At 38.3% G+C, this 72,089-nt stretch overlaps 1 pseudogene; it reads left to right on the top strand.

The window, feature by feature from the left end:
* The first annotated feature begins 14,228 nt into the window (after positions 1 to 14,228).
* On the top strand, positions 14,229 to 52,779 carry LOC101421487 (armadillo repeat-containing protein 10-like; annotated as a pseudogene).
* Positions 52,780 to 72,089: the final 19,310 nt, after the last annotated feature.

Genomic DNA, 72,089 nt, shown 5'->3' with positions numbered 1-72,089 from the left:
GCTGCTGAAAATTTGATTTGGATTGCTTTGAATGTGTAAATCAGTTTGCATAGAATTGACATCTTTAACGATATTTAATTTTCCTATCAATGAACATGGACTGTCCCTCCATCTATTTAAGTCTTCTCAATTTTTTTAAAGCAATGTTTTGTAGTTTTCTGTGTGCAAGTCCTTTACTTCCCTGATTAAATTTGTTCCTAGTTATTTGATTCTTTTAGTTTTTATTGTTCATGGGATTTTTTCTTGATTTTCTCCTCAGATTGCTTATTACTAGGTTATAGAAACACTTTATTTTTTTTTTAATTTATTTATTTATTTAATCCCACCCCCCCCCCCCCCCCCGGTTGTCTGGTCTCTGTGTCTATTTGCTGCGTCTTGTTTCTTTGTCCACTTCTGTTGTCGTCAGCGGCACGGGAAGTGTGGGCGGTGCCATTCCTGGGCAGGCTGCACTTTCTTTCACGCTGGGCGGCTCTCCTTATGGGGCGCACTCCTTGCGCGTGGGGCTTCCCTACACGGGGGACACCCCTGCGTGGCAGGGCACTCCTTGCGCGCATCAGCACTGCGCATGGGCCAGCTCCACACGGGTCAAGGAGGCCCGGGGTTTGAACCGTGGACCTCCCATGTGGTAGACGGACGCCCTCACCACTGGGCCAAGTCCGTTTCCCTAGAAACACTTTAGATTTTTGCACATTGATTTTGTATTCTACCAAGTTGCTGAAATTATTAGCTTTAGTAGCTTTGTTTCAGATTTTTTGTGACTTTCTATATGTAGTATCATGTCATCTGCAAATAGTAGAAGATTTACTTCTTCCTTTCCCATTTGGGTGCCTTTTATTTCTTTTTCTTGACTAACTGCTCTGATTAGAACTAGCACAATTTTGAATAATGGCGGTGAGAGTGGGCATTCTTGTTTTATTCCAGATCTTAGAGGTAAAGTCTCCATATTTCACCATTGAGCATGATGTTAACTGAGGGTTTTTCATATATGCTCTTTATCATGTAAAGGAAGATTCCTCCTATTCCTATTTTTCTAAGTTTTTTTTTTAAATTTTTTAATTTTTTATTGACTTTGTAATAATATTACATTAAAAATATATATGTGAGGTCCCATTCAACCCCATCCCCCCACCCCCCTCTCCCCCCCCAACAACACTCGTTCCCATCATCATGACACATCCATTGGATTTTGTAAGTATATCTTTGGGCACCTCTGCACCTCATATACATTGGTTCACATCATAGCCCATACTCTCCTCCATTCCATCCAGTGGGCCCTGTGAGGATTTACAATGTCCGGTGATTGCCTCTGAAGTACCATCCAGGGCAGCTCCATGTCCCAAAGACGCCTCCACCTCTCAACTCTTCCTGCCTTTCCCCATACACTTCGTCCACTATGTCCACTTTTCCCATTCCAATGCCACCTCTTCTATGTGGACATTGGATTGGTTGTGTCCATTGCACCTCTATGTCAAGAGGAGGGTCAGATTCCACCTGGATGCTGGATGCATTCCTCCCATTTTCAGTTGTAATCACTCTAGGCTCCATGGTGTGGTGATTGTCCTTCTTCAACTCCATCTTAGCTGAGTGTGGTAAGTCCAATAGATCAGATCGTAGGTGCTGGAGTCTGTTGAGGCTCAGGATCTGGCTATCACATTGTCAGTCCAGAGATTCAAATCCCCTAAATATATCTTAAACCCCAACATTAACTGCACCTCCAGCACATTGGCATGAAAGTCTTATGAAGGGAGATCCCATCTGAGTCCAGATTCATCACACATAAACACCATTTCCAAAGAGGGGCCATCTGCCCTGGTATTAACCCCATCGGCCATGACCATAACTCCCGTGGGTCTCTTTATCCCTCAAAGGAACCAATATCTGGGGGTTGTATCTGCTTTATCTGTCTCTCTGACTCTGCTCAGTTGTGCATGAGGGCAAACCTTCTGCCAGCCTCCAGACTCTTTTTTAGAAACTGATGCAGGACGGACTCCTGGGGAATGTCTAAATGCTCATTCTGCCAGAGTGGGTGACACCATGGGGTAGAAACCCAAGTAGTGAGAGTGGGGGTGGACCCACATCCTGGGGAGGACTAATGCCATCAAATAGAGGGAACTGTATCCCTCGAGAGAAAGGGTGGCTCCCAGGGCATTGGGGCAGTTGAGTAAGTTAGGACCTGAACACTATTCCATCTATCTCTGGAAGTGGCTCCTCAGGAAACGGAGGTTGGCTATCACTAAGGACACCAAGGTGGAAGGGAAAATGGACGTTAAATGTGTGGAACCAAAGTAAAGGGGGGGTAAGAGAGGAGTTTCTTGAGAGTACACAAGGATGGATATAAAACATGTAATATTACACTATAACATATAGGAGATGACAGACTGATAATGTAAACCATAATGTAAAACATAGGATAACTAAAAATGTAAAGAACTGTGTATCCTAAAGTATGCACCACAATGTAAGCACAGATGTCACCTTGTTAGAAAGCTAATGTCTCAGACTCTGTACATCACTTTAAGTAAATATGATATGAATAGGGCGTAAGAGTATCACTGTGGAAGGGAAAAGGTTTTCTGGTGGATGTGTGGGAGTGCTGTATATTATATATATACATTGCTGTGGTCTAGGACTCCTGTGAAGAAAAGCTGAATAATTAGGGGGGGGGGGGGGAAAGATAGGATGTGGAATTTTTTCAAGTCAACATTCTTTATCTAAGTTCTTTATCTAACTTTATCCAAGTTCTTTATCTATCCTTTAAGCTCATCGCTATATGCCATTCCCTAGTAAGGGACCATGAAATTATATTGGGCTTCAAATTTCGGGGAGTTCTGGATCACAGAGTGTTTCAACAATGGCAATGGAGGGATACTGGTATGGGGTACCAATGACAGGTGATATATGGCTGACAGGGAGCTGTACAGAACATATGTCCAGGGTGCATGGTAATGTTTGGATATACTCATAGTGGCAACAATTAAAAACCACAGTAGGGGGGGTACTGGGTTCCTGGCCAGTGGTGCTCTGTCGTGGTCCCTAGGGGAGCAGCGACAGTCTCCCAGGTGCAGCGGCAGGGACTGGGAGGGAGTGAGGGTTCAACAGTGAGCCCCTGATGCTAATGACTATGCTTGTGAGCTGATAAGCCTAAAATAAGAACAAGGCCTAGAGCAACATTGTGCCTGGGAATTTCCTCCTGTCAGCCTTCATGTTACTCAAATGTGGCCAGTCTCGAAGCCAAACTCAGCATGTAAATGCAATGCCTTCCCCCCAGCGTGGGACATGACACCCGGGGATGAGCCTCCCTGGCAACGAGGGACCACTATCAACTACCAACTGATGATGCAACTGGAAAATGACCTTATACGGAAGGTTCAATGCGGATCAGCAGAATATCCATGTCTACATAAAATACCATGACTTTAAAATGCTGTTTGACCTAAAGTAAGGGGGAAATGGAAAGGAGAAATGAGTTTATATGGCTACGAGTTTCTAAGTTTTTTTTAAATGATACCTAGATCACACAAAATGTTACATTAAAGAATATGAGGTTCCCATATACCCCATTCAGCCCCCAACTCTTCCCACATTGACAACTTCTTTCATTAGTGTGGTCTTCAGTTCATTAGACTTACCCAGGTCTGCTAACAGGAAGTTGAGGGTGGTCAGTCACCACACCAAGGAACCGAGAGAGTCTACAACTACAAGCAGGCAAATCCCATCCATCAATCACTTGGAATCTAAGCCCCCTCTCAACTTAGAGGTGCAGTGGACATGGCCATCCCAGGTCCTCAGGATGGAGGAATAAAATATGGATTAAAGTGGACTTACTAGTGTTCTAATATAGAATTATTGTGACTCTAGCAATGAAAGAAACTATCATTTTTTATTTCTTTTTAAAAGATACATAGATCACACAAAATGTTACATTAAAAAATATGGAAGATTTTCATATGCCCAAATCCTCACACCTCTCATTTTTCCCACATCAACAACTTCTTTCATTAGAGTGGTACATTCATTGCATTTGATGAATACATTTTGGAGCACTGCTACATAGGATAGATTATAGTTTGCATTGTAGTTTACACTCTCTCTCTCAGTCCTGTCAGTGGGTTGTGGCAGGATATATAATGTCATTCATCTGTCCCTGCAATATAATTCAGGACAAATCCAAGTTCCTCAAATACCCTCATAGCACACCTCTTCTTCCCTCTTCCTGCCCTCAGTAACTCCCATAGCCACTATCTTCGCATCGATGATACAGTTTCTTCCACTGCTAGAGTCACAATAATTCTATAGTAGAATACCAGTAAGTCCACTCTAGTCCATATTTTATTCCCTAATCCTGAGGACCCTCGGATGGTGATGCCTACTCCACCTCTAAATCAAGAGGAGTCTTTGATTCTACATGGTTGATGAATGGGACTCTCCTGCTTGCAATTGTAGACTCTCTCGATTCCTTGGTGTGGTGATTGTCCATCCTCACCTTCCTGTCAGGTGACTTGGGTAAGTCCAAAGAACTGGAGAGTAGGTGTTGCAACTCTCCTGAGGTTCAGGGCCCAGCAGGCATATGGACAGCCCAGAGATTCAAGTCTTCTGGGCATACACCAACCCCAGTGCCAACCACATGTTCAATAAAAGGGAGAGAAGAGGCATGTGTAGAGATTTCACCTTTGAGTCCAACTGCGTCACTCTTAGGAGCACAAATGCCAAGGTAGGGCCCACTGGCAAGGTACCAAACTCCAGATCCATCTGCCATGACCATAGGACCTGGATATCTCCGTAGTCCTCAGGAGCACCATTACCTCAGGTAGTATCTTATTTGGCTGTCTATGAGATCCTGCTGAGACATGCATAAGCACATCCCCTCTGATGGCCTCCTGACTCATTTTGAAGCCTCTCAGCCATATAAACTCATTTGTCTTTATCGTTTCCCCATTTTATTCAAGGTCAGTTTCTAGTTACATCACCAGCCTGTGCTTGGTAGTAATCCCATGACACCAGGGAGGCTCATCCCCAGAAGTCATGCCCCACACTGGGGGAGAAGGTAATACATTTATATGCTGAGTTTGTCTTAGCAAGTGGCCACATTTGAGCAACATGGAGGCTCTCAGGAGGTAACTCTTAGTTACCCTGCAACACTAGGCTAAGTTGAAATTTCAGGTGCAACAGGCTTATAAGCATAGTCATCAGTATGAAGGGCCCATCATTGGACAATCCTTCACTGGTCATTGCGCCTACCCTGCACTTGGGGAATTGTTGCTGTTCCATTGGGGAATGTGGCAGAGCTCCCTAGGATTGGAAGCCAGCAACTCTCTCAGTTGTTGTGTGAATCTCTACCCACTGTGTCAGTACCCAATGAACATCCAAACATATCTATATACCCTATATGCATACCCAGGCAAACTCCATTGGGGGTGGGTGATGACAGATTCAATCTCTTTAATGACAATTGGTCACTGAAATTTTCTATTTCTCCTAGAGTCAATTCACTAGTGTTTCTAGCAATTTGTCCATTTCATCTAGGCTGTCAAATTTGTTGGCATGCAGTTTTTCATATTAGCCTCTTATGATCCTTTTTATTTATGTGGAGTCAGTAGTAACGTCCCCTCCTCTCATTTCTGATGTTATTTATTTCCATCTCTATTTTTTTGTCAGTCTACATAAAGGTATGTCAATTTTATTGATCATTTCAAAGTATCAACTTTTGGGTTAGTGGATGTGGCTCAAGTGATAGAGCTTCCACCTACCAAATTGGAGGACCCGGGTTCGATCCCTGGGGACTCTTGGTGAAAAAGAAGAGGAAGTGTGCCTGTGCAGCAAGCCAGTGCCCTTGCCAGTGCCTCCGTGGTGAGCCAGTGCCCCATGCAAGTGAGTCACACAGAAAGATGATGATGCATCAAAAGAGAGACAAGGGGATAGTCAAGGTGAAGTGTAGCAGAAACCAGGAACTGAGGTGGCACAATTGACAGGGAACCTCTCTCCCTATCAGAGGTCTCTGGAATTGAAACCCGGTGAATCTTAGAGGAGAAAAAATGGGAAAAGAAGACAATACAGACAGTAGGGTGGGAGGAGGGGAAGGTGGGTATATTAGTCAGCCAAAGGGGTGCTAATGCAAAATACCAGAAATGGATTGGTTTTTATAAAGGGTATTTATTTGGGGTAGGAACATACAGATACCATGCCATAAAGCACCAGTTACTTCCCTCACCAAAGTCTATTTCCCTGTGTTGGAGCAAGATGGCTGCCAACATCTGTGAGGGTTCATTCTTCCTGGGTTCTTCCCTTCCAGGGTTTTATTTATCTCTGGGTTCAAGGTTCCTTTCTTTCCAGGGCTTGCTTCTTCCTGGGGCTGGCTTCTTTTTCCTCTGTGAGCTTACTTCTCAGGACTCTAACTTAAGGCATCAGAATCAACTCCAAAGACAAAACTCCAACATCAAAAACCTTCAACTTTGTTCTTTCCCAGGCCTTTTATCTATGAATCCCCACCCGCCAAGGGGTGGGGACTCAATGCCCTAATCATAACTCAATCATGCCCAGGTACAGATCAGATTACAAACATAATCCAATATCTATTTTTGGAATTCATAACCATATCAAACTGCTACAGTGGGAAAATACATAAATAAATCTTTAAAAATAAACCCAAAGTATCATCTTTTGGTTTCACTAATTCTATTGTTTTTATTCTCAATTTCATTGATTTCTGCTTTAATCTTTGCCATTTCTTTCTTCTCCCTTTGGAGTCATTTTGATGTTTTTTTTCCCCTTAGTTTCTCCAGCTGTGCAGTTAGGTCTTTGATCTTAGATCTTTCCTCTTTTTTTATATGTGTTTAGGGCTATACATTTCCCTGTCAGCACTGCCTTTGCAGCATCCAATAAGATTTGATAAGTTGTGTTCTCATTTTCATTCACTTCGAGATATCTACTGGTTTCACTTACAATTTCTTTTCTGACCCATTGATTGTTTAAGATTGAGTTGTTTAACTTTCATATATTTGTGAATTTTCCAGTTATCCACCTGTTATTGATTTCCAGCTTCATTTCATATGTCTTTTAGGCCTAGTTAATTTATTATATTCAAGTACACTGTATCATTATTGATCCTCTGTCTAGCTGTTCTATGTATTGATAAAAGCGGTGTATGGAAATCTCCAAATTTTATTGTAGAGGTCTCCATTTCTCCCTACAGGTTTGCCACTGTTTGTCTCATATATTTTTTGGCACCATGTATATATGCATAAGTATTTATGATTATTCTTTCTTCTTCTGTCCATTTTATTAGTATATAGTGCCCTACTTAGTCTCTCATAACTGTTTTAAATCCTATTTTGCCCAATATCGTAGAGCTACCCCAGCCTCTTTTTTTTTTTTTGGTTAATATTTGCATCAAATGCCTTTTTTCACTTTCAATATATTTGTGTGTTTTTTTCTTAAGTTGAATCTTTTTTAAAATTTTTAAATACTTATTTTATTGCCTTTTTTAAAAAGCTACTTAGTTCACAAAAATGTTACATTAATAAATATAAGAGATGGTTATTGAAGAGAGTGGGGAGAGATGGCATCTGAGTGATTCACCTCATAATCTCTCCTGCAAAGAAGTGGCTGGGTGGGGTTGGAGTCCTGCCAGAGTGGGCTGTTTCAGGGGCTTGCAGGACAGGAGGTGTCTGGACATACATTTGGAGATACAGTGACAGAAGTGGTGCTTGCTAGCAGTAGAATTTTGGGTTTCTGACATGGAGGTCAGAAGTTGTGGGTGGGACCCTTTCCCCTAGGGCTGGTGACTGCAGTGTTCCTTGAAAACTGTTGGTTGTGCAACGGCATTCCCAAATGGGTGGTTCCGGGGTTGGTGTTCCCTAAGCCCCCACAGCCCATGGTACACAGACCCATATACCTTGGGTCCGCAATATCCTGGACTTCCCATTCCAGAATCCAGCACTCCCTGAGTTCCGTGATAGCCTTAGCCCTCTGGTTTTGGACTGATTCTGTGAGTGCGAGAGATTTGGTGAGAGACACAGAGGGGCTAGGTGAGTGAGTTCAATTTTCTGGTCCCTCTTCTTTTTTTTTTTTTCCTTGAGCTTGGAGGAGCATATCAGCTGGCTTGGAGAGGATCTGGGAAGAAAGGAGAGGCAAATCTGCTGAAAAAGCCCAATTTACCTAAACACCCTGAGATAGGAAACTTGGTCTGGGAGAAGGAGTCATAATATTAATTAGCCCTCCCCTAGCACACCTAAGGGTGAGAGACCATAGGACATGTTTTCCAAGCTTCCAATAGCATATTTGGGGTTCCTGTTGAGGTGTAGGTGCTCTCTCGCTGGAAATAAAGAGTCATTGTCTTCTGTGTTGAGTTGGTTCACCAAGGACCCACTTGAATTTCCTACCAGACTCCTCACACAGCTTTCCTGCTGCCCTGGGAGAGAGGGGAGTGAAGAAGAGAGAAGGGGGAATGTCAGATGCCTTAGCATTTTATTTAACTCGAAAGAGGATTCCCAGCTTGAAACTTTGGTTTGTTTTGTTGTTGTCATTGGTTTATCTTCTGGTTTTTCCTTCTTTTTTACACCCCAAAGGCTCTTTTTCTTTTTTTTTCTTTTCTTTTTTCCTCTTTTCTCTTTTTCATGCTTGCTTACTCCCCCGTTGTTTGTCACACCGCACACATTTTTTTTTCTGTGTCTTCCTTTCTCTTCTTTTTTATTTATTTATTTTTTATATTAGGTGCTCCAGGGAGTGCTTCACATTTACGTATTCCTTATCCTACAATTCCTCTTTTCTGTGTGTATTGATTTTGGCTACCAACATTACCCACTTTCCTCTACATCTTTCTATCCTCCATCATTTATTGTTTCTCTTATATTACACCTCTCTTTGTTTGGCCCCCAAATTTTCGGACTTTTTATTTCTAATACCTTTGTTCTGTTCTCTGTCTCTTATTCACTCTTTATATTATTGTCTGTCTTTCCTCTTTCCCTCTCTTGTGAAAACACTGGCCTTTTAATTCATGCTATATCGCCCCTCATATTCAGTTGACTCTCTCATTATAGGTACTCTACTTTACTTACTGTTAACTCTCCACAGCTTGTGTGAATCTAATATCCATTCTCTTAGATCTCACATGGTTCCTCTATTAACATTTACTATCAATACTACTATTACACATTTTCTTTTCTTACTCATTTTGCTTTCCCTGGCCTTAATATTTTCCTTCATATGAACTTAGACAGCAACAAGAAAATAGAATAAGAAGAACAAAGTGACAAAGAGAAGACATAAGACATATGCAAAAACAAAAACTAATTAAACCACAAGACTAGACAAGGAAGCTAAGGAACTGATTAAACTTGTCAAGATAAAATGATGACCAGATAGCAATAAAAAACTACAAACCAAACCAATAATCAGGAAAACATGGCCCAATCCAATGAGCAAACTAAAAACCAGGAAGAGGAGAACTTCAAACAAGTAATTAAAGCTCTCAAAACATATATTAGTGACCTATTTGATGAAGTGAAGGAAGGGATTAAGAATATGAAGAAAACACTTGCAGAGAATACAGAAGAAATTGCAATCATATGCAAAAAGATAACGGATATGATGGTGATGGACAGCACAATTCAAGAAATCAAAAATACACTTTCAGCAAATAACAGCAGATTAGAAGATGCAGAGGAGAGAATTAGTGATGTGGAAAACAGTATATCTGAAATCAAACAGATAGTAGAAATAATAAATAAAAAGATAGAAAAAGTCCAGCATGTATTTAGGGTCCTGAATGACAATGCAAAAGGCACAAACACAGGCATGATAGGCATCCCAGAAGGAGAAGAGAAGGGAAAGGGGAAAGAAGGGGTGCTGAAGGAAACAATGGCTGAAAACATCATGAATCTATGGAGGGATATGGATGTATATGTCCAGGAAGTACAATGGCCCACAAACAGCATAAATCCCAACAGGCATACGTCAAGATATATACTTGTCAAATTATCCAATGCTCAAGACAAAGAGAAAATTCTAAAAGAAGCAAGAGAAAAGAGAACGAACATATACAAAGGAGCCTCCTTAAGATTAAGTGCTGATTTCTCATCTGAAACCATGCAGGCAAGAAGGCAGTGGTATGATATAGTCAAGGCACTAAAAGAAGAAAATGTCCAACAAAGAATACTCTATCCAGCTAAGCTAGCATTCAAAAATGATGGAGAGTTCAAAATATTCACAGATAAATAGAAAATAAGACAGTATGCCAACAATAATCCTGCCCTTCAAGAAATACTAAAGGGAGTTTTGCAGAAAGAAAGAAAAAAAAAAAAACAAACAGAAGAGGCAGAGTTGGAAGAGAGTGTAAGAGCAATAAAAAGACAAAAACAGAAAAAAGAATCAAACAAAATATGGCAATCACAAATCCAAAGAAAATAAGGCTAATATAAATAATGCCTTGAAAATAATGACACTGAATGCCAATGGATCAAACTCACCTGTCAAAAGACTCAGATTGGAATACTGGATAAGGAAATATAACCCATCTATATGCTGTCTAAAAGAAACACATCTTAGACCCAGGGATTCAAGGAGGTTTAAAGTGAATGGCTTGTAAACAATCTTATAAGCAAAAAATAACCAAAAAAGGGCAGGAGTAGCTATATAAATATCAGACAAAATAGACTTTAAATGCAAAGCAGTTGTGAGAGAAAAAGATAGACACTACATATTAGTGAAAGGGATAATCTTTCAAGAAGAATGAACAATCATAAACATTTATGCTCCTATCAAGGGTGCCTACAAATATGTGAGGCAAACACTGGAAAAATTAAGTGAAAGAATAGATGCCTCTACAATTATAGTGGGGAATTTTAATGCACCACTATCAACTTTGGACAGAACATTCCAAAGGATAATCAATAAAGAAACAAAATCTCTGAACTGTGTATTAGAGGAGCTGGATCTAATAGAAATATACAGATCATTACACCCAAACACAGCAGGATATACATTTTTCTCAAATGCACATGGATCATTCTCCAAGATAGAGCAAATGCTAGGCCACGAAGAAAGTCTCAATGAATTCAGGAAGATCAAAATCATACAAAATAATTTCTCTGACCACAGTGGAGTGAAGCTGGAAATCTGCAAGAGCCAGAGGCCCAGATTTCACACCAAGGTATGGAAATTATAGAACACACTCTTAGACAAACAGTGGGTCAAGGGGGAAATCACAAAAGAAATCAATAGCTACCATGAAACTAATGAAAATGATAATACAACGTATTAAAATTTATGGGATGCAGCAAAAGCAGTAATGAGAGGGAAATTTAAAGCAAAAATTTCATATATCAAAAAAGAATGAGCTAAAATTGAAGAACTGCACACTTGGAGGAATTAGTACAAAACAAAAAAGTAATCGCAAAGGAAGAAGAAAGAAATAAATAACAAAAATAAGAGAACTAAATGAAATAGAAAATAAGAAAGCACTTGAAAAAATAAAGAGCTGGTTCTTTGAGAAGATCAATAAAATTGACAAACCATGAGCTAGATTAACAAAGAAAAAAAGAGAGAAGATGCAAATACACAAAATAAGAAATGAGAAAGGAGATATCACCACTGACCCCACAAAAATAAAGACTATCATCAGAGGATACTTTAAAGAACTATACTCCAACAAAAACAACAATTTAGAGGAAATGGACAAATTCCTAGAAACACATAAGCAGTGTACATTGACGAATGAAGAAATTGACAATCTCAACAAACCAATCACATGTAAAGAGATAGAATCAGTCATTCAAACCTCCCAACTAAGAAGACACCTGGGCCAGACGGCTTCAAAGGTGAATTCTACAAAACATTCTGGAAAGAACTAACACCAATCTTGCTGAAACTCTTCCAAAAATTAGAAACAGAAGGAACATAGCCTAACTCATTTATGATGCCAACATTACCCTAGTACCAAAGCTAGACAAAGACACCACCAGAAAGGAACATTACAGACCAATCTCTCTAATGAATGTAGACGCAAAAATCCTCAACAAACTACTCACTAATCGTAGTCAACAATACATTAAATGAATTATACACCATGCACAAGTGGAATTCACTCCTGGTTTGCAAGGATGGTTCAGCATAAGAAAATCAATTGTTGTAATACACCATATAAATAGATTTAAAGAAAAAAATTACATGATCATATCTATAGATGTAGAAAAAGTATTTGACAAAATACAGCACCCTTTCTTGATAAATACACTGCAAAAGATCAGAATAGAAGGACATTTTCTGAACATAATAAAGGATATATATGAAAAAACCCACAGCTAACATCATTTACAATGGTGAAATCCTAAAATCTTTCCTTCTAAGATCAGGAACAAGACAAGGAGGCGCACTATCACCCCTTCTATTTAACATTGTCTTAGAAGTACTTGCTCAAGCACTGAGGCAAGAACCAGACATAAAAGGCATCTAAATTGGAAAGGAAGAAGTCAAAATTTCATTATTTGCAAAAGGCCTGATACTATAAATAGAAAACCTTGAGAAGTCTACAAGAAAGCTTCTAGAACACATAAATGATTTCAGTAAAGTCACAGGCTATAAGATCAATGCACAAAAATCAGTAGCATTTCTGTACACCAATAATGAGGAATCTCAGGAGGAAATCAAGAAACAAATACCATGTACAATAGTAATAAACAAATCAAATACCTAGGTATAAATTTAACTAAAGATATAAAAAACTTATACAGAAAACTACATAACACTGCTCAAGGAAAACAAAGAAGACTTACATAAATGGAAGAATATTCCCTGTTCATGGATAGGAAGCCTAATTATTATTAAGATGTTTTTCCTATGAAAACTGATCTACACATTTAATGCAATCCCAATAAAAATCAACACAGCGTTCTTTAATGAACTAGAAAAACTATGAAATTTATTTGGAAAGGAAAGAAGCCCTTAATAGCAACAGACGTATTGAAAAAGAAAAATGAAATTGGAGGAATCACACTATCTGACTTCAAAACATACTACAAAGCTACAGTAGTGAGAACAGCATGGTACTGGCCCAAGGATAGACACACAGACCAATGGAACCAAATTGAAAATTCTTTTATAGATCCTCATGTATACAGTCATATGATAGTCAACAAGGCCACCAAACCCACTCAACTGGGAGAGAATGGCATCTTCAACAAATGATGCCTGGAGAACTGTATATCCCTATGTAAAAGAATGAAAGAGGATTACCATCTCACACCTTATACAAAAATCAACTCAAGATGGATCAAAGACCTAAATACAAGAGCCAAGACCATAAAGATGTTGGAAAGCAATATAGGGAAGCATCTACAGGACCTTGTAATAGGAAATGGTTTCATGAACTTCACACTCCAAAGCAGGAGCAGCAAAAGAACAAATAGATAAATGGGACTTCCTCAAAATTAAAGCCTTCTATACCTCAAAGGAGTTTGTCAAGAGAGGGAAAAGAGAGCCTTCACAATGGAAGAAAATATTTGGTAGCCATATATCTGATAGGAGACTTATATCATGCATATATAAAGAATTCCTATATCTCGAAAATAAAAAGACAACCCATTTAAAAAATGGGAAAAAGATTTGAACAGACACTTCTCCAAAGATGATATACAAATGGCTAAAAAGCACATGAAAAAAATGCTCAAAATCACTAGCTATTAGGGAAATGCAAATCAAAACTACCATGAGATACCATCTTACTCCCATAAGATTGGCAGCTATGAAAAAAACAGAAGACTACAATTGTTAGAGAGGATGTGGTGGAATGGGAACACTTACTCATTGCTGGTGGGAATGTAGAAGGATACAATCATTCTGGAGGACAGTTTGGCGGTTTCTCAAAAAACTAGCTATAGATTTGCCATATGACCCAGCAATTTCACTGCTGGATATATACTCAGTAGAACTGAAAACAAGGACACAAACTGATATATGCACACCAATGCTCATAGCGCCACTATTCACTATTGCCAAATTTGGAATCAACACAAATGCCAAAAAACAGATGAATGGATAAATAAAATGTGGTATATCCATACAATGGAATACCACCCAACCCTAAGAACGAATACAGTACAAACACGTATGATAACATTGATGAATCTGGAGAACCTTATGTTGAGTGAGCAATGCAGGCACTGAAGAGCAAATACAACATGACCTCCTCGATATAAAATAAGTAAACCAAGCTGTCCCAGAGAGCTAGAGACCAAATGATAGACTTAAAGAATTTGGGTGGTAGAGGAATGTTGCGAGCTGACACCTACCTGGGTGAAACCTATGATAAGCTGGAGGTAAGTATTTGCACAGGGAAGGGATAAAATGGGGCATAGGGATACCTTTGTGTGGGGCTTTGTGGGCTTGAGTGGGGATAGGGATGGAAGGATCGGTAAGATGGCCCAAGAAATTGGGGGGAGGGTGGGGGAAACATTTGAACATAGAAGATTGTCAGGCATGTGGTTGAAATTATAATGTTGAGAAAAATTTTTCAAAAATATAATAAGAAAGGTTACATGCTTAAGATGCTTAAAGGGGAGAATCTGACACAGGGCAGGCTTCTAAGGAGTGTGTGAGTGCTCATTTTGTCATAGTGGGTTATATCATTGGATGAAGACCCATACAATGACAGTGAAGGTATACCCACATCCTGGGGAGGACTGATGTTCTCAAATAGAGGGAATTGTATCTCTCAAGAGAATTGGTGACTCTCAATGGGTTAGGGCAGTGGAGCATGTCAAGCCCTCAATATTGTTGCAAGTATCTCTGAATATGGTCCTTCAAGTAGTGAAGATGATTGTCACTGTGGGCCCTGAGGGGAGGGGGAAAGAGGTATTGAATAGATGGAATCAGTGTAACAATGGGGCAATGGAAGTTTTCCATAAGATTATGCAAAGATGGATATAGGACACCTTAAAGTACACCAAAAATGTATAAAAACCTATAGGCTAAAATGTAAACCATAATGTAAACCCAAGTGTAACCATGTTTGAAAGCTATTGTCTCAATATCTGTACATCATTTGCAGCAAATATAATATGAACATGTAAAAAGATCATTGTTGGGGAAGGGTCAAAGTGTTTGATGCTGGATATATGGGAGTACCGTATATTGTATATATGAATTACTGTGATCTAAAACTTTTGTGAAAACAAACTTAATAATTAGGAAAAAAAGTAAAAGAAAATAAAGGCTGTAGACACTGAGGAAGAAATGGAAGAAACTGCCTTGCCACTGTACATACAGGACAACACACAGCAGTGATAAAAGGCAAAACATCCAAAACAAAGCTTTTTAATTTTTTAATTTTTTGATACCCCAATTATTTTTACTTTAATTTTTCTAAATTAGTATATATTCTATATCTAACCTTTAAACCCATCACTATATTTTATTTTACTATTAATGGAACCTGGCAATATATTAGGTTTCATTTTTGAAGAAGTTTTGGATCACAGAAAGGTGCAACTATAGCAGGGGAGGAATACTGGTGTGGGATGTTATTACTAGGGGGCACATGATTGGAAGGGAGCTCTCCAGGGCATTTATCCAGGGTACATAAAAATGTTTGGATATTTTCTTACTGCTTACAGTTAAAAACGACAACTGAGGGAGTGCTGAGTTTCTAGCCGGTGTGGGGAAGGTTCTATCACATTTCCCAATGGAACAGCAACAAAACCCCAAGTGCAATGGCTAAGACCAATAAAGAAGGATGGTCCAACAATGAGCCCTTGATCCTAATGACTGTGCTTGTGAGCCTGTGTGCCTGAAATAAGAATTAGGCCTAGAGCTGTAGTGTGCCTAAGAATTACCTACTGAGAGCCTCCATGTTACTCAAACGTGGCCAGTCTTGAAGCCAAACTCAGCATGTAAATGCATTACGTTCCCCGAGTGTGGGACATGACTCCTGGAGATGAGCCTCCCCGGTGCTGATGGATTACTACCAAGTACCAGCTGATGATGTAACCAGAAAATGACCTTGAATAAAAGGGTCAACTCAGACCAGCAGAATATCTCAGCCTACATGTAATATCAGGTGTCAAAAATGCTTTTTGACCTTGAATAAATGGGGGTATTGGAAAGGACAAATGAGTTTATATGGCTATGTGTCTCCAAAAAAGAGTCGGTAGGTCATCAGAGTGGTCATACTTATGCACATCTCAGCAGGGTCCCAGAGACAGCCAAAGTAGATACAAGCCCAACTATTGGTTCTTCTGAGGGCTACAGAGACCCACAGGTTCTATGGTCATGGCAGATGGAGTTCAGTGTCATGTAAGTTGACCCTACTTTGGATTTTGTGTTCCTGAGTGTGATGGAGTTGAACTCAGATGTGATCTTTGTTCACAAGCCTCTCCTGATACTTTTACCCGAACTGTGGTTGGCCCTGGGGTTTGGTGTATGCTCAGGGGACCTGAATCTCCGGACTGTCCATGTGATAGCCAGGCCCTGAGCCTCAACAGACCTGCAACTCCTACCCTCTTGTTTAATGAACTTACTCCAGCCAGCTAACAGGGAGGTAAAGAAGGTCAACTACCAAACTAGGGAGCCAAGAGTGCCTACAACTGCAAGCAGGAAAATTGCATCCATCATCCATGGGGAATCTAAGCCCTCTCTCTATATAGAGGTGGAGTGGCCATAACCATCCCAGGGTCCACAGGATGGAGGGATAGATTATGGATTAAAGTAGACTTACTGATATTCTATTCTGGAACTATTGTGGTTAGTAATGAAAGAAAATGTAGCATTGATGTGGAGAAAGTGGCCATGGTAGCTGCTGAGGGTAGGGAGAGGGAAGAAGAGATAAGAGGTGGGGCATTTTTAGGACTTGGAGTTGTCCTGGGTGGTACTGCAGGAACAGTTGCTGGACATCATAGGTTCTGTCATGGCCCACTGGGTGGACTGGGTGAGAGTGTAAACTACAATGTAAACCATTATCCATGCAGTGCATGGATATTCACCAAAATGTATTTACCAAATGCAACGAATGTGCCATGATGATGAAAGAGGTTGTTGATGTGGGAGGAGTGGGGTGAGGGGGGTGGGGGCTATATGGGGACCTCATATTTTTTTAATGTAACATTAAAAGTAAATAAATAAATGAATTGGAAAAGAAAGGGAATCAATAATCACATTAGCTATACCATGGAAAAGACTTGAAAGCATGCTCCATGTTTTCAAAACTTAGGCCAGATTAAAAAAAAAGGTCACATTTTTAAAAGGTTCCGTTTATATGCAATGTCCAGAAAAGGCAAATCAATAGAGAGAAAAAGATGATTAATGGTTGACAGGGATTGAGGGGAGTGGAGAATATGGAAATACTCCTTTTGTATGTATGAGGTTTCCTTTGGAGTTGATAAAATTTTCTGAAATTAGATATAGTTGATGTATAACATGGTGAATGTACTAAATATCACTAACCGTACCTTTAAAATGGTTAATTTTATGTTATGTGAATTTCACCTTAATAAAATTTGTACAGATAAGGTAAAAAATAAAAAAAATAAAATAAATAAAAAATAGTGTTTCAGGCAGTTCCTCCTATATAACAGTTGCCTTGGTGATAGGACTGAGACCTGAAGTTCCCTACTCTGTCATGTTCTTACAATGAACTCATTATTTTTATGAGTAAATCATTTGAAGGCCTATAACAGAAAAACTGAAGCAAAAGCAAGAAACTATGGGTAAAGAAATTGTGACTTTAATCTTCTGGCTTCCTGTAATGACAAATTATGTAATTGTGCCATATTTTGCATAGGAGATTGAGAAAAATGCTAGAAAAAAATGCAAAAACAGCCACCCATCTTTTCAAACACTTACAGCTGTCTAGCAAAACAATGCAATTTTACGAAATGTAGATAGGGGAGCTATTGCATAGAGGAAAGAGCGGGGGCTATTTCTGCTCTTGGGACATTCACCAACTCAGATAGATACACTGAGAAACAGTATTGTGATTTAGGCCAAGCAATGGTGCAAGGTGACAAGGGTTGAGCCCATGGTCTGCCAAGGGTGATCTGATGAACCACCATATTTATTCTAGGGTGGATTCCTGCATGGTTGAAACTTAGGAACAGACATACAGCTTACAGAACAGTGTGAAATCTGTGTAGCAAATAGGAACTGGAGCCTTGGTCTCAGTCATACAGGACCTTCAATCTTCTGGAAGAATGGAATGAAATCCTATCTGTAGTAAGAATTCACTATCTTAGTTCTTAGATATCAATTTTATAAGCATTTTTAAATATAACAGCAGCCAAACCAAGACAACAATGAGAAGCAAAATCAAGATGACATGAGCCAGACCAGCAGGAAAAAATATAAAGCAATGAGAGAGAGAGAAAGTAGAAACAAAGTCTCCAGGTGGTGCAACTACCCAGTTTAAAAACTAAACTAAACCAAAGTAAAAAAATAAAAACAACTCTGCTTATAATGTTCTTAGAGAAAGATAAGCTTGGAAATGTCAGCAAGGAACCCAAATGTGTGAAAATAGATATTGTGAATGTGAAAAGTGTATCAATATTATTATAAAACTGAAAAAATATAACATGAATTAATATCTTAATGGATGGTTTTAATACATGAGAGAATTATTGAACTGGAATACAGTTCAGAAGATAATATCTAGAACAAAACAGTAAGAACCAAGCATGTGACATGAAGAAGTGCTAAATATATGTAAAGACACTTATGGAAGAAGGGAAAAGAAAGAACTGGTCAGAGGCAATATATGATGAGCTAATTCTGTCAATCTGCCAAAACTGACAAAAAAACCTATTTCAGATATTTAAGAAGCTTTAAAACAAACAGGATAAAAATCCAAACAAGTCATAAAAACTACAGGAAAGGAGAAGTAGAGGGAGAGAGGAAAAGATGGAAAGAAAGAGAGAAAGAGAAGAGAGAGAGGGTGCAACCACTTCATTTTTGGTGGTAGATTTCACTGGACACAAATAAAAAGACTTGAGCTAAAACTATTGACAAACTGGAAATGCTAGCAAAAAGATATGGAACCCCTGGGGACAGAAGACATGAGGGTATTTGTTCTCACTCATGGTCTCTTCTCCACAGACCTCACTTTGTATTTGTAAAGAACACTGGGGAAGGTGGAGAAGCCTCAAGGTAATCCCCCATGCTGTTCAAAGGCCCCATGCTCCAAATTAATCCTGCTGTCTACATCCCTTAAAGAGCAAATGCCTTAAACTCCTGGTCAAGGGCAGCAAACACTGGAGCCTCTCTGGTACTGCTGAAAACTATTGCAAATGGGAGAAAGGAAAAGAAAAATAATTTTTAAAAATCCTAAACTTAAGGGAATTATAGGAATATATACTGAACCCAGAACTATAATGGTGGCAAGGCAGAATAACTAAATAGACCCCTATTTCCAAGACGTAGGTACAGTGTATACCTATGACTGGGACTTAATCAGAAACACAGAAAATCTCTCTCCTCCCCACCACACATCACCCAACAAAAATTTCTAATAAACAACTAACAGTGATCTACTAGTGGGAGAGAGTTAGACCACGGACTGAGACCCTGTTTGAGGTGGAGCAAAAAAATAAAAAGTGGACCTAAGGCTAAGGACTGTCATCTGGCACAAGGCAATGTTAGAGGAACTTGAAACTTTTGGTGCATTGAAGGTAACTATAGGAATAACATACCAAACTGTGCTTAATTCAGAACTATTCTGACCCAAGAATCCATAATAAAATCTTATGAAAAGGAAACGTGAACAAATTCCCAGACATAAAACTATTTACTTCAGTCCCTACTGTCCTAAAGGAGATGCCTGGCTTTCAACAACAACAAAAATATAATTCATACATGAAGGAAAAATGAAACACTGACAAGACATAAGGTAATCAACATAATCAGACTTGTAAATAACAGAGAACTATTGGATCTAATATACAACGAATTAAAAGTAAATGAAATTATGTTAAAATCTCTTGGAGAAAATGGGCAACATGTAGGAACAAATAATTAGTATTAGTGAAATGATGGAAAATGTTAGAAAGACTCATATGGAAATTCTATGATTAAAAATCTCAATAACAGAAATAAATAGCTGTTGAAACTCAAAATAAGAAAACAGCTTGTCTTAGTTTCCTAGAGATTCTATAACAAAGTACCAAAAACTGGGACACTTAAAACAGAAATATATTGTACTACAGTTCTGGAGGCCAGAAGTACAAAAACAAGTTATTAGCAAGGCCATACTTCTTCTGAAACCTGTAGAGGAGAATCGTTCCTTGCCTATTCCTGACTTCTGGAAGTTAACCAGCAATCTTTACCAATCCCTTACTTGTGACAGTCACAATGTGATACCACAACACATATACTAGAATGACTAAAATGTAAAAGACTGAACCATACCAAGTATGATGAAGATTAGGAGGAACTGGAACGCTTATAAATTGCTGGCAAGAATGTAAAATGATACAACCACTTTGGAAAACAGTTTGAAAGATTATCTAAAAAGTAAAATATATATGTACCATATTTTCTAGTCATTCCACTGCTAGGTATTTACCCAAGAAAAAATAAAGCATATCTCTATTAAAAGCCTGTATCACATGTTTAAGGCAGCTTTATTTTTAATAGTATAAAATTGGAAACCACCCACACGTGCATCAACAGTTAATAGATAAACAAATTGTGGTATATCTATACAATGGTATACTACCCAATAATAAAAATGAATAGACTATTAATATATGCCACAACATGGATGTTTCTCAAAATATGCTAGGTCACTGACATCAGCCAAATAAACAATACATATTTTATGATTCCATTTATATAAACTTTTAAAAGGGCAAACTATATATAGGGACATAAAGCAAGTAAGTGGTTGCCTGGGAATATGGGGAATGGGGAAGAGGTAGAAGGGAGGGATTACAAAAGGTTGCAAGAAAACTTTTGAGGTGATGGATATGCACACTATTTAGATTGTGGTGATGGTTTCACAGGTCTGTTCATATGTCAAAATTTATCTATTAGTACACTTTAAGTATATGCAGTTTGTTATATGTTATTAATACCTCAATAACATTATAATACAATAATCTACAATCCTGAGGAAATCGAATTCTAACAAATTAAATTAGATAATGGAGTCTAAAGAGAGAGATTACTGACATTTTCTGGCAAAGCTAGACTTGGGTTATTGGAGGCCTCTATATCTCAGGTGCATAGGAATAAGATTAGATGTGTCATATAGTATCTGGAAACATACAGATACTATGAAAAAGCCTACATTCCAAGCTTTAAAACCACGAAATAAATTATAGCAAACTCACATATTTTGCTGGTATTTCCCATTTTCTAGAGATTCACCAATGTGGGGAAAGAAAACAGTTCAGTGTCAAGTCACATCTGCAAATATTTATGGAATGACTACTACTGAAATGGAATGAAGAAGGCTATAAGGTGAGTTCAGAAACTATAGAAAAATACTATAAAATTGTAATAATAATATAGTACTACTTAACTCCTATGTTTAGAACGTCCATAAATTCATTCTTTTATTCATGTAGTCTTTCCCATCAAGTATTACTGAGCAACTACTATGTCTAAGACACTGTACTTGACACTGGTAAAGAGCAGAAAATTATCATTCCTCCAATGAAGTTTATATTCCAGTGGGAAATGATAAAAAAATAATTAGATAAGATATATAATTTGTGCTCCTGAGTGTTATGGAGTTGGACTCAGATGTGACTTCTCTACACGTCACTTCTGCTCCTTTTACTGAACTGTGGTTGGTGCTGGGGTTGGTGGGTTTATGTCCAGGAGACTTGAATCTCTGGGCTGCCCAAGTGCCAGATGCTCAGTTGAGAGGTGGAGTGGATATTACCACCCCAGGGTCCTCAGGGTAGAGGAATAAAATATGGATGAGAGTGGACTTACGGTATTCTACTAGAATTATTGTGACTCTAGCAATGGAAGAAATATCAGATATGGAGACAGTGGTCATGGGAGTTGATGAAAGCAGGGAGAGGGAAAAGGAGGTGTAATATGGGGGCATTTTGGGGACGTGGACTTGTCCTGAATGATATTGTAGGTACAGATGCAGGACATTATATATCCTGCATTAACCCACTGAATGGACTAGAAGAGAGTGTAAACTACAATGTAAACTATAATTCAAGCTGTATAGCAGTGCTCCAAAATGTATTCATCAATTGCAATGAATGTACCCCACTAATGAAAGAAGTTGTTAATGTGGGAAAAGTGGGGGTTGTGGGGAGTAGGGCATATAGGAACCTCCTATATATATTTTTAAGTTATTTACCCTCCCCCTTTGCAGCTTGCTTGCTGTCTGTTCTCTGTGTCCATTCACTGCACGTTCTTCTGTCTGCTTGTCTCCCTTTGTTGCATCATCTTGCTGCACCAGCTCTCCACGGGCACAGGCCATCAGCTCTCCCTAGGCACAGGCCATCAGCTCTCCATGGGCATGGGCCAGTTTGCCTTCACAAGGAGGCCCCAGGAAGTGAACCCAGGGCCTCCCATATGATAAATGGGAGCCCAATCGGTTGAGCCATATCCACTTCCCTATATTTTTTAATGTAACATTTTGTGTGATCTATGTATCTTTTGAAAATAAATAAAAATACATTAAAAAAACCAAGTGGGTGTATATAAATAAGTACTATACACATTTACATATAAATTATTTGTACCTAATATAAAAGTGTTACAAAAATCCACTTATACAATCTTTATATAAATTATATAAGTAAATGAGAATATGAGTATATATAAAGATGTAATCATACACAATTTTATATAAATAGGTAATCATATCAGCATTCTTCAAACTTTTTCATTCTTATCCTGAAGATTTTTAAACATTTTCCCTAATGAACAACCCCAATGAAATGTAAACTCCACAGATACACTGTATATATTTTTATATACTATATGTATAACTGTGCTTTTAGAACTAAAGAGTAAGTTTTTTTTCGCTACACCTAAGAATCTGTTTTCAGCTCCTTCTAATCAATATCACCCCTATTGAGAAAGGATGTAAATGCATGTATGTGTATGTGTGGAAAATATGTGCTTATATACATATTTATACCTAAGTGATGTACAGGTGATTAAAATTAGTAAATATATAATAAAATATATCAGATGTTAATCAATGCTATGTAGAAAAATAAAATAGGATAACAAGGATAGCAAGTGTCTACAGGGATTGCTATTTTTCATGGACTGGGTAAAGTTTCTCTGATGGGATAACATTCCATAAGAGACATGACTGCACTGATGGAATAACTCTTGAAAATATCTGGAGGGAAAGCACTCCAGGTGAAAATAATGGTAACGCAGACTTTGAGAGAAGAAACTGCTAGGCATGCTTGAGGAACAGTAAGGTCCTATTATAGCTGGAGTGCAATGAGCAAGGAGAGCAGTGACTGGAGATGGGGTGAGGGATGGCCATAGGTGCCAGATAATATAGATCCTTGATAACATGTTAAGAACATTGCATTTTTCTTTGAATGAGACTGGAAGCCATTGGAAAGGTGAAAGTAAAGATGTGATATAAGCTGTTTTATGTTTTAGAAAGATCACTTTTTCTGCTTTGTGGAAAAAGAACTCTAGAGAGAGAAGATAAGAATGAAAGCAGAAAGAGCAGTTAGGTGGTTACTGTGCACTTTCAAACAAATAAGTGATTTATACAAGGGTTTCAGAGGTATAGGTGGTAAGGAATGGTCAGAATCCAGATATATTTTGAATGATTAGTTGGTATGCCTTGCTGTTGGATTGACTGAGGGAATTAGAGAATGAGAAAAGTCAAGAATGATACTAGTATTTGTTGCCTACACAGTTGGAAAGATGGAGTTGTCATTTAATGAGCTAGAGAAAATTTTGGGAGTTTGCTTTAGTATGGATTAAGTTTGAGATATCAATTAGTCATCGTGTGGAGATGTAAATTAGACAGTGGAATGTAAGACTAGATTTGGGAGAGAAGTTGGGTTATACATACATACATTTTGAAACCTTCAGTTTATAGATGTAATTTTAAGGATGGGATTTAATGTGTAACCTAGAATTAAGTGTTGTGTGAACCCATTTGTAAATAGAACCTTTGAATATGTTATTAATTAAAGCAAGAACTCATTTGTGAATAGGATCGTCAAACGATCCTATTTAGGTTAGGCCAAATTGAATCAAGATGGGCTCTAATTCATCTGACTGGAGTCCTTATAAGTAAAGGAAATTTGGACAAAATCAGTTATTAGAAGCCAGGAGTCAGAGAAAGTCACAGGAGGAGACCAAGGAAACAGACTGCCATGTAATGGAGGCAGAGATACAAGCCAAGGAACCCCTTGCCCAAGATTGAGCAAGCTAGCACCAGAATTCTACAGTTTGTGGGAGAAAGCATGGCCGGCCAAGACCTTGATTTTACACTTCTAGCTTCCCAAACTGTAAGGCAATAAACTCTTGTTCTTCAAGCCAACCCATTATGGGGTATTTGTCATAGCAGTTTTGACAAACTAAGGCAGGCTCCAAAGGTATCATTTAGTAAATTATTTCTGTGGTGCATTAAGCTTATAGCCATATGATTTTGACTAAAAAGAGGCTGAGTGAAAAATGGGATCAATATGATTCAGTAAGAATCATCTTTATAGCTATGGTGGAACTATTTCTGCTTATGCATCCATACCCCAAAATCATGGTAGCTGACATGTTGGCTGCTTGGTGAATAATCAGTCAGAGCAATAAAGCCTCACAGGTCTGACAATATGCTGGTGCAACATGGAATGAACGGGTTCTGGTGCTTCGCCTAGGTCCTAGTTAACTTTAATGATAACAGCTAATATTTATTGAACTTTTACTATGTTTCAGACACTATTCAAATCACTTCAAGCCAGTTAACTCAGCCAGTATCTCAACAATATTCCTTTGGGATAGATACTATTAGGTCCAAACCTGAAAATATCAATCCTTAATCATTTTTTTCAGCTGGAATAATGGCAATTAAATATTGCTGACCATAATATTACTAACTCAGTTTTAGAGATGAAAACAACTAAGAACAAACAGGTTACATAATTTTCCTAAAGTCAAATATTCAGTACAAGGCACAGCCATGTCTCTGGACGCCTGGCTCCAGAGCTGTTATTCTTATCCACTTGTCTGTACCTAAATTGGCTCCCATAATTACTACTACTTGATCCCAGAAGTTTCACTTCTGTGACCACTCCCTCCATTTTCATTATGAACTCTTTTTCTACTTTCTAATGATAGGAAATGTCACATTTTCAGGTCACATTACCAGGAGAAATGACAGACATTTAGTAACAGTTGAAATTTTAAAAGACTTCAGGAGAAAATCACACATTTGAATTACTGTGAAAATTCTCCCAGGAAAATCTACATCTTTAAATTATTTGCCCCCTTGGACACAAATTCATTATTTCTGCTTAATATATTAATTTTCAGACTGGGAACTATTTCTATGTGCTTCATTTTCTTGTCATAATTATGTTTGATTTTATTTTGGCTCTTGTAATATTTCTTTTCCTGGAGGCACTGTGTAAAAAAACCTCTGTCATTTACAACAAGAACGTATGTGTTCATTTTATTATCATCAATCCATTCTACAAATGTATATTTATACACAGGTGATATTTCAGTTTCTTTGAAGTCATATTGGTGTTTCAGACTCTATCTCATATAAACTTTTTATTAAAGTTTTCTACTGATTTTTCCTTTCACCATTGTTGCAAAGGAAACAGTGAATTCTAGGGAATTGCTTGACAAATCTAATCTACTCATTAAATCCCCTTGCCTAGATAGTGTAAATGATTATTGGAGATAACATTTTTAATGATTAACAACTTGGCCACTTTAAAAACTCAGAAACTGAGTAAAAGTTTACAAATAAGTTAGCTGTGATGGTTAATTTCATGTGTCAACTTGGCTAGATTTTGGTGACCAGTTATTAGTGTGCCTGATTGTTAGTATGAGGATATATCCTGGATTTCAATCATCAGTAATTTGATTGCATCGATGGCTGGTTACGTTTACAACTGACCTAGGAGATGGCCTTCAACAATTAAAGAAGTCTTATATAATCAGTTGAAGGCCTTAAAAGGAGAAGTGATGATTTCAGCAATCAGAAGGGAGAATTTCCATCTCTCAGCCTGCCAGCTTCTCCTGGGAATTTATCGAAAACCTTCAGTAGAGTTCCCAGCTTGCAGCCTGACATACAGAATTGGGACTTGCCCATCTTTGCAGTCATGTGAGCCAATTCCTATAATAAATCTCATAATATTTACATCTTGTTGGTTCTGTTTCCCCAGAGAATTCTGACAAATACAGATTAAGTACTGGAAGTGGGACAACAAAGAAAACAGTTATTCACATGAACTCATTTTAGGAAGCAATCGACTTCAGATGACCATTATTGAAGGGATTCATTTTTTAAAAAGCTACCTACTGTAATCACCAACTTTTTCTTATCCCCCCTCTTTGTGGCATTTTGTGTACTATCTGCTCTCTCTGTCCATTCACTGTGCCTTCTTCTGTGTCTGTATTTATTGTTATCCCCTCCCCCCCCCCTTTCTGCTTTCTGGCTTGCCTGCTGTCTGTTTTCTGTGTCTATTCACTGTGTATTCTTCTGTGTCCTTGCTTGTCTCCCTCTTTTTTGTTGCGACACCTTGCTGAGTCAGCTCTCCACAGCGCACGTGCGGGATGGGCAGTGCTCCACAGTGTGTGGGTGAGCCTGCCTTTCACAAGGAGGCCCCAGGACACAAACCCAGAGCCTCCCATTTGGTAGACAGGAGCCAACTAATTGAGCCACAGCAGCTTCCCTGTAATCAACAACTTTTTAAAAAGCTACCTATTGTAATCACCTACTGTGTGGTAGGTACTTTACTAAGATTTGCTCATTTAATACTAAAAATCACACAGCCAGACAGTTGTTATTCTTGAATCCCAGATGAGGAAACTGAGGTCAGAGAACTTAATACCTTGCTCAGAACTACAAAGCTTAATAAATTGTGGCATTTTTTCTTCACTTTTTAAATGACTGGTCAAATAACACCTTGGTGAGGCCTTCACTACTATTCTACTGATTAATAAAAATGTTTGGATATTTTCATGGTAGTTACACTTAAAAATTACAAGTGAGGGAGTGCTGAGTTCCTAGCCAGGGGAGCTCTATCACATTCCCCAATGGAACAAAAACAATCCCGCAAGTGCAATGGCAAAGACCAATAAAGAAGAATGGTCCACCAATGAGCACTTGATACTGATGACTATGCTTATAAGCCTCTGCACCTGAAATATGAACTAGGCCTAGAGTTGCAGAGTGCCTAACAGTTACCTCCTGAGAGCCTTCATGTTGCTCAAATGTGGCTACTCTCTAAGCAAAACTCAGCATGTAAATGCATTACATTCCCCCAGCATGGGACATGACTCCTGGGTATGAGCTTCACTGGCACCAAGGGATTACTACCAAGCAGCAGCTGATGATGTAACTAGAAAAAGACCTTGAATAAAAGGGTCAACTCAGACCAGCAGAATATCTCAGTCTGCATGCAATATCAGGTGTTAAAAACTGCTTTTTAACTTTGAATAAAAGGGAGAAATGGAAAGAACAAATTAGTTTAGATGGCTATGAGTCTCCAAAAAAGAGTCGGGAGGTCATCAGAGGGGTCGCGCTTATGCATGCCTCAGCAGGGTCCCAGAGACAGCCAAAGTAGATACAACCCCAGGTATTGTTTCTCCTGAGGGCTACAAAGACCCACAGGTTCTATGGTCATGGCAGATGGCTCTGGAGTTCAGTGCCATGTCAGTTGGCCCTACTTTGGAGTTTGTGTTCCTGAGTGTGATGGAGTTGGACTCAGATGTGAACTTTCTACACATACCTCTTCTGTCACTTTTACTGGATCTGCAGTTGGCACCGGGGTTGGTGTATACTCAGGGGACCTGAATCTCTGGACTGTCCATGTGATAGCCAGGCCCTGAGCCTCAGCAGACTTGCAGCTCCTACTCTCTGGTTTCCTGAACTTGTATAAATTGGCTAACAAGGAAATAACAGAATCAGTGTGGCTAATTAAACAACTGAAAGAGAATGGTTGGGGAGTGGATTAGGTGAAGCAAGGGGAATAAAAAGGAACCAGAGTATACCTGACTTTTCATATCTTAAGGGTGCATTCAAAAATTTACCCTAAGTAGGGAGAGGGAAGAAGAGATATGATGTGGAGGCATTTTCAGGACTTGGAGTTGTCCTGGGTGTTACTGCAGGGACAGATGCTGTATATTGTATGTTCTGCCATGGCCCATTAGGTGAACTGGGGGAAAGTGTAAACTACAATGTAAACCATTATCCATGTGGTGCAGGATGCAGCAGTGCTCCAAAACATATTCACTAAATGCAATGAATGTCCCGTGATTATGAAAGAGGTTGTTGATGTGGGAGATGCAGGGTGAGGGGGATGGGGGTATACGGGGACCTCATATTTTTTTAATGTAACATTTTTAAAAATAGAGAAAAATAAATATGCAACAACTACCTCTCAGGATGCCTTATCCTTCCTCTGCTATTTTTATCCATATAACTTATTGGAATCTACATTACTATATTTTACTTATTTATTTCATTTTGGCACGACTCCCTCCTCTACAAAGTAAATTCCATTAGGGCAAGGGTTTGTGTCAATTTTGTTAACTGTTTAGTCCCAGCACTGAGAACACTGCCTGCCACATAGCAGCTCAATAAATATTTGATGTGGGAGAGGGATCCATGAACCAGAAAGAAAATGAGGGCAATGAAAGTTAATGGATTATTTTAATAACCATCTTCTTTTTTTTTTTCACATGATGGATTTTGAAAAGGTGAGGAGGTAGTTATCATCCTGAATATTATTATAGAAACAGGAAATTTTTTCATCATCCCATCCTTCAAGAACTTTCTCTGTCTATTGCATCAGCTCCCATAACATAGTAAAAAGAGTATATTTTCCCCCACCTTGAATCAGATAGCCCAATTTTACAAACACATCTTTAGAGGAGAAGGAGTGAAGAAAAAGGAGTCTGTTTTCCTTGGTAATTTCCCAGGAGCCTGATAGTGTGAGGATGTTCCCTGTTTCCGGGGATACACATCTGGAGAGACTAGTCTTAAAGCAAACATGACAGAGTCACAAATAGAAATATAATGTACTCTGAAACACCTGTTAGACACAAATACATAATTCATCAAAGCCTAGAATGTGTTTAACATATCAGGTAAGCAAACAACCAACTTCCTCAATGACACAGTTTTAAAGAGAATGAGATCCAACAAATGAAATCAAGAGCCTGGCAAAGAAAGTAGTCCTGTCTTTGTCCCCAGTTATGAGAATTTTCAGAAAGTACTAAAGTGTTGCCTTGCATGTGTTGTGTGTATGTATGAAATAAACCAAACTTTTAAATTATTATGTTTTAATTAGAAAAGTTTTAGGTTTACAGAAAATTCATGTAAAAATACAATGTTAGCATATACACTCTATTGTTAACACTTTCTTTAGTATGGTATCTATGAAAGAATGAAATAATATTAAAATAGTACTATTAACTATAGTCCATAGATTACATTAGGTATATCTTCCACATATACTACTGTATTATTAAAACCACATATTAATGTTGTACATTTGTTTTAATACCTGAATTAGTTAGGGTTCTCACACTATTTCCTTCCAGAATAGAGTGTAAGTCCTTGGTAATAGTCACTCTTAAATCTGACATCCTTAAATGGTATGACTGAAAATAACACAACTTATGTCATATGATAAGGGATAACATTAGAGAAGAAAACAAAGATATTTGTTTTACGTATATTTCCAAACATACTTATAACAAAACTAGAAAGAAATATTCCTGACCATTACAGTCTTCATTTCTGTTATTGGTCATGTGGTTGAAGTTCATATTTACAGCCCTAAACACTTACATTAAAAAAGAGGACCTAAAATAAAAGACCTAACTGCACACTTGGAAGAACTAGAAAAGGAAACTATCCCCAAAGCAAGCTACAAATTTCCCTCTCAGCTTTGGCTGAATCCCATATGCTTGGATATGCTGTGTTCTCAGTTTTGTTTGTCTCAAGATATTTATTGATTTTCCTTCCAATTTCTTCTTTGACCCACTGATTTATATTTAAGAGCATATTTATCTTCCATATATGTTTGGATTTTCCAGTTCTCTGCCTGTTATTGATTACCTGCTTCACTCAATTATGGTCAAACTAGATGCTCTGTAAGAATTCAGTCTTTCTAAATTTATCGAGACTTGTTTTGTGACCCAACATTTCTCTATTCTGGAGAAAGATACATATGCACTTGAGAAGACTGTATATCCTGCTGTTTTGTGACATAATGTTTTGTAATGTTTGTTAGGTACAGTTTATTTTTTCATATTATTTAGCTTCTCTATTTCATGATTGAACTTACATATAAATATTCAATCTATTAATGATACTGGTGTATTGAAGTCTCTATTATTGTAGAGGTGTCTATTTCTCCCCTCAGTTTTGCCACTGTTTGCCTTATTTGGGTACCTTATTTAGTTACATAAATATTTATGATTGTTATTTCATGGTAGACTGTCCCTTTTATTAAAATATAGTGTCTTTCTTTGGCTCTTTTAACTGCTGATGACTTGAATTCTGTTTTGTCCAATATTTGTATAGCTACCCAGCTCTTCTTTGGTTACTATTTGCACACATATGTTTTTTCTATCATTTCCATTCCAAATTATTTGTATCTTGTAAATAACACATATTTGGATCATGCTTTTTTGCATCCATTTTGGCACCCTGTCTTTTTGCCTGGGGAGTTTGATCCATTAACATTTGATGTTATTATTGTAAAGGTGGTATTTACTTCTGTCATTTTATCATTTGGTTTTTATATGACATATGTTTTCTGTCTCTCTTTTCCTTTATTGCAACTTCCTTTTCTGTATAGTTGATCTTTTGTGATGTATCTGAATAATCCCTTTCTCATTTCTGTTTAAGTATACTTTTGTTTTATTTATTTTTATTTTTTTTAAAGATTTATTTATTTAATTCCCCCTCCCTCCCCCGGTTGTCTGTTCTCTGTGTCTATTTGCTGGGTCTTGTTTCTTTTGTCCACTTCTGTTGTCGTCAGCGGCACGGGAAGTGTCGGCGGCGCCATTCCTGGGCAGGCTGCACTTTCTTTCGCGCTGGGCGGCTCTCCTTACGGGCGCACTCCTTGCGTGTGGGGCTCCCCTACGTGGGGGGGACACCCCTGCATGGCAGGGCACTCCTTGTGCACATCAGCACTGCGCATGGGCCAGCTCCACACGGGTCAAGGAGGCCTGGGGTTTGAACCGCGGACCTCCCATGTGGTAGACAGACGCCCTAACCACTGGGCCAAGTCCATTTCCCTAGGTATACTTTTAAAATACTTTCTTTGTGGTTATGCTGGGTTTATATTGCACATCCTACATCTATAATCTACTAATTTGAAGAGATACCAACTTGCCTTCAATAACCTGCATGTTCTCTGCTCCTATATCCCTCTGTTTCCTCTCTTTCTGTTGTTTTTGTTCTACTTTATCATTTTATGTATTGCAGGTGCATTATTAGGAAATATGCTTTTTTCTTGTTCAATTATATTCTGATTTTTATATGAATTAAATAGAATTATATATTGAGGATATAGTACTATTGAGTTTTATATTTACCCTTTTAGTTAGCCTTACTGATGATCTTCGTTTCTTCACACTTACTCCAAGCTGCTCTCTCCTGCCTTTTCCTTTCAACCTGAATAACTCCCTTTCATAATTCTTGTTGACAAACTCTCTCAGTTTCTGTATATTTGTGAATAATTTAAACTCTTCCTCATTTTTGAAGAACAGTTTTACTGGATAAAGATTCTGTGCTGACAGTTTTTCTCTTTCAGTACTTTAAAGATATCATACCACTGCCCTCTCCCCTACATAGCATCTGATGAGAAAATGGCACTTAGTCTTATTGAAAATCCGCTGGATGTGAGGAATCACTTCTCATTGGTTTCAGAGTTTTTGTTTTATATTTTCATTTGTCATTCTAATTAGTATGTGTCTCAGAATAGGTCTATGAGGATTTATTCTGTTTGGAATATGGTGAGCTTCTTGGACATGCATATTTATGTCTTTCATAATAGTTGGGAAGCTTTCAGCCATTAATTCCTCAAATACTCTGTCTGCCTCTTTTCCCTTCTCTTCACTGCTGGGACACCAATTGAGTTTATGTTTGTGCACTTTGTGCTGTCACTCAAATCCTTGAGACACTGCTCAAATTTTTCCATTATTTTCACTATCTGTTCTTCTGACCATATGATATGAATTGTCCTATCTTTTATAAGACAATTCAAGATTCATTCTTCTGCCTGATCATATTTATTTTATGCATCTAGTGTATTTTTTAAAAATATTTTTATTACAGAAGTTGTAGGCTTACAAAACAATCAGGCACTTGTGTAGAATTCCCATACAACAACCCTTCATCAACACACCACACCATTGTGGAACATTTGTTACACATTATGAGATAATATCAACAGACTATTATCACTAACTCTTGTCCATAGCATACATTTGGCATATCCTTTCATGCCCCCCTATTATTAATACATCTTTGGCATTGATAGAAGAATATTACACTATTACAATATGAGCTATAGTCCATAGGCTACATTAATTGTATTTTTCTGATGCTTCTCCACATTCCCAAACCCCTGCAATAGTAATGTACAGCTGCTATTGTTCACAGAAGGACACTCTTGCATTTATACTATGAATCACAATTCTCATCCACCTGAGTTCACTGTGTTACTCAATTCTTATTCTCTAGTTTTCTATCAATTGGCATTTATATCACTAAACTACCCTTTCCAGTCACAATTTCATTTATAAACCAGCTGCTACTCACTTTAATGTGTCACCATCAACTATATCTATTCCCACATGTTTACAGTCAGGTTAATTAAAACTTCTATGTACATTAAGCATAAGTACCCCTTCACAGCCCTCTTTTTATCTCTTAATAATCTATACTCTAGGGTTTTAACTTCATGGGTTTATTCTTCATATTTAGTTCATATTAATGAGACCATGCAATATTTGTCCTTTTATGTCTGGCTTATTTCAGTTAGCATAATGTCTTCAAGATCCATCCATGTTATCATATATATCCCATTTTCATTACTTCTAACTGCAGCATAGTGTTCTATCATATGTGTATACTACATTTTGATTATCCATTCATTTGTTGATGGACACTTGGGTTGTTTCCATCTTTTGGCAATTGTGAATAATGCCGCTGTGAATATCATTGTGAAGATGTGTGTTCATGTCACAATTTTTGCTTTTCCGGAAATATTCCTAGTAGAGAAATTGCTGGAACATATGGCAGTTCTATATTTAACATCCTGAGGGGCCCCCAAACTGTCTTCAACTGAGACAGCACCATTTTAAAATCCCACCAACAGTGGAGGAGTGTTACTATTTCTCCACATCCTTTCCAGCAGTTATTGTTTTCTGTTTTTTAATAATGGTCACTCTATGCAGCGTGAGATGATATCTCATTGTTATGATTTGCATTTCCTAATAGCTAGTGATATTGAACATATATTCATGTGCTTTTTGGCCATTTGTATTTCCTCTTTGGGGAAATGTATGTTTAAGTCTTTCATCCATTTTTAAACTGGATTGCTTGCTCTTTTACTGTTGAACTGTATGATCTCTTTATGTAGACTGAAAATCAAATTATTGGATATGTGCTTTCCAAATATATTCTCCCATTGAATGGGCTGACTTTTCTCTTTCTTGACAAAGTCCTTTGAATCAGAAAAGTGTTTAAGCTTGAAGAAGTCCCATTTATCCATGCTGTCTTTCATTGCTTGTGTTTTTGGTGTAAAGTTTAAGAATGCACCACCTACCAACAGGTCTTGAAGAGGTTTTCCTATATTCTCTAGATGTGTGGGACTGTTTCTGAACCATCAATTCAGTTCTTTGATCCATGTGTCTATTTTTATGCCAGTACCATACTGTTTTTATCACCATAGCTAGATAACATGATTTAAAGTTTGGAAGTGAAAGTCCTCAAATTTTACTTTTTAAGATGTTTTCTGGCTGTTCAGGGACCCTTACCCTTCCAAATAAACTTGATAATTGTGTTCTTCATTAGTTTAAAAAATGCTGGTGGATTTTTATAGGGATTGCATTGAATCTGAGTATCAATTTGGGTAGACTTGACAAATTGACATTTAGTCTTCCAATCCATGAGCATGGATGGAATGTTTTTCCATTTATGTCTTTCTTTTTTTTTTTTACTTCTTTTAGCAATGCATTGTAGTTTTCTGAATAAAAGTGCTTTATAACCTTGGTTAAGTTTATTCCTAAATATTTGATTCTTTTAGTCACTATTGTAAATGGAATTTCCGCAAAAATTCCTCTTCAGATTGTGCATTACTAGTGTATAGAAACACCACTGATTTTTGCATATTGATCTTTTATGCTGACACTACTGAAATTGTCTATTAGCTCTAGAAGCTTTGTTGTAGTTTTTCAGAACTTTCTAGGTATAGGATCCTATCACCTGTGAATAGCAAAAGATTTATTTCTTCCTTTCTGATTTGGTTGCCTTTTATTTCTTTTTCTTGCCTGATTGCTCTAGCTAGAACCTCTAGCATTTACTCAATAATAATGGCGACAGTGGGCATTTTTGACTTTTGCCTGATCTCAACAGGAAAGCTTTCAGTATTTCACCATTGAGTACAATGTTACCTGTGGCTTTTTCATATATAGCCTTTAACATAGTGAGAAAGTTTCCTTCAAATCATATCCTTTGTATTATTTTTTTAAAGAAAGGATTCTATATTTTGTCAAATACCTTTTCTTTTTTTTTATAATTTTTTTATTGACTTTGTAATAATATTACATTAAAAATATATATATGAGGTCCCATTCAACCCCACCCCCCCACCCCACCTCTCCACCCCCCAGCAACACTCGTTCCCATCATCATGACACATCCATTGCATTTGGTAAGTACATCTTTGGGCACCTCTGCACCTCATGGTCAATGGTCCACATCATGGCCCATACTCTCCCCCATTCCATCCAGTGGGCCCTGTGAGGATTTACAATGTCCGGTGATTGCCCCTGAAGCACCATCCAGGGCAGCTCCATGTCCCAAAGACGCCTCCACCTCTCATCTCTTCCTGCCTTTCTCCATACCCATCAGCCACCATGTCCACTTTTCCCAATCCAATGCCACCTCTTCTATGTGGATATTGGATTGGTTGTGTCCATTGCACCTCTATGTCATGAGGAGGCTCAGATTCCACATGGATGCTGGATGCAATCCTCCCACTTTCAGTTGTAATCACTCTAGGCTCCATGGTGAGGTGGTTGTCCTTCTTCAACTCCATCTTAGCTGAGTGTGGTAAGTCCAATAAATCAGATTGTAGGTGCTGGAGTCTGTTGAGGCTCAGGACCTGGCTATCACATTGTCAGTCCAGAGATTCAAATCCCCTAAATATATCTTAAACCCCAACACTAACTGCACCTCCAGCACATTAGCATGAAAGTCTTATGAAGAGAGATCCCATCTGAGTCCAGATTCATCACACATAAACACCATTCCCAAAGAGGGTCCATCTGACCTGGTAGTTAACCCCATCGGCCATGACCATAACTCCCATGGGTCTCTTTAGCCCTCAAAGGAACCAATACCTGGGGGTTGTATCTGCTTTATCTGTCTCTCAGACTCTGCTCAGTTGTGCATAAGGGCAATCCTTCTGCCAGCCTCCAGACTCTTTTTTAGAGACTCGTAGCCATATAAACTCATTTCTCCTTTCCATTTCCCCCTTACTTTAGGTCAAACAGCATTTTAAAGTCATGTTATTTTATGTAGACAGGGATATTCTGCTGATCCGCATTGAACCTTCCGTATAAGGTCATTTTCCAGTTGCATCATCAGTTGGTAGTTGATAGTGGTCCCTCGGTGCCAGGGAGGCTCATCCCCGGGTGTCATGTCCCACGCTGGGGGGAAGGCATTGCATTTACATGCTGAGTTTGGCTTCGAGACTGGCCACATTTGAGTAACATGAAGGCTGACAGGAGGAAATTCCCAGGCACAATGCTGCTCTAGGCCTTGTTCTTATTTTAGGCTTATCAGCTCACAAGCGTAGTCATTCCTTTTCTTTTTTTTTAAAGATTTTTTTATTTATTTATTTCTCTCCCCTTCCCCCACCACCCCAGTTGTCTGTTCTCTGTGTCCATTTGCTGTCTTCTTTGTCCGCTTCTGCTGTCAGCGACACGGGAATGTGTTTCTTTTTTTGTTGCCTCATCTTGTTGTGTCAGCTCTCCGCGTGGGCAGCACCATTCTTAGGCAGGCTGCACTTTCTTTCACACTGGGTGGCTCTCCTTATGGGGCACACTCCTTGCACGTGGGCCTCCCCTACGTGGTGGACACCTCTGCGTGGCAGGGCACTCCTTGCATGCATCAGCACTGCGCATGGGCCAGCTGCACATGGGTCAAGGAGGCCCAGGGTTTGAACCGTGGACCTCCCATGTGGTAGACGGGTGCCCTAACCACTGGGACAAGTCCGCTTCCCCTATTTTCTTGTGTTAAACCATCCTTGTATGCCTGGTATAAAACCCACTTGATTGTGATCAATGATTCTTTTAATGTATTGTTGGGCTCAATTAACAAATATTTTGTTGAGTATTTTTGCATACATATTCATTAGGGAAATGGATCTATAGTTTTCTTTGTATGTAATATCTTTTCCTGGCTTTGATATTAAGGTGATATTGGCTTTATAGAATGAGTTTGGTAGCATTCCTTCCTGTTCAATTTTGGAAGAGCTTGAGAAAGATTGGTATTAAATCTCCTTTGAATGCCTGGTAGAACTTACTTGTGAAACCATCTGATCCTGGGATTTTCATTTTGGTTATTTTTTGGATGACCGTTTCAATCTCTTTATTTGTGATTAGTTTGTTGAGTCTTCTATTTCTTCTAGGGTCAGTGTATGTTGTTTGTACTTTCCTAAGAATTTTTCCATTTCAGCTACATTGACTAATTTTTTGGCATACAGTTGCTCATAGTATTTTCTTATGATCTCTTTTATATCTGTAGGGTTAGTACTAATTTCCCTGTTTTCATTTTTTATTTTATTTGCATCTCCTTTCTTTTTTTCTTTGTCAGTCTAGCTAATTATTTTCCAATTTTTTTTTATCTTCTCAAAGAACCAACTTTTGGTTTTGTTAATTCCCTTCATTGTTTTTTTTTTTCTCAGTTTCATTTATTTCTGCTCTGCTCTTTGTTTTTGTTTTTCTGGTTTATTTTTTAAATTAAAGTTAATAGATCACAAGGAACATTACATTGAAAAAAAACACAAAAAAACATAAGAGGTTCCCATATAACCCGCTCCCCACCCCCACCTCATTTTTGTAAATTGTGTGTTTTGAAGATATAGATATCACAAAAAATTACACTAAAAAATATGAGGTTCCCTTATACCTCCAACCCCCCCCCCCCACTCCCCCCAAACCAATAACCTCCCCCATCATTGTGGCACTCATCGCACTCAGTGGACGCATTTTTGGGCACTGCTGCACTACATAGATAATAGTTTACCCTGTAGTTCACACTCTCCCCAGTACATTCAGTGGGTTATGCCAGGATATATAAAGTCCAGCATCTGACCCTGCAATATCTGATCTTTGTTATTTTATTCCTTCTGCTTGCTTTGGGAAGAGTTTATGATTCTTTCTCTATTTCCTCCAGCTGTGTTGTTAGTCCATAGATTTTAGCTCCTTCTTCTTTTGTATGTAAGCATTGAGGACTATAAACTTCCCTCTCACCACTGCCTTGCTGCATCCCATAGGTTCTGATATGTTGTGTTCTCATTTTCATCTGTCTCAGGATATTGATTTTTCTCATAATTCCTTCTTTGACCCACTGATTTATTCAAGAGTGTGTTGCTTAATTTCTGTATATTTATGAATTTTCCATTTTCCCACCACTTGTTGGTTTCTATCTTTATTCCTTTGTGATCAGAAAAAAATTGCTTTGCATAATTTCAATCCTGTTGAATTTATTGGGAGTTGCTTTGCAACTATATACTGGAGAAAGATCCATGAGCCCTTGAGAAGAATGTATTATTATACACAGTTATCTGGAGGTGCAATGTGCTGTATATGTCTATTAGGTTTAGTCCATTTATATTATTCAAGCTCTTTCTTTATTGATCATCTGCCCAGATATTTTATCCAATGTTGCAAATGGTATATTGAAACTAGTATACTTTTAATATATACTTCTTGTGCCTTTCATACCCATAATTTTTATGTTTCTCTTTATACTTTCAAATTATTCTCTTTGCCAACACATTGTCTCCTTTTTCTCTATCCTTTTGCATTTAAAAATAATTTAATTTTTAAAGAAGTTTTAGTTTACAGTGAAGTTACATTGAAAATATAGGTGATTCTCACATATCCCACCCACTCATATTTTCCCCTATTAATTTTATCTTACGTGAATGTGGTACACAAGTTACAACTGTTGAACAAATATTGAAGCATTGATACTAACCAAGGTCTATAGTTTACATATTGGTTTACACTTTGCACCATACAATTTTATAGGTTTTGACAAATGTACAATGGCCTGTAGCCGTCATTGCCATATCATGCAGAACAATCTCAACGCCCTAAAACTGCCCTATGTTCCACCTATTCTTTCCTTCCCCTGTCCTCAGAACGTCAGGTAACCACTACCTTTATATCAGTGCTACAAGTTCTTCCATTACTACAATAATGTCTTTTTGGTCCATGGTTGCATTCTCTTATTACTTTTGTTTCATTCCTCAGTCTTGAGGATTTTGCAAAGGTGATGCCTACTCTGCTTCAGATAAAGAGAGGTGTTTAGACCTTATGGGGCATATGGTAGGATCTGTTTTGCTTGCAGTTGTAGATACTCTTGTCCATCATCACCATTTTGTTAGTTTTCTTGGGTGAGTCTGATGAACTGGGGAGTAGGTGTTGACTGCAATTCTGCTGAGAATTCAGGGCTCAAGGGGCACATGAACAGACTGAACATTTAAGTCTCTGGGAAATCTATTTAATGGGTATAGTGCTAACTATACATTCAAATAAAAGGTGTAAAAGAATTGTGTACAAAAATTATAAATGAGTCTAACCCTGTTACATTGGGAAAATAGGTTATAATATACTCCCATGGTAAGACCCTCTGATGGGATGCTGATTTCATGGGTTTTTGTGCCTTGCCCATTGTGTCCAGATGTCTCTAGAGCCCTGGGGAGCACCCCAGTTTGAGGCTTTGTTTACTGTAGTAGTTAGTGAGATCTTCCTGAGACATCCATAAGAATATATCCTCTGGAACAACCTCCCGATTCACATTGAAATCTCTTATGTGTAAAAACCCAAGGTCTTTTTCCAAATGCATCATGGTTGGCACTTTGTATTTATCCCTCTGTGCCACAGAGATGCATCCCTGGGAGCCATGCCCATGCCAGGGGGGAAGGTAGTAAGTTTATTTGCTCAATTTGGTAAGAGAGAGGCCACATTTGAGTAACAAGAATGTTTTGGGGAGGTAAATCTTAGGCAACAGATACTATTAAGCTAAGTTTCAATTTTACAACAATAAGGTTCATAAATATAAGCATTGAAATCAAGGCTTCAGGTTATTGGTCTGTTTTCTTTTATGAGGCACTGTCTATGAATGCTAGAGATCCTTGTCCATATATTAGAGAATATAACAGGACTCCTGAGCATGGGAATTTAATACATTTTAGTTATTGTGTGCGTCTCTACCCACTGAGATAATAATGACCACATGAACAAGTTTATATTCCATAGAGGCATGCCCGAGGTGAACCCTTCCCCACACCTCCCACCACCACTGACACCCTCCATCAGTGATTCTCCCCTGCCATAATTGCCAAAAAAAAAACCCACTCCCACAATTGGATTCTCAACCACAGTCATCTATCTCCTCAGAGTTCACCTGTTTCTTTCTCTAGACCTCCACTCACATTGCTGTACCACAATCACACCTATCCACTGCTAAACCTCCCCAATCCACCTTATCACAAATTCTGCACAGATTGAGAATCAGCACGCCACTCTCTAATTCCTTTCTGTCTCCTGGTAGCCTTTCTTCCACACTCCACCTTTGTGAGTCTGCTCAGTATCTTCAGTTCATGTCAGTGAGATCATGTAATATTTGTCCTTTAGGGACTGGCTTACTTCACTCAACATAAGGTCTTCCAGACTTACCTATTTTGTTGCATGTATCAATGATTCATTCCTTCTTACAGCTGAATAATATTCCATTGTATGTATATACCACAATTTGCTTATCCATTCGTCTGTTGAGAGAAACTTGGGTTACTTCCAACTTTTGGCAATAGTGAATAATGCTGCTATGAACATTGGTGTGCATCTATCTGTTCATGTCTCTGCTTTCAAATTGTTCTGGGTATATTCCTAGTAGCAAAATTGTCAGATCATATGGCAATTCTATATGTAGCTTCCTGAGGAACCATCAACCTGTTCCACAGTGGCTGCACCATTCTACATTTCTGCCAGCCCTGGATCCGTGTTCCTATTCCTCCACATCCTCTCTAACACTTTTGTTTTCTGTTTCTTTTAACACCAGCCAGTCTAATAGATGTAAGATGATCTCTCATTGCAGTTTTGATTTGCATTGCCCTAATAGCTAGTGATGTTGAGCATCTTTTTATGTGCTTCTTAGCCATTTGTATTTCCTGTTTGGAAAATTGTTTATTCAAATCTCTTGCCCATTTGTTTATTTTTTTGTCTTTATTTATTTTTTAATGTTACATTAAAAAAAATATGAGGTCCCCATATACCCCCACCCCCCTCATCCCACTCCTCCCCCCATAACAACAATCTCCTCCATCATCATGAGCCATTCATTACATTTGGTGAATACATCTCTGAATACCGCTGCACCTCATGGTCAATGGTCCATATCATAGCCCACACTCTCCCACAGTCCACCCAGTGGGCCATGGGAGGACATACAATGGTTGTCTTTTTATTTTCAAGATGCAAGATTTCTTTTAATATGCTGAATATTAAGTCGTTATCAGATAGGTGGTTCTCAAATATTTTCTCCCATTGAGAAGGCTGCCTTTTCACATTCTTGACAAACACCTCTGAAACACAAAAGTTTTTAATTTTGAGAAGGTCCCTGTAGTGGTTTGATATGATTATGAATTCTAAAAATAGATATTGGATTATGTTTGTAATCTGGTCTATTACTGGGCATGATTAAGTTATGATTAGGGCTTTGATTGGGCCATATCATTAGAGTACCTGCATTTTGCTGTGAAGCTGTCTTGTCCCTGGAGGAGCTGACTGATACTACTATAGATGGGGTGGGTCATATATATCCTGCAATAGCCAGCAAAGTTGAAGGGCATTAAGTTTTGTCCTTCACTCACCGAGCACTAAGTCTCTGTTTCCTCACATGTAATGTGTAATAGATAACCTTGCCATTCCTTGCTCCCAGGATTCTTATGAGGTTCAAAGAGCACACTGCCAGTAGGAATTTTTTAAAAGGTAAATTTGTATTCCACATAAGGATAATGAACTGTCTATTCTTTAGCAGCAGCAGAGGAAAGATAGAATTTCCCAAAGGATAATTCATTAAATTCAACAATCATAAACTCCTAATGCAGAGGCAAGCAGGTCCCAGTCACCAAGGTCTATTAGGAGTGTTGAAAGAAGGACTAGAGCCTTACCAAGGCACCTTCATCAATCCATCTGTAGGGCTTCTGTGCCTGCATTTTGCTGTGAAGCTGTCTTGTGCTTGGAGGAGCTGATTGATATTACTATATATGGGGTGGGTCATAAACATCCTGCAATAGCCAGCAAAGTTGAAGGGCATTAAGTTTTGTCCTTTACTCCCCAAGCACTATCTCTTTCTTGGAGGGGGGGCGGGGAGGGAAGAGAGGAAGAGGAAGAATGGAGCTTGACAAACAAACAGGAAGAAAGACTAGTAGGTGGGGACTGCAGGTAAAACAGCAATCTATTTTTAGACTGAGGTTATATTTGAGAAAGCACTGATTCCTCTTTTGTTCTTGCAAACAACCTCCTTCATCCTGACAAGGTTAAAACCCATGATTAAGTAATGTAAGAAAAAGCAAAAAAGAAACAGATGCTTTGTGCATCATTCCAATTTCCTGTGGAAAGAAGGAATAATCTAGTAAGACACACTTTTAGAGAAAGCAACTATAGGTCAAAATAGGTTTCAATGTCTACTTTTATTTTCCTCTTCCACAGAGCCTGATGCTCTTGAATAAAACCATTGCTCTTTGGGGGATTATCTATACATATTTCAGCATAGCTGTGGAGGTTTAATGTGTTAGTCCATTTCCTAAGCTCTCCAAACTCTGATCTAAAATACATCTCAGCATTTATCACAGAACAGCTCATACTGTTGGGGTTTTTGTTTTTTACTTATCCTTTAGAATGAAAGTTCCTTGAGGGCAAGGACGATACAAAGTAAGTGTTTGAGGAATCAAATGAAAGTGAGGGATGGCACTATGAGATTATCGGAAGAAAAGGAGAATGAGAAGGTGGTATCAAAATTGGAGAGCAAAAAAGCAAGAGGAGAAGTCATTTGCTCATCAGTACTTAGTTCAAACCATCAAATAAGTTCTTGAGATACAAGAGTAATTGAGACAATGCTCGAGAGATACAGTTCCTGCTCTTGTAGATTTTATACAACAGAGATAATAAGACAGGCATTAAAGAACCCCTTACATTATGATTATTGTAATAAATGCTAAGAAGAACTCTATGGGGCTATATGAGTTTTAAGCAGAGGGAACTTACCCAATCATAAGAGTGAAGGAAGGTTTCACAGAGAAAATAATTTTTTTGTAGCAGAATTGATGTAGTTGAGTTGTAGCTGGCTGGTGAAGAGGACTATCACCAGTGTGGTAGGAGATGAAGAACAAGGAATATTTCCACAAACATTAAGATGATCATGTAGGGATACATGAGAGTATTTTAAACAAAAATCCCAAAGCATATACCTTAGACAAGTTACTTAACTACAACATGCATTTTATTTTTCTTGAAAATAGGAGCTGTCTCCTAGGGTACTATAAGTATTAAATATGTTACTATATAAAACACTCAGAACAGAATCTGGAGTATTCTAGATACTGATTCAACACTGCTATGATTTTTGTTATTATTATTAGTTGTTATGTTAAGAGTCAAGAATTATATAAAGATTTAGTTAATATTAACATTAAAGCTTATGAATTTTCTCACAACTAACTCTTGCACATCACTTGTATGCAAGGGAATGAGCTCCATGTCCAGATATCTTGATGGAGAACATTGCAACAGAAGCTTCCTTGCATAGGGGAGACTCATTTTCACAGGCTAATCAAAATGCTGTGGGCCCAAGAGCTAGGAAGGGACTGGGGGTATGAATAAATAGATAGGATGTATCTTGGTTTAGAGGAAACTGCTTCTTTTTTGCTCAGTTATACAGGAGGAATTTAATTGGAAATTAAATTACGAGAAGGTCCCAGCCCTATAGAATCTACTTATCCACCAAAATAACCCTGAGCATATCCCTCTCCACCTCAAACCACCTGTTCCAGGAATGAGCCCAACCTATCCATGTACATACACTGAAGCCCTTTTTATTCTGAGTCATGAAGGTAATAATGAGAGTCGTCCCTCAGCCTGGGTTCCTTCCCATCCTAGGGACTATGTAGCATTAGATAAACTGCAAGATTATTATGCCTCTATTTATTCAACTACTTCATACCAAAAGCAAACATGCTGTAGCAGTTTGATACTATTTATGAATTCCAAAAAAGATATTTGATTATGTTTGTAATCTGGTCTATTTCTCTGGGCATGATAATAGATTCAGTTGAGATGCCTTTGACTAAATTATGTTAAGATTAGGGCTTTGATTCTATTACACCATTAGGGCGTGCAGAGTTGATTCCCCACCCCCTTGGTAGGCTATATTTTAAGGTATAATCAATCAAGTAGGCAAGAGAAGTAGATACAGAGAAAATACACAGAGGATCCTGCAGCCCTAGGAAGAGAGTTTTGCTTGATAGTTTACAGTTTACCTTGTGAAAAGAACAAAGCATCTGAGCCTGGAAAGAAGCAAGCCCCAGAGGAAGATAGACAAGCCCTAAGCCAGCCTACAGCTTAGATGTGAAGAAGTAGGAACCATGCAGTCTTAAGACGAAAGAGGAAGGCTGACTCTTCACATACATCACGCCTCATATTGCGTCAACACCTGGCAACAGACTTTGGGTGAGAAAGTACCTCTTATGGTACCTTGAGTTGGAATCTTTAGGGCCTTGTAATTTTAAGTCTCTACCCAAGATAAATACCATTTATAAAAACCAACAGATTTCAGCACCACTTTGGCTGGCTAATACACATGCAAATGGTAATAATCTGGCCATAATGCCTTTATTTCATGCCATAAAACATTTTGTCACCATCATCACAAAGACAGCTTCAGTCTCTTCTATTTCAATAATTTTGATCAGATAAGGTGTGGGCATGTTACTCTTCATATATTTACTAAAAGTCTCAATAAACTACCTCTGGATATTTAAAAATATGAAAATGGATTTCTACCCCACCCCCCCCCAGAAAGCTACTTTTATTAAGTAGTTGTTGAATCAACTGGGTCACTTTTTCTACATAGACTTTATCTTGATGGAATTTCTAATTTATCTTTGTGCATTTAACATAATTATTGGCACATAGCAGGCACTCAAAAATGTATGTGAACTCCATTGATGCTTGAGCTCAGTCTCTGTAGGTCTCCAGAAGAATGGGTGTCCATGATGCACAAATGAGAAGAATCCTAAAATGACATGGACTTCCATATAACCTTGGAAACATCTGTGGGAAAGTCTCTTATGTGCTTATAGCATTCATTATGTGCGTTATGCGAAACCAAATATTGAGAGCCCCTGTCCTCACTAACAAGAAAAATGAGTATGTCAATGCAGCTAATGTGACAATATTCAGATAATTTTATAAACCATTTATTCAGTGTTCTTTGGGTAAATAAATTATGTTTATATCATTGGAGGAATTCTCACTGAACATTCTTTCAGTGAGTACAATTTACATATATTCATATGGGGGCAGAGGATTCAAAATAATAAACATTTTAAAATCAGTTTATGAGAATGCAATGTGTTAATATGGAATATTCAGCCAACAAATGTTAAAATTTGCTAATTATTTTGGCTCAGCCTGATTTTTAAAATAATCTGTATTCCCTAAGCCCACAAAATTTCCAAATGAGGATCAGCAAACTTGAAGTGCCCAAGATATCAAATACTGTGATGAGAAGTCTACATCCAATAACAGAAAAAGTAAAAGCAAAAGGAAAAAGAAATAGGATAGAGAGCTTGTGGGCTTTCTGATGTTATGGGAAACATGTTTCAGCAAATGAAATCGCTGTGTCCATTTGGGGTTAGAACTAAAGGATAAAGTCTAGTGAGAAGGGTTTCAAGGAGACATTGGAGACTTGTATAAAGAGAGTTGCTGGTGCTTTCCCTTCTTTTCAAACCTAGAAATTCCTGTGTCTCTAGCAATTTGTAAAACATAGTTAGGTGATATTTGACTTTTCCCCAGGAATCAGAAACTACAAGAAATGTGTGGTTAAGTGCTTTGAATGTGTAGTGAAAGAGAAGTGAGGCAGTGAACTTGGTGACCTGAACTCTAAAGTTTGTCAAGGCAAAGGATGTTTTAATGTTTTCTGGATGTGGGCCATCCATATGAAAGATCCAGAAAGGGGAAGGTGGAGATACTGAAGGTTGCCTAAGGTTGTAAGAGTAGGGTAAGTGAGCAGGCAGATGCTTTTACATTGCTATGGGGATTGAATTTTGCATATAGGTGATACATAGATGAATGGAAAGGGAAACTCAAAAGAATCCCAGAAGTACTCATGAGGTAAAAATATTTAAACTAATGCCAGACATGGAAGACACACATATCTGATACGAGGGCACTGCTGATCAAATAAGAATTTTTATGTTTCCTTCACTTCTTCTCCTTCTCTGAATTCAAACTCTGGAAGGGTCAGAAATATGGACAATAAGATAGAAGAGAGACCTCTCCCTGATCAAGATGGCATGATGAGAGGCTTCAGGGCTCATTCCTCCAGAGAAGCTTTGAAAAACCAGCAAGAACTGGAAGAACACTTCGTCAAAGCTCCAGAAAACTGTTAAAGGACTGAAGTGCCAAATCCATGTTTCAATATGTGTTCATCAATTGTAACAAATGAAAAAAAAAGCAGTGGGAGCTCATGGTGCCTTGGGTGGCCCCACCCCACCCTTCATTTGCTTGGTATGGAGCTGGCCTATGCTCACAGTGCAGATCCCTAGTCTCAGTTCTGGAGGGTGCAGTGTCTTATATACCAGAACTTGCTCTGTATGTGGAATGCAGGTGACTGAAACCTCCTGTACAACATTATGGGAGAGCAGTTAAATGGCTACCTGAGGCAGGGAATTGCTGGCTGTAGGACATAGTGCAGCACCCTGGACCATGAGGAATCTGTTTCCTATGGAAGAGGGGGCATTTGAATCTGGGCAAATGAGGAAAATCCCAAGGGCACATGCACATACCCAAGACAAGACACATGTGTAGAAAGGACCAGGCCAGCACCTATGCTTTCACCTGGAGCTATTCTCTAAACTAATTGTATGGATACACTCTGAAGAAGAGCACTCACATAGCTCAATCTGTAAAGAGTAATTTTCCTTTTTTTTTTTTTTTTGTTAGCTCCTGGCATTCAAGGAAAGTTCTGCCATACACCAAGCTAGATATGATCTTAAAGAACAGATATCTAAATTCTACTGATAAATGTCAGAATGTCAATGTTTCAATAAAATATTGTAAAATATACAAATAAACAGGAAGCAATAGTCCAGGCAAAGTGGAAAAAATTAAAGCATCAGAAACCATCAATGAGGAGGACCAGTCCTGGGAAATACCAGACTTTTAGAATATGATCTTATATGCTCAAAGAACTAAAAGAACTAAAGGAAAACAGGAAGTTATAGATGAACACAGAAACTATCAAATAGAGAGATGGAAATTATGTAAAGGAACCAGAAAGAACTGAAGATCACAGTAAACTAAATTTCCCTAGAGGGGTCAACAGCAAATTGGTGCTGGAAGAAAAAGCAACCAGGGAATATCAAGATATGACAATGGAAATCATACAGTCTGAAGAGCAGAAAGAAGAATGAAGAAGACTGAACATAGCCTGAAGAATGTGTGTGACTCTGTTAAGTCTACCAATATATCATGATGGCAGTCCAAGAAAGAGAAGAGAGAAAGGGTCTAAGAGAATATTCAAAGAAATAAGGGCTGAAATTGTCCAAAGTTTAGTGAGTACACACATCATAAACATACAACAAACTCCACACAGTATAAAACCAAATAGACCCACACTGCAGTATGTTATAATCAAAGTGGAAAATGCCAAAGATAAGAGAGAATTCTGAAAGCCACAAGAAAGAAACAATGGGTCATAGAAAGGAGCTTCAATAAGATTAAGTGCTAGTTTTCATCTGAAACCACAGAATTAAGAGGACAGAGGGATGACACATTTAAAGTGCTAAAGCAAACATGTGCCAACCCAGAATTCTATATCTGGCAAAACTGACTTTCAAACATGGAGGAGAGATTAAAACACTCTGAGATAAACAAAAGTTGAGGTAGTTCATCACCACCATACCAGCCCTTGAAGAAATGCTAGAGAGAGACCTGTAGGTTGAAAGAGAAAGGCCATAGACAATAGATTGAAGCAACATGAAGAAATAAAGATCTCAGGTAAGGGTAATGATAGGGGTAAATGTAATTGCCATTACTATTGTATATTTGATTTGTAACTCCACTTTTTACTCCTTATAGAATCTAAAAGTCAAATGCATAAAATGTAATGAGAAATCAGTTGTTTGGGATTCAATGGATAAATGTGTAATTTGTCACAAGAACTATATAAAGCTGGGGGGATGGAGATATATAAGAATATAGTTTGTGTATAATATTGAAATAAGATGGTGTATTAGTCAGTCAAAGGGGTGCTGATACAAAATACCAGAAATCTGTTGGCTTTTATAAAAGATATTTGGGGTAGACGATTACAGTCATAAGTCATAAAGCATACATTACTTCCATCACCAAAGTCTGTTGCCAGGTGTTGGAGCAAGATGGCTGCAGATATCTGTAAGGGTTCAGGCTTCCTGGGTTCCTCTCTTCCCAGGGCTCATTTCTCTCTGGGCTCAGTTGCTCTGTTCTCTCCACAATGCCAGCTGTAGACTATCAGGGGAAAGGATCATCTCTCTTTCCAGGGCCTCGGCCTCATGACCAAGACCCTCTTTTTCTTCTCATGTGTGTTTACTTCCTGGGGCTTCAGCTCAAAAACTCCAAACTCCCTTCTCTCTGGTGTAGTTTCTCTGTGAGTACCCACCTACCAAGGGGGCAGGTACTCAATGTCCTACTGATGTGGCCCAATCAAAGCCTTAATCATTATGTAATCAAGTAAAAGTGAAGCTTCTGAATCCAATATAATCTAATATGCCCAGAGGAACAAACCAGGTTACAAACATAATCTAGTATCTATTTTTGTAATTTATAAACATTATCAAACTGCTATAGACGGTATCACAGCAAACACAATTGTTACACATTTGGGATGTTAAATTTAAGTCCCATGGTAACTAAAAAGAAAATATCTGAGAATATGCAAGTTCACAGAGACAGAAATTAGAGTACAGTTTGCCAGAGACAAAGGGCAGCAGGAATAGGGTGTTAAAACAAAATGAGTATAGGGTTTCTCTTTTTGGAGATGGGGAAGTTTTAGTAATGCTGCGGGTACTGCAACATGGTGAATGTGATTAATCTCACTGTATGGATTGCTTGGAAGTGGTTGAGATGGAGAACTGTATGTTGTATATATGTTCCCAAATTTAAAAAAAGAGCAACTAAGGAGACAATGACAATTAAAGGCAATGCATTATACCTGGATGGTCTCTAACAAGGGAGAAGGTTCAAAATGACATTACTGGGATAAATGAAAAAATTGGAATATAAATTGTATTTATAATTTGTATATATTCCTGAACTTGATAGCTGCACTTAAGATAGGTACATAAGTGAAAATCCTTGTCCTTAGGATATGTACATGGCAGTATTAAGTATTCAAAAATATGATGTATACAACCTACACTCAAGTGTTCAAAAAATGGACTGATAAATAGGCAGACAGGCAGAACAGGCAGGCAGGGAGATACACAGATAGATGTATAGATAGAATGATCCGGTAAATGTGTCAAGATATAAAAAAATGTTAATTCTAGATATCTAGGGTGATAGGGGCATGTTGGAGTTCTCTGTATGTGGTTTGTAAAAAAGGTAGAAGAAAATAATTGAAGCAATAGGAGGAGAAAGCCATGAGAAAGCTGCCACTACTGCTTTCCACAACTTCAGAGGAAAGGAAAAGGTCTGGATTAAAAAAAGGTTTAAAGTACTGGCAATTGTACTGGATGGGCATTTTAATTTTGGAACTACTTCACTGGTTCTCTTTGTTTTGTTTTAACTGAAGTGAACAGAAAACTGTATTACATAAGTATGACGTCAAAAAACATGAGGCCTGCCAGAGTGTAAATCTGGGGCAGGGGAAGCACCAAGGCCACAAAGAAGATTTAAAGGAATAGTGGGAGAATAAAAATAAATTTGCTTTATAAATTAACTCTATGAGTTTTGCTTTCTCAATGTGATAGCTACACATAAATCCTATATCCTCTACTGTAATTTGGGATATTACTAAAATTTTAAGAAATATAGGTAAGTCCAAAAGCTAGCCAGATAATCAACTGGTACAAAATTGACCCTAAGTTTTGAAAAATGATTACAGATATATGAAGGTATGGTAAAAAATATATTTTTAAAACATGACTGAAATTGCCACATGAATAAATTAGATGAGACATTTTTCTGAAGTGAATGCTTTAGGATATTCTGGAATTTTCTGAATATTTTCCTTCATATCCATTAACCTGTTTCCATAATCTGCATTTCCTCCCAAAATTCATTGTCCCTGTGACTGGCTGTATTAGTCAGACAAAAGGAGTGCTGATACAAAGTACCAGAAATCTGTTGGCTTTTACAAAGGGTATTTATTTGGGGAAAAAGCTTATAGTTATAAGGCACTAAAGAGTCCAATACAAGGTTACTTCCTTACCCATGTATGTTGCCACATGTTGAAGCAAGATGGATGGCGATACCTGCAAGGATTCAACCTTCCTCTTTCCTCTTAATGCTCCAAGGGCCCAGCTGCTTCTGATCTCAGCTATAGGCTGTCATAGGGCTCAGCATCGCTTCTCTCTTCAGCTGCAAACTATTAGGTAAATGGCTCATCTTTCTTCCCAGGGCTGCAGGATCAAAGCTGTCTCCTCTGCTGTGTCTATGGAGCTGTCTCTCTTCCTTCTGTAGTATATGTTCTCCTGTCTTCTTGATTGAGTGTCCATTTATATGGCCCACCAAGGGGACAGGGACTCAACCCTACACGCCCTAATAATTTGGTTGAATCAAAGCACTAATCTTTATTTAATCAAATCCTTTAAATTTAAATCAATCAAAGGGTATCATGCCCAGAGAAACAGACCAGTTTACAAACATAACCAATATCTCTTTTTGGAATTCATAAACAATATCAAACTGACACAATGGCTAAGAGGAAAAATACAATGGCAATAGCAAAACAATATTCATCCTTATATAACTAAATACCAGCTTCTTCTAACTTACCTAAATGTTTGAACATTTGCAGTCTAAGCATTTGTTATCCTTTCTGGAACACAGAAATTTTCTATAAATGCAAACAAATATTTCATAGCCCTATGCTTGTAATAGGGGAGAAAGAAATACAACTTAGTTTAGGGCAGCACACAGTGGGCATGAAGGTGTGGGGTGACTCTGTCCTTGGGGTGCTGAGGAAACATACAGGTCTAGCTCAAACAAAACAAGAAAAAAGGAGAAGAGCATACCCCGGAAACCATTTTTAGGTTGTTTTTAAGGTGCCAATCAATTATTCATCATATTACTTAATGCCCCTATAGAGAGACTCCTATGACAAATTTTTCTAAGAAATGAGAACCAAAAGTAAGTTTATTCAGGAAAAACTAACATTATTTCTACTAAAAATAATGAGCTCTCTGGGACCCATCCATTTCCATTTCTACTCTGGCCTCTCGAGAGCCCAGAGCCAAACTAAAAATTTGTTTTGGTTCCTGTCATTTGGGGGGTCTTGGTCTTGGTTTGATACTCCCCTCCTAAACTACTTCCTGGCTTCTGCCTCTTGTTAAGTATTTCTGGTTGTACTGTACCTGTGACTTTATTGTAAAGGTCCCCTGAAATCCTAATCTGGCAATAGGGAAGGCATGCAGAAATGAATCAACCAAAAAAGAAGGGATAACTGTAGGTAAGATTTGGAGTACATAGCAGAGTTGATAGAGCAATCAATACAGTGTAAAAAAAGATACTAGGAAGTCTCCTTTAAAATCCTCCCCTCAAATATCTTATCTGCCTATTGTCAGACATTTTATGTTGATTTAAAATTTATAATGCAGCATCACTATTAGGCATATGTGTAAACCAAAGCCTGAACAAAACTGTGTCCTGGAGACCCCTGTGCCCAGTGCCTACCGACACTGCTGCCCCCTGTACCAGCCACCAAGAGCCTCTTATGCCACTCCTGGCACTGTACCTGTGTCCACATGACAGCATGAGCAGTACCAGGCACCTGGTCTGGGTGGTGGTGGGCCTGAGCCTCGGGGTAGAGTTTGCTACTACATTAACCAGCTGAAGGCAGGCCCGGGGTCAGGCGGCAGTGGGCTCCAGCTTTGCTCATGGTGGTCCACAGAAAACTTTACAGATGATTCATATGATGATGTCCTGAATGCTGAATAACTTCAGAAATTCTTTCACCTACTTGAGTCAACTGAAGATGCTGTAATTATTGAAAGAGTGTTGGTCACTCAGGTAACAATGCAGTCTTTTCACCTCTTACGAACAGCAGTGGTAAATGTGGAGGTATTCCAGTTGTTGGAAATGTGATCAACAATCCTAGCCACAGTATTAATGGAAAAGCTTTAAATATACTGAATAACCTGAGTATGAATTTCAAAAATCTAAGCATGATAAAGTTATACATCAGTCAAATTTGTGAGGATGTCGTCAGTGTTCCCCTTAACTCCACTGATCAGCTGCTGGACTGATATGGTTCACAAACATGACTATTATCTGTGACCACAAGCACATGATTACCATATATTACAGACCTTTTCTGTGTGTTACTTACAGGAAATGGCAACACCAAGTTTCAAGTTTTGTAGCTTCTTTTGTATTTGTCTGGAAACAATCCAACAGGTACCCAAGTAGATTCATCATTTGCCTCTTCATGACAGTCACACAGTAAAGGAGATTCTTCTTGGAGTACTTATGCCATTTTAGCATATGAATAACTGCCTGAAAACTGAAGGCCATTTAGCTTCTTGGCCTTCTTTCACTAAAAGTTCACTGATTTTCTAGTTCTATGGGAAGGAATGAGCCCAGATGATGACAGCTTTAATTGATCACCATGAGGTGGATGGGAAAGGAAAAGTTGTAACAGTAATAATGTAATAATGAAATTCTGATTAATAATATGTTTCCAAAGAGTAATACAGCCTGGAAGTAAGACATGCTATAAATTTCTTATTTTTCATCTTCTTTAAGAAGTAAAGGGGTTCTTTCAGGTGCTGAATTTAAACAGTAAATAAAACATTTCTTCATTAACACAGTGAAAACTTGCCATGGTCTTCTAGTTACTTGGGACCATTTTACAGAGACTCTGTTATATTGAAAACATTTCTTTCATTTTATTTTCCTGTCTAGATTGATATATTATAATTAATTTCTCTAAATGAAGTAATAGTGACCATTTTATATGTAAGCTATCCCTCTACCATTTGAAGTGATTTGTAGTTACCTGAGATAGCAATAGTATGTCACTGATTTGTTGTTTTAGAGCTGCCGTAGGAACGACATCATTCTTTTAGTAGTGATCAGATCCTGAGCAATCAAGTCCAACTGGCAACCCACACATACTACTTTCAAAAAATCAATTTTAATAATTTGTGATTCTAGTCAATGACAAATACATAAAATACTGTGATTGATTACAATGTCCATTCTGAGGCAATTTGGTTAAATCATTTATCCAGTCTTTAAAAGAATGAAGCAGATCTGAAGGTGCTCTTGTAGAAAGATATCTATGAAAAATGTTTTTTTTTTAAAATGCATGTTGAAGAATGTATGCCTATAATGTGATCTCATTTGTGGTTTTATAAATGAAAATATTTAAGTTTATATATGCATAGAAATTGGTAGAATGATATACAAACCTCTGGGTATGGGGTTGGGGTGTAGGGAAGTGATTTTTTATGTATAACCTTTTCTACGGCTTGAATTATTTACTATCAGCATAAATTTTTATAATATTTTTAATAAAGAGAATTTTTAAAATGTAAAACTAGTATTTTCAAACTGTCCTGGATAATAAATGGCAGTACCAGTACCAGTGCATAGGCACAAGCCTTCAGAATCCACATACCCTGTTCTTTCTACTATTCCAAAGGCAGGTAACCAAACTATGCATTATCAAAAAGTAGCACGGCCATGCTAGGTCACATCCCATTCAGAAAATGATGGAATGGGCAATTTAGATTTTCAAATAAATGTGAACTGAATTTTCAATTTTCTAGATTAGGTGTAAATAATTACAGAACACAAGAATTAAATAATAAAAGTGTGGCTAAAATAACAGGCATATACAGAGGGGATTCAAGATGGTGGCAGAGTAGGTTGCACTAAGATTCAGCTCGTCCCTAGGGTAGCTAGTATTCAGCTGTTTTTTCTGGGCGGGGGGAGGCTCCAGAGACAAGACCATACACCATCCAGGGAAGAGTGAAGGAAGAGACTGACAATCTGTGATGAAGATTTTTTGTGAGTAGAGCCCTAAACACCATGGCGGCTAAGGCCCATCCCCCACTGGCATGGTATGCCACCCCAAGAGCCACTTCCTGGTTGGAATAGGAAGAACTATCTCCCCAAAGCAGGGGAGTGGGACATGGCCAGGTACCAAATAGAGATACTGATTACAATTTCTGTTAGCTAGATTCCAATTCAAAGCACAGCTAAAATCTATACCTACCAAAGTTAGAAAGAAACCAGCAGCCTACATTTTAAATATTTCCCCAGCAGGAGTGAAAGTGGGGTCTGTTGAAAAACATTGGGACTTAGGCTCTAGCCCTGCCTCCATTACAGAAGGGAGAAGGCTGAATTTCGAGCAGTTCCTTGGGAAAACACTGACAGTTTAAATCTGCCCAGCACAGAAAGGCATCTCCAGGTACATTTCTGACACTATTGCTGGCAGGAAAGAATGGTGGGCAGAGTTTGATCAGTGTCTAAGGACAAGGAGGTCAGTTTTGGCTAGTCTAGCCCAGAAAGCACCTGCACCCCTTGTTCCAACCAGCCCAGGACAGGGGAGGAAAGGGGCTGGAATTTGAGCAGTTTCTTGGAGGAAATGCTGACAGTTTATATCCTATCTGCCCAGCCCAGAAAGCAATTAGCAACGTTTTTTTTTTCCACGCTGCCACTGGCAGGGGAAGGCCTCGTGCTGATTTAAAGACAGTGCTTTCTTGGAGTAGTGGGGAATAGCTTGTTGAAGGGCAGCTCTTCCCCAAGAAAAAGAGGAGCAAGGCCCAGTGAAGGTTGTTGTGACAGTTGATTAGAGAACTCAGATTACAGGGGCTTGGATCTGTGCAAAAGTTTCATCCCCAAGCAGCAAGCAGCCAGTTTCAACCATGCCACCAATAAGGGCTAAGGCAGCTGAGAATTAAAAGCACAGAAGAAGCACCACAGGACTGCAGAGAACAGCAGGCTGAAGGGCACCACCAGGTGAGTATATCAGGAGAGGGCAGAGTAGCAGAGTCTTCAAAAGAGAAATCTGGTGACCTTTTAGGTCTCTTCCCAGGGCATATTGAAAATAAATTACACCCTCTTTGTGGGTCCCTGAGACTGTTTTGGTTGGGAAAACAGATCTGGGAAGTTTGTCTCCAGAGGGAATCTACTACCAAAATTAGCCCTCCAGGGAATAAGAACTTGAGAAAAAGAAAGGAATGTTCAAAATATATAGAGGTAAATTTAAAAACATACAGGACAGATTAGAAATAAAGGAAACTTTTTTCTTGGGATGAAACTAATTAGTGCACAAATAGTACAATATCAAAAATTTTACCATCTAGTCAAGACAAGAATCAGATAAATAAGTTGAATAAATCTGATAAGTTAAGTACGAGTTATCAGAAAGGTCTAAAATAGGTTAAATCAAGTGTCGAGGAGGAGTTTTAGCACAAAGCAAAGTAACAAGAAAGCTATATGTTAAAGAGAAAATTTGAACCCAAAATAAAAACATCAAGAAAATCAGATGGTGAGTCACCAACAAAAAATTACAAGCCATAATAAGAAATAGGAAGATATGACTAATTCAAAGGAACAATTTAACCTCCAGACAATATGCAGAATTTGAGGCAACTAATTACAGATATTCAAACAAATTACCTAAATAAATTCAATAAAATGGCTAAAGAGATTAAGGATATTTAAGAAGACACTTGGGGGAGGGGCAAGATGGCTGCAGAGTAAGGAACTTGAAGAGTCAACTCTTGCTACAGGGAAGTTAAAAATCTAAACAAAGCTGCCTAAAGCACCTGTTTAGGAGGCCCAGGAGACCAGAAGAGCATCCTGCAACATGCTTGAAAGAAGGGAAGAGGATACTGTACATCTGCAGTGAAGATTTGCAAGTAGAGCTCTCCACGCTATGGAAGCTAGTGCTCATATTCCAGTGGCAACACAAGCCACCTCCGGTCTTACTGGAGTTGGAAGCTGCGCTTTCCAAAAGCAGGGGAAAAAGAGATGGTCGGGCACCGACTTTAGCTACTGATTAGTAAATTTGGCTTGCTAAAATATAATCCTAGGAACAACTAAAGTTTGAACCTACGTCAGGAAGAGGTTAAAAGCTGCCATTTTGATTCCACCCCTGGCATGAGTAAAACTGGGCTGACTGAAAATCACAATGCTGGTAGGGACCAGCTTTTTTCCACCCTGATCAGATTGTAGTCATAGCCTAGGCCCAAACCTTACCTCTGGCAGGGAGGAAGCTGGAGGGATATGCACCAGCCTCTCGGGGCAACTGCAAATGCTTTCGGTAAGCACATACTGGATACTCAAACACCTGTAGCTCCATCCCTGCCACCCAACAGGATCAGAGGGGAGCTGTGTTTTCTTGGCCTCTTTGGGCAACTGCAGGTACTTTTGGATAACATGGACTAGTTTGTTGGATGCCTGTGGTTCCATCCTCACACCTTAAAGGGCAGAAGGGACAGTACTTCCTCAGCCTCTCAGGGCAATTGCAGGGATTTGGGGCCCACACGGATTAGATTGTTGGGCACTCCAGAGAGTCCGTCCCAACCCCTGGCAGGGGAGTGGGGGAGCCAGAGCTATGTTAATCTACCTGTTCAACCACAGTCAGTTTTGACCTGCATAGCTTAGTTTACTGTCCGCTCCATCTCTGCCCAGGCAGGAGAGTTAGGGGCATGAAGCTTCATCAGTCTCTCCAGACAACTACAGATGGTCCTGGCCTGCATAGCTTAGATTACTACACACAACTGTGGCTCTGTCCCTACTCCTGGCGGAGGAGAAAGTTGGGAGAAGCTTCATCAGTTCCTGGGGCAATGAGGGCAGTTTAAGCCTCCACAGCTTACAGTAACATCTACATCCTTGGGTCCCACTGTACAAACAGCAAAGGAGAAACAACAAGAAAGCCCTAAACTAAAGAAAGAACCTGCACCAAGAATAAATACATTTAGTAAGCCACAGGCCAAGCCATCAACAAAAAATTACAATCCATTCCAAGTAACAGGTATATATGGCCCAGTCAGAAGGAACTAGGTAAGCCTCCAGGTGACAAAAAGGAAGTGACACAACTAATTATAGATGTTCAAACAAATCTCCTTACTGCATTTGATGAGGTGGCTAAAGAGATTAAGGATATTAAGAAGACACTGGGTGAGCACAATGAAGAATCTGAAAGCACACATAGAAAAATAGCAGATATTATGGGAATGAGAAATCCAATAAATAAAATTTAAAATACACTGGAGGCATGTAACAGCAGATTTGAGGAGGCAGAAGAAAGGATCAGTGAACTTGAAGACATGGCCTCTAAAGGCAAAAATACAAAAGAACAGATATGGAAAAATTGAACAGGGTCTCAGGGAACTAAATGAGAGCAAAAAACATGCAAACATACATATCATGAGTATGACAAACGGGAAAAGGTGTGGAAGGAATATTTGAAGAACTAAAGGAAGAAAAATTCCCAATCCTATTGAAGGACATAGAAATCTGTGTCAAGGAAGCACAGTGTACTCCCATCAGAATAAATCTGAGTAGACTTACTCCAAGACATATACTAATCAGAATGTCAAATGCCAAAGACAAAAAGAGAATTCTGAGAGCAGCAAGAGAAAAGCAAAGTATTACATACAAGGTACACCTAATAAGATTTTTCATACTATAAGAAACCATACAGGCAAGAAGGCAGAGGTATGATATATTTAAGATACAGCAAGGGAAAAACTGTCAGCCAAGAATTTAATATCTAGCAAGATTATCTTTCTAAAATGAGGGAGAATTTAGAATATTCACAGACAAACTGAACCAGAGAGAGTAAGTATCCAAGAGACCAGTTTTGCAGAAAATATTAAAAGGAGTGCTATAGCCTGAATAGAAAAGAAAAGGGACACTTGGAAAACAGTCTAGTAATAAAGATTATATCTGTAAAAGTAACTAAAAGTGGGAAAATATTGGTGAAAATAAAACAGGACAAATAAAACCCAAAGGTCAAAATGGGTAAAAGAAGAACTGCCATTACAGGAATAATATGGAAGATAAATGAAGTAAACTTCCCAATCAAAAGATGCAGACTAGGGGAATAGATAAGAAAATATGAGCCATCTATATGCTATCTACAAGAGACTCACCTTAGACCCAAGAATACCAATAGATTCAAAGTGAAAGGCTGGAAAAAAGACACTCCATGTAGGCAATAACGAAAAATAATCTAGAGTAGCTATACTTATATCACATGAAAGACTTTAAATGTAAAACTGTTATTAGAGACAAAGAAGGACATTATATCTTAATAAGAGAGGCAATTCACCAGGATGAAATAACAATCATAAATATATATGACCTGTATTAGTCTGCCAAAGGCATGCTGATGGAAGTAAGAGAAATCTATTGGATTTTATGAAGGGTATTTATTTGTGGTAAAAACTTAGAATTATAAGGCCCTAAAGAGTCCAACTCAAGGATGCTTTCTCACCAATGTGAGTTGACTTATACTGAATTAAGATGGTTGCTGGTCACTCCCCTGTGGGCTTGCTCTCTCTCAGCTGCAGTCTGGCATAGGGCTTATCTCTCAGGGCTTCCTTTCTATTCTGGCATATGGCTTGTTTCTTTCCAGGCTTTATATATCAGTCTAGGCTCTCCTCCCAAGTTCAGCTGTAAGCTATCAGGCAAAGTGCTGAACTCTCCCAGGAGCCTTAGCTGTTTGAGGCTTCTCCTTTTTGTTTATATGGCAGGATCATAATGAAAAAATTCTCTCCTTCTCCGGTGTGTCCTCTTGAGTGAGTGTCCATTTATATCAGTGTACCAAGGGGGTGGGTACTCAATGTGAGTTACACCTTCCATAGCCCAATCAGAAGCCCTAAATTGATTTTATCAAGTAAACTTAATCAGAGGCCCCTCAATTAAATCCAATATAATCAAAAGGGTGTCATACCCAGAAGAATAGTTTACAAACATAATCTTTCTCTTTTTGGGATACATAAAATAATCTCAAACTGCAACATGCACCGAACCAGGATGTCCCAAATTACATGATGCAAACACTAGTGAAACTGAAGGAAAAAATATATGTCTCTACAATAATAATTGGAGACTTCAATACACCACTTTCAGCAATGGACAGAGCATCTGGGCAGAGGATCAATAAGAAACAAAGAGCTTGAATAATATGATAAATGGACTAAACTTAATAGGCATATATGAAACATTATACCACAAAACAGCAGGATATATTTTCTTCTCAAATGCTCACGGATCTTTCTCAGGATAGACCATGTGTTCAGTTACAAAGAAGAATTCAATACATTTTAAAAGGCTGAAATTACACAAAGCACTTTCTATGATAATAATGGAATGAAGTTGGAAATCAACAACAGTCAAAGGGAAAATTCACAAATATATGGAGATTAAACAACACATTCTTAAATAACCAGTGAGTCCAAGAAGAAATTGCAAAAGAAATCAATAAATATCTCGAGACAAATTAAAATGAGAACACAACATATCATAACCTATGGGATGCAGCAAAAGAAGTGATGAGAGGAAAATTTATAGCCTTTAATGCTTACCTTAAAAAGGAAGAGCTAAAATCAATGAACTAAATTTACAGATGGAGGAACTAGAAAAAGAAAAACAAACTATTACCAAAGCAAGCAGAAGGAATGAAATAATAAAGAGCAGAGGAGAAATAAATAACACTGAGGAAAAAAAAACAGTAGAGAGAACAAAAGTTGGTTCTTTGAGAAGATTATTAAAATTGACAAACCCTTATCTAATCTGAAAAAAAAATAGAGAAGATGCAAATAAAACAAAAAGTGAAAATGGGGAAATTACTACTGTCTCCACAGAAATAAGAGATCATAAGAGGATACTATGAACAACTGAATGCCAACACAGTAGACAATGTAGCTGAAATGGAAAAATTACGAGGAATGTACAAGTCTACACTGACCCTAGAAGAAATAGAACACCTCAACAAACCAATCACAAGTAAAGTTATTGAAACTGTCATCAAACAACTCCCCAAAATGAAGAGCTCAAAACCAGATGGGAGAGAAGGGTCAAGATGGTATCAGATTAAGTGCACCCACATCATCTCTCCTATAAAAAGACAGCTGAGTGGGGGCAAAATCCTACCTGAGTGAACTGTTTTGGAACCCACAAAGCAGGAGGCTTCAGGGCATTGTTCTGGAGACAGCGCAACATAGAGTGATTGCTCAAGGTAAAATTGTGATTTTCTGGTACTTGAGGCTGGAGCTGTGGACAGCTAAGCCCCTCCCACAGCCAGAAAGTTGCGGTGTTCCCTGACCCTTGCCAGTCACCCAGCTGGAGGAGACAAACTCTGAGAGTTAGAGGGTTCTGGTGAAGGGTGAAGAGGGTCCCCTGATGTGGGTTTTATTTTCTGGGCCCCCTCTTTCAAGCTTTGAGGAGCATAAAGCTGGCTTGAGGAGAAACCTGGAAGTCAGGAGAGGCAAATCTGCTGAGGCAGACTGATTTACCTAACATCCCTGGGATAGGGAGAAGGTGGAGTCAGGCAATTAACAAGTCCTGTGCAACTCATCTAAGGGAGGGGCACAATAGGAAGTGCTTAACAAGTCTCTAATAGCATATTTAGGGTTCCCAGCAAGGTGGGGTGGCTCTATCTCAAAGAGACGGAGAGTCATTTTTTTCCATGGTGAGTTAAATCAACAGGGTCCCATTTGAAGTTCAAAAGGGATGTTTCAGGGAAGTGGACTTGGTCCAATGGTTAGGGCATCTGTCTACCACATGGGAGGTCTGCGGTTCAAACCCCAGGCCTTCTTGACCAGTGTGGAGCTGGCCCATGGGCAGTGCTGATGCGCGCAAGGAGTGCCGTGCCACGTAGGGGTGTCCTCGCGTAGGGGAGTCCCATGCACAAAGAGTGTGCCCCGTAAGGAGAGCCATCCAGCACGAAAGAAACTTCGGCCTGCCCAAGAATGGCACCACACACACAGAGAGCTGACACAAGATGATGCAACAAAAAGAAACACAGATTCCTGTGCCACTGACAGCAACAGAAGTGGAAAAAGAAGAACACGCAGCAAATAGACACAGAGAACAGACAACTGGGGCGGGGGGAGGGGGGAAGAAATAAAATAAAATAAATCTTTAAAAAAAAAAAGGGATCTCTCAGGCAGGGTATTGTTTCCTGCTGTCCTAGGGGAGAAAGCAGTTAGGAAAAAAAAAGGAGGGAAGGATAGATTCCTAATCAGCAGTTTATCCAATTGTAGGGAAATGACTAATTCTGAAGAGCCAATCAGCCCAATGAGAAAGTTTAGCTCAGTTGAGGTGTTTCAGCCTTGAATATACAAGGTCTCTAGTTCAATTCCTGGCTCCTCTTAGAGTAGTGACACACTGGGATATTAAACATATAGGAGATACTTTAGGATAGGGAAAACATAGACAATATCTTGGTGTTAACTACCCTTGGGTCTCTTATTTACCCTAAAAAAAAAGGTTACTTTTCTTATATAATTTAACTTAGTTTACTCACTAAAACCCACTTCAAAATCTTAGCTGCAGGGTAATTGATTGATAAACACTGGCTGCCTGACAAGCTCCACAGAGGTATAAGAGGGAAGTCTGTTTTTTCTTAGTGTTTGGTTGACTCCTTGCTTGTGGGTTTGTTTGTTTTTGTTTTATTGTGTTTCCTTCCTCTTTATACCCCACTTCCCTTTTAAAAAATTAGGTGCCTCCAGACTGTATCTTGTTTCTTGTGTTTCATCCTACTCAATTTCCTCTTTTCTGTGTGTACTGATTTTGGCTACCAACACTATCTATTTTCCTTCATACATCTTTCTATCTTCCACCTTTTCTTGTTGCTCTTAAATTCCACCTCTCTTTGTTTAGCCCCAATTTTTCTGACTTTTTATTTCTATCACTTCTATTCTGTTTTCTATATTTTATCAACTCTTTGTTTTTTGTCCTTTCTTTTCTCTTTCCCTCTGTTCTCATCACACTGGCCATTTAATTCATACTATATTATTCTCCATATTCAGTTTCCCATTTCATTATAGGTACTCCACTTTTTCTTTATTCAATGCTGAAGACAAAGAAAAAATATTAAAGGCAGCAAGAGAAAAGAGAATCATTACATACAAGGTAAGCTCAATAAGAATAAATGCTGATTTTCATCTGAAACCATGGAGGCAAGAAGGCAGTGGTATGACATAGTCAAGGCACTAAAGGAAAAAAAATTCCTGCCAAGAATACTCTATCCAGCAAAGCTTGCATTCAAAAATGGAGAGTTCAAAATACTCAGATAAACAGAAACTAAGAAAGTACATCAATGAGAAAGCTGCCCTTCAGGAAATACTAAAGTTATTTCTGCAGGTTCAAAAACAAAACAAAACAAAACAGGATAGACAGAATTGTAGGAGAGTGGAAGAACCACGAAAATGACAAAAAGAGATAAAACAGCATATGACATACACAAATACAAAGAAAATATAGCTAATATAAGTAAGTCCTTGAGAGTAATAACACTGAATGTTGGATTATACTCACCAGTCAAGAGACACAGATTGGCAGAATGGATAAGGAAATATGACCCTTCTATATGCTGTCTACAAGAAACCCACCTTATACCAGGGATTCAAGGAGGTTGAAAGTGAATGCCTGGAAAATAATCTTACAAGCCAGCCATAACCAAAAAAGGGCAGGAGTAGTTATACTGATATCAGACAATAAAGACTTTAAATGCAAAACTATTGTGAGAGACAATGATGGACACTGTATATTAGTAAAAGGGGTAATCTTTCAAGAAGAAAGAACAATCATAAACCTTTATGCAACTAACTAGGGTACCTCAAAATACATGAGACAAACACTGGAAAAACTAAGTGGAGGAATAGATGCCTTTACAATTATAGTGGGGGATATTAGAATCACAATTAGACAGAACATCTCAACAGAGAATAAACATAAAAACAAAGACTTTGAATAATATATTGAGGATTTGGACTTAATAGACGTATACAGAACACTATACCCAAATAGAGCAGGATATACATTCTTCTCAAGTACACATGGATCATTCTCAAGATAGACCACATGCGAGGCCACAGAGAAAGACTCAATGACTTCAGTAAGATTGACATCATACAAAATAATTTCTCTGACTACAAGGAATGAAACTGGAAATCTTCAAGGGCCAGAGAACCATATTAGGCACAAAGATCTGGAAGTTAAGCAACACAGTCTTAGACAAACAGTGGGTAAAGGAGGAAATCTACAAAAAAATCAGAAACTAACTTGAAACAAAAGAAAATGAGAAAAAAAGACCAAAACTTATTGAATCCAGCAAGGGAAATTCATAGCCATAAGTACATATATCAAAAAAGAACAAAGAGATAAATTCAAAGAGCTAACTGCACACTTGGAGGAATTAGTAAAAAAATAAAAAAAAACTACCCAAAGGAAAAAGAAGGAAATAACAAAGATTAGAGAAGAACTAAATGAATGAGAAAATAAGAAAGCACTAGAAAAAACAAACAATACAAAGAAATGGTTCTTTGAGAAAACCAACAAAATTGGCAAACTCTTAGGAAGACTAACAATGAAAAAAGGGAGAAGATACAAATACACAAAATAAGAAATGACAAAGGGGATATCACCACAGGACCAACAGAAATAAAGATTATCATAAGAGCATACTTTGAAAAACTATATCCCAACAAGAAAGACAATTTAGAGGAAATGGACAAATTCCTAGAAAGACATAAGCAGCCTACATTGATGACCAAAGAAACTGATGATCTCAAGAAACAATTACAAGTAAAGAGATAGAATCAGTCATTAAAAATTTCTCAACTAAGAAGAGCCCTGGGTAGGATGGCTTCACACGTGAATTCTACCAAAAAATCCACAAAGAACTAACACCAATCTTGCTTAAAATGTTCCAAAAAATGAAAAGAGAGGGAACATTGCCTAACTCATTCTATGATATCAACATTACTCTAATACCAAAGACAAACAAGACACCACAAGAAAGGAAAATTATGGACCAATCTCTCCAATGAATCTAGATGCTAAAATCTACAACAAAATACTTACTAATTGTATTCAAAAACAAATCTAATGAATTATACAACATGACCAAGTGGGTTTCATCCCTGGTATGCAAGGATGGTTCAACAAATGAAAATCAATCAATGAAATACACCACATAAAGAGATTGAAGGGAAAAAATGACATGATTATATCTATAGGTGCAGAAAAAGCATTTGAAAAATACAGTACCCTTCCTTGAAAAAAAAAACAACACTGCAAAAGATTGTAATAGAAGGAAACTTTCTGAATATGATAAAGGGAATATATGAAAAACCCACAGTTAACATCATTTACAATGGTGAAACCCTAAAATCCATCCCTCTAAGATTAGGAACAAGACAAGGATGCCCACTATCACTCCTTCTATTTGACTTTGTATTGAAATACTTGCTCAAGCACTGAGACGAGAACCAGATATAAAAGGCATCCAAATTGGAAAGGAAGAAGTAAAACTTTCACTATTTGCAAACAACTTGATCCTATGATACCATAGAAAGCCCTGAGAAATCTACAACAAAGATTCTGGAACTTAAAAATGGGTTTAGTAAAGTCTCAGGTTAGAATATCAATGCACAAAACTCAGAAGCATTTCCGTATACCATAATAAGCAATCTGAGGAGGTAATCAAGAAAAAAATATAATTTACAATAGTAAATTAAAAAATGAAATACTTAGGAATAAATTTAACTAAAGATGTAAAAGACTTATACACAGAAAAGTACATAGCACTGTTAAAGGAAATCAAAGAAGACAAATAAATGGAAGAATATTCCATGTTCATGGAAAAGAAGACTATTTATCACTAAGATGCCTATCCTACCCACAGATTTAATGCAATCCCAATAAAAGTCAATACAGAATTTTTTAATTAAGTGGAAAAACTATAAAATTTATTTGGAAGGGAAAGAGGCCCTGAATAGCCAAAGACATGTTGAAAAATTAAGTCAGAGGAATCACACTACCTGACTTCAAAATATACTACAAAGCTACAGTGGTCAAAACAGCAATGATATTGGCACAAGGACAGACATACTGACCATTGGAACCAAATTGAGAGTTCTGATATACATCCTTGCAAATACAGTCATCTGATATTCGACAAGGCCACCAAGCCCACTCAACTGGGAAAGAATGGCCTCTTCAACAAATGGTGCTTGGAGAACTGGATATTTATATGCAAAAGAATGAAAGAGGATTACCCTCTCACACTTATACAAAAATCAACTCAAAATATGGAAAAAGACCTAAATGTAAGAGCCAAGAACATAAAGACCTTGGGAGACAACATAGAGATACATATACAAGACCTTGTAATAGGAAATGGCTTCATGAACTTCACACCCAAAGTACAAGCAGCAAAAGAAAAAACAGATAAATGGGACCTCCTCAAAATTAAACCCTTTGCACCTAAAAGGAGTTAATTCAGAGAGTGAAAAGACAGCCTACCCAATGGGAGAAAATATTTGGTAACCATGTATCTGATAGGGGACTAATATACAGGATATATAAAGAAATCCTATATCTTGAAATATAAAGACAAACCATTTAAAAAATGGGCAAGAGGTTTGGACACTTCTCCAAAGAAGAAAGACAAATGGCTAAAAACACATGAAAAGTTGCTCAACATCACTAGCTATTAGGGAAATGCAAATCAAAACAATGAGATACCATCTTACACTCAATAGACTGGTGGTTATTAAAAAACAGAATACTACCAGTGTTGTAGAAGATGTAAAGGAATGGGAACACTCATCTACTACTGGTGGGAATGGAGAAGGATCCAGCCATTCTGGAGGACAGTTTGGTGGTTCCTCAACGAACTAACTATAGACTTACCATATTACCCAGCCATTCCACTGCAGGATATATGCCCAGAAGAACTGAAAACAAGGACACGATCTGATATATGCACACCAGTGTTCATAGCAGCATTATTCACTATTGCCAAAAGCTGGAATCAACCCAAATGATAATCAATAGATGAATGGATAAACAAAATGTGATATATACATAAAATGGAATACTTCTCAGATGTAGGAAGGAATATAGTACTAACATATGGGATAACATGGACCTTATGTTGAGTGAAGCAAGCCAGGAATTGAAGGACAAATACTACATGACCTCTCTCTGATATGAATTAAGCAAATCAAGCTGTCTCAGAAAGCTAAGAGACTGGAAGATAGGCCTACAGGAAATGGGGGTGGGGTAAGGAAGGTTGTGAGCTAACACCCACATGGAAGAAATATGCGATAAAGTGGAGGTAAGTAGTTACACAGGGAAAGGATAAGACAGGAGTATAAGGATACTATTGGGTTGGGTTTTGCAGGTTTGAGGGAGGCTAGGGTTGGGAGGATGGGTGAGATGGTCCATGGAATTGGGTAGTTGTGGGGGGGAGCAGGGGAACATGGGAGATTGTCAGGTACATGGTTGAAACTATAATGTTGAGAAAACTCTTTAGAAAATAAAATAAGGAAGGGTTACTGGTTTAATGTGTTTGATGGGGGACATCTGGCATAGGGTGCACCTGGGGCAGGTTTGTAGAGAGTGGTGAGTGCTCTTCTTGTCACAGTGTGTTATATCAAGGGGTGAAGACACATACAATGAGCAGGAAGGTGTTTTACCCCCATCCTGGGTAGGCCTGATGATCTCAAACAGAGGGCAGGGTGTCTCTTGAGAGCATGGATGACTCCCAATGGGGGAGCACTGACTAGTGTGTCAAGCCCTCAGCATTGTTGCAAATATGTATGAATCTTGTCCATCAAGCAGTGATGCTTGGGTGTCACTGTGGTCCCCAAGGCAGGAGGAGAGAGGAATAAAATAGATGGGAGAGGGGGCAACTGGGGGACAATGGAAGAGTTCTACATGGTGCAATGATGAATATAGGCCGTGTTAAATTTCACTGAAAATTTATAAAAGTATAAAGTCTAAAATGTAAACCATAATGTAAACCATAAAGTAACCAAAAATTTATAAAAGTGTACAGTCTAAAATATAAACCATAATGTAAACTGCAATGTAAACATTGTTAGAAGTTACATTTCAACATTCACACATCAGTTGTAGCAAATGTAACATTCACATGTAAAAAGATCATTGTTGGGATGGGGGAAAATGGGGAGCATGTTGGGTATATAGGAGTCCCCTATATTCTATATGTGACTTTCCTGTGTCCTAAAACTTTTTTGAAGACATAATAAAATAAAGAGATGTAAGATCCTGAGGAACAAATGGAAGAGATTGCCTTGCTACTGTAGATACAGGACAACACCTATTACAGTGATGAAAAGCAAAATGTCAAAAAAATTTTACAATATTTTTCATTTTTAATACCCCAATTTATTTTTTAACTTTAGTTTTTCTGAATTATGTATTTTATTTCTAATATTTAAGCCTATCATTATTATTTCATTTTCCTATTAATTCAATTTGACAATATATTAGGCTTCATTTATGAAGAAATTTCGGATCACAGTGGGGTTCAATTATGGCAGGGGACGAGTGATGGTGTGGGGTGTCATTGATGGGAGATGCATGGGTGGGAGGCAGTTTGCCAGGGTATGCATATAGGGAATACAGATATGTTGGGATGTTTGTTGGATATTGTACACAGTGGGTAGAGTTTCACACAACTGAGGGAGTGTTAAGTTCCTATCCTGGGGAGCTTTGTAACATTCAACAATGGAATAATAATCTCCCAAGTGCAAGGGCAAAGACCAGTCAAGAAGGAAGCTCCAATCATGGGCCCTTGATATTCATGGCTATGTTTATGAGCCTATGCGCTTGAAATTTCAACTTGGCAGAGAGCTGCAGGGTGCCTAAGAGATACCTCCTGTGAGCCTCCATGTTGGTCAAATGTGGCCACTCTCCAAGCTGAACTCAGCATGTAAATGCATTACCTTCCCCCCAGTGTGGGACACAACTCCCAGGAATGAGCCACCCTGGTGCCAAGGGATTAGTACCAAGCTCCTACTGGTGATGCAATTAGAAAAAAGACCTTGAATAAAACGGGAAAATGATAAAGACAAATGAGTTTGTATGGCTAAGGCACTTCAAAATGAGTCAGGAAGTCATCAGAATTGTCCCATTTATGCACATCTCATCATGGTCTCAGAGATAGTCAAAGTAGATAGAACCCCAGGTAGTGGTGCTCCTGAGGGCTACAGAGACACCCAGACCTTATGGTCATGACAGATGGCTCTGGAGTTCAGTGCCTTACCAGTGGTCCTTACTTTGGAATTTGTGCTCCAGAATGTGATGGAGTAGACTCAAATGTGACTTCTCTACACATGCCTCTTCTGTCACTTTTACTGAACCTGTGGCTGGCACTGAGGTTGTTATATGCCCAAGAGACTTGCATCTGCACTGTCCATGTGCCAGCTGGGCTCTGGTCCTTGTGTCAGAGTTGTAACACTTACTTTCCAGTTCATTGGACTTACCCAGGTAGCCAGCAAGGAGGTGAGGATGGTCAACCACCACATCAAGGAACCATGAGTGTCTCCAACTGCAAGCAGGAAAATCCCACACATCAGCCATGTGGGATCTAAACTCACTCTCAATTTAGAGGGGGAGTGGGTATCACCACCCCAGGGTCCTCAGGATGGAGGAATAAAATATGGATCAGAGTGGACTTACTGGTATTCTACTATAGAATTATTCTGACTCTAGCAATGGAAGAAATGATATTATTGATGTGGAAACAGTGGCCATGGATGTTGCTGAACACAGGGAGAAGAAGAAGAGTTATAGGGGGGCACTTTTGGGACTTGGAGTTGTCCTGAATGATACTTCAGGGAAAGAGGCAGGACATTATATATCCTGCCATAACCCATGGAATGGACTGGGAGAGAGTGTAAACTACAATGTAAAATATAATCCATGCTGTGTAGCAGTGCTCCAAAATGTATTCATCAATTGTAATGAATGTGCCACACTAACGAAAGAAGTTGTTGATGTGGGAGGAGTGGGGGGTGTGGGTAGTGGCGAATATGGGAACCTCATATTTTTTAATGTAACACTGCATGTTATCTATTCATCTTCAAAAAAGATAATAATAATTTTAAAAAATGTAAGCCCACAGGCCAAATCTCTCTTTTCCTGGAGCAGTCCACAGCTACACCTGGGGTTGTGTAATCTGTTATTTTCTCCTTTTTGTATTCTCTTTTCCCATTTTTCCCAACAAAGTACTGGCCTAACTAAACATAGAAAAAAGACCAGATGGTTTCACTGGTTAATTCTACCCAATATTCAAAGATGATTTAGTACCAATCTTACTCAAATATTTGCAAAAATTAGAGCAAGGAGGAACACTACTAAACTCCTTCTATGAAGCCAATATCACCTTAATACCAAAGCCAGATATACATATTACAAAAAAAGGAAAATTATAGACCCATTTCCCTAATGAATACAGATGCAAAAAATCCTCAACAAAATATCTGCTAATTGATTCTATAACACATAAAAAGAATTATTCATCATGATCAAGTGGGTCTCAAAGCAGCACACAAGTATGGTTCAACACAAGAAAATCAATGAGTATAATACACCACATTAATAATCCAAAGGAGAAAAATCACATGGTCCTGTCGATTAATGCAGAAAAGGCATGTGAAAAAATACAGTATCCTCATTTTTACAAGGTTTATTTATTCATTCCCCTCCCCTTGTTTGTGCTCGCTGTCTGCTCTGTTCCATTCACTGTGTGTTCATCTTCTTTTTTGGAGACACTGGGAAACAAACCCAGGACCTACCATTTGGGAGGGAGGTGCACAATCACCCAAGCCACCTCCACTCCTTGCTTGCTGTGTCTCCCATTGTTTTCTTCTTTTTCTTCACTTCATCATCTTGTTACATCAGCTCACCACCCCACCCCCTCACATCAACTTTGTGTTCTGCTCATCTTCTTTTGGAGGCACTGGGAACCAAACCCAGGACCTCCCATGTTGTATGTGGGCATCCAACGGCTTAAGCCATATCCACTACATTCTTTCTTGATAAAAATAACTAAAAAAGATAGGAAATGAAGGAAACTTTCTCACCATGATAAAGACCATATGTGAAAAACCCACAGCTAACACTGTACTCAATAGTGAAAGACTGAAAACTTTCCTGTTTAGATTAGGAAGAAGACACGGACTCCCACTGTCACCAGTGTTGTTCAATATAGTGCTAGAGGTTCTAGCTAGAGCAGTCAGGCAAGAAAAAGAAACAAAAGGCATCCAAATCAGAAAGGAAGAAGTAAAACTTTCACTATTCACAGATGATATGATCCTGTAACTAGAAAGGTCCCCGAAATCTAAAACTAATAAAATAAACTGCTAAAACTAATAAATGATTTCAACTGAGTAGCAGGATACAAGGTTAATTCACAAAAAATCTGTAGTGTTTCTATACACTAGTAATGTGAAAACAAAGGAGGAAGTCAGGAAAAATTCCATTTACAATACTGACTAAAATAAACATATATTCAAGAATAAACTTAACCAAGGATTTAAAGCTTGCACTTGTATTCAGAAAACTACAATGATTTGCTAAAAGAAATTTTTAAAAGTTGTAAATAAATGGAAGAACATTCCATGCTCATGGATAGGAATACTAAATATTGGTAAGATGTCAATTCTACCCAAACTGATATACAGATTCCATGCAATCCTGATAAAAATTCCACAAGCATGTTTTAAGAAAATGTAAAACGCAATTATCAAATTTATTTGGATAGGTAAGTGGCCCCAAATAGCCAGAAACATCTTAAAAAGGAGGAACTAATTTGGAATACTCCCACTTCTGGACTTTAAATCAGATTACCTACCCATAGTGGTAAAATCATCATGGTATTGGCATACAGATAGACACATAGACCAATGGAACTGAATTGATAGTTCAGAAACAGACCCTCATGTCTATGGTCAACTGATTTTTGACAAGGCTGTTAAAATCACCCAGCTGGGCAGAACAGTCTACTCAACAAATGGTGCTGGGAGATCAGGATATCCACATCCAAAAGAAAGAAAAAGGAACACTATCTCATATTTATATAAAAATTAACTCAAAATGGATCAAAGACCTAAATATATAAAGCTAGAACCATAAAGCTCTGTATTAGTCAGTCAAAGGAGTGCTGATGCAAAATACCAGGGATCTGTTGGCTTTTATAAAGAGTATTTATATGGGGTAGAAGCTTACAGTTACCAGGCCATAAAGCATACCTCACTTCTCTTACCAAAGTCTATTACGACGTGTTGGAACAAGATGGCTGCTGATGTTCAGCCTTCCTCTTCCTCTTAAGGCTCCACGGTCCCAGCTTCTTCCAATATCAGCTGTAGGTTGGGATAAGTCTTATGTCTTTCCCAGGACTCTTTTATCTTTGGGCTCAGTCACTCTGCTCTCTCCCATGTGTTTACTTCCCAGGCTCCAGCTCAAAATTCTCACTCTCTTTTCTGCCATGTAGTTTAATCCGTGCCCACCAAGAGGGCAGGGACTCAACATCCTGCTGACGTGGCCCAATCAAAGCTCCAATCATAATTTAATCACACCCAGAAGAACAGGCCAGTTTACAAACATAATCTAATATCTATTTTTATAATTCATAAACAATGCCAAACTGCTGCAATTCCTAGAATAAAAGGTAGGAAACAACTTCACAACCTGGTGGTATGAGGTGCATTTTTAAACCTTACACTGAAAGCACAAGCAACAAAAGAAAACTTGGATGATTGGATCCTCCTCAGACTTAAACACTTCTGTGATAAAAAGGACTTTGTCAAGAAGGTGAAAAAGCAGACTCATCCATAATAAAAAAGATAATAAAAATAAAAATAAATGAGGGAGCATTTAAAGTATTAACAAATAAACAGAAACTGAAAGAGTCCATTAGCAAGATACCAGCCTTACAACAAATACTAAAGGGA

This window comes from Dasypus novemcinctus, chromosome X, assembly GCF_030445035.2.
Source record: "Dasypus novemcinctus isolate mDasNov1 chromosome X, mDasNov1.1.hap2, whole genome shotgun sequence".
Classification (NCBI taxonomy): Eukaryota; Metazoa; Chordata; class Mammalia; order Cingulata; family Dasypodidae; genus Dasypus; species Dasypus novemcinctus.
The sequence above is the reverse complement of the archived record's forward strand: the minus strand, read 5'-3'. Positions and strand labels throughout refer to the sequence as shown.